Source organism: Giraffa tippelskirchi, chromosome 2 (genome assembly GCF_054371585.1).
Source record: "Giraffa tippelskirchi isolate mGirTip1 chromosome 2, T2T-mGirTip1v1.2.pri, whole genome shotgun sequence".
Classification (NCBI taxonomy): domain Eukaryota; kingdom Metazoa; phylum Chordata; class Mammalia; order Artiodactyla; family Giraffidae; genus Giraffa; species Giraffa tippelskirchi.
The window spans coordinates 83,857,352-83,929,440 of NC_137276.1; the positions used below are offsets into that span (position 1 = coordinate 83,857,352).

The following is a 72,089-nucleotide window of genomic DNA, read 5'->3' on the forward strand; positions in this document are numbered from 1 at the left end:
TACATCTTAAGGTCTTCCTTTAAAGCAATGTGGATTTTTCTTCTGACTATGGAAGAAATCCATGCTCATTATAGAAAAATTGAAAAATATAAGAGGATATTTTTATACAGCTTTTTGAATAGTATTTGGAAGGTAACAGGCACTCAGTAAAATTGTGTTGAAAGAAAGGAAGGAAAGGAGAAGTCTAGGACGCGTATAACTGTGACATCAATCTCCTCATTAAGATGTACATTATTTAGCAATGGCCACGAGTGGGCCATGAGTCAGGAAGTGCTACAGCCCAGAGCTGTTCAGGGTGGGGCTCAGGTTCACAGGCTGCCTGTGGCTTTGTTCTCTGGCTACCACCCTATGTTTGCTCTCAGAAGCTCTCAGGTGGTATAACGTGAATTTACCAGATTGTGAGGAACTGGATTACTTAGCCTGGAGAGAAGAAGCCTTCAGAACAACTTAAAATTAGTATGGCAATATTATTTCTATTATAAAAAGTAGTAAAATTTATTAGTGACAAATTGAAAAACATAAATAAACCCCCCAGAGTTCCAGGCCTGTTGATATTTTGGCACATTCCCTCCAGGCAAGTTCTCTAGACCTATGTTTTTGTCATTTGCTCTTTTTCCATCTTTGGTATCATGCTCAATTAGTGAAGGGTCATAATCCTGCACTGGTGATGAAACCCGTATGGTGGGTTGCATTGGAACTAGCATTGGAAAAGATCCAATGAAAGCACATATAAAATGCCAAAGTGCATTGCACCCAGAATTGGCAAGCATTGTTTTAGGCAAATGTTGTGTTAGCAATAAAAATATGTATAAGGTGTCCTGGGTCAAGATGCAAAATGAACCGTGTGGACAAAGAAGGTTGCCTGCCATTCCAGTGAACAAGTCTTGGCTACCATTAAGCTATCAGCCAAAACACCACACCACCACACACCACTCTCAACCACAGTGTGCCCTGAGGGTAACTCAGGACTTAGGATGGAGAAAAACAGAATAATGACCCTAGATAATGATTAATAAGAAGTATATCAAAGGAATAGTTTCAATGAGCCCGATTCTTTCATCTTCCCATAGGTAGAGAAACACAAAAATCATTAACTTGAGTGCCTGTGTTTTGTGATTAGCAGTAATCTTTTGATGTTCCACTATATGTTTTTGTCTTTCAGCAGAATTTCCTATATATCCTGGCTCCTCCCTTACCTCTTTGGCACAGTTCCTCAGAGCTATCTGAAAAGTTGCTTCCTGGGCTACAGTCTTCAGTAATGTCGCTGAACAAAACATAACTAGCAACTTTTAGATTGAGCATTTTTTTTTTTCAGTCAACAACTGATTACTCTGGGTCGTGGTCAAAATGTTTAAAAAATACAATATTTCTTTATGCTTGTTCTGTGGACCAATTTAATAGGAAAGTAATTATATGCCATTTCATGTTAGCGGAAACATCGTTGTAATTAGCAGTCTAATATGCCACCAGGTGGATGTACTATAATGTACCTAATCTCCTACTGCTTGGCATTTAGGTTGCTTCATTATTATAAATACTATAGAAATAAAAAATATATCTGCATAGTTTTTTCTACTTTGAAGATTAGATTTTCCCAAATAAAATGATTAAAGAATATGAATTAGGAAACGCTCAGAGAGCTCCATGCTTAATGACAGAGACACAGACACTATTTTGATGTTATTTGTCCCCACTCCCACCCCATCCCCAATCCACACTTTCAAAGATTTCCTGTGGGAGTTCAAGTGCAGCTGGCAATGTGCACTTTGGATTTTCTTACTGAGAAAAGTTATCAAGAGGTAGATATAAGCTGATTATAGCCTACTAGAGCTTTGTTTCTGTTACGCCATCACCTCTCCCAACCTAGGACAAATACTTCCCAAGTTAGGGTTGTGTGCCACTAAGATGACTTTATTTGATGGATATGCATGACATTAGATGACCTTGAATTAAAAACAGAAAACTGAACTCAGGATGTTCTCAGTGACTGAAATAGCCTAGAGGGCAGGAGAGAGAAAGGCATTCTGGCTGGTCTGCTCCTCCGGCTCTGGGGCCTCCAGTATGCTGGCCTTGCAGTTGGGCTAGCAGCATGCATCTCTTCCCATGGCTAAGACTGCTCCAGGCCTGGCATTTGTACTCAACAATGGCCCCAGTCAACATCCAGAGGAAGAGATGCATTCTATTTCAGGGCCTCTCAAAAGAGAGAAAATCTTTTTTTTCCCTCCCTCCCCCAAAGCCTCCAGGGAATTTTCTCCTCCTGTTTCATCAGCACAAATTGGTTCACGTGGCCTTTTCCGAACAATTGAAGATTAGCCCTAAGCTTCAGGCCTAGGTCTGTGGCAAGGGGTCAGTGTGCTAAGAGGGTAAAGCAAGACTCTCTTCATTCCCTTGTTAACAAAAAGACAGCAAACCTCGGGATGCCTTTAGGCAAACAAGTGTCTGGCTTGCTTTGAATACCATACGGGTGTTTGGTTTTGCTTTTCTTTTTTTGCCCCCATTGCTTTCTCTTGATGGCAAATAGTGCTGATTTTCTATTTACAGTTGTAATACGAAATTTCTTTTTAAAATTATCATTTGGTTTTAAAACAAAATTTAGGAGATGTAGACTCCTATCTGGAGGGAGGAGTCAAAGCATCATTCTGAGTTGGGGAAGGGGAATATCTGAAGAGCAGTCACTACTTGAGACTGGGCTACAGTCACTGGGGCCATGCTCAGATCTCGCGATGTTTGGCCCGTTCCACACGGGATCTAGGGGCAGTTTCTCGCGAAAGTCTGTGCTGAGGGCTCTGTGAGGCACTGTGTGCTCGTGAACATGAGCACTAGGAAGTGGATGAGGCTGTCACAGCGGTGGATCCTGAGGTACCAAAGCCCCATCCTGAACTCTGTTGTGGACTCTTCTAAGCCCATTGTTTCTTTTAGATTTGCTGGGGCCTAGGCGGTCTCACGGAGAAGGCGATGGCACCCCACTCCAGTGCTCTTGCCTGGAAAATCCCATGGATGGAGGAGCCTGGCAGGCTTCAGTCCATGGGGTCGCTAAGAGTCAGACACCACTGAGCGGCTTCACTTTCACTTTTCACTTTCGTGCATTGGAGAAGGGAATGGCAACCCACTCCAGTGTTCTTGCCTGGAGAATTCCAGGGACGGGGGAGCCTGGTGGGCTGCCGTCTATGGGGTCGCACAGAGTCGGACACGACTGAAGCGACTTAGCAGCAGCAGGCAGTCTCAGAGCCCAAAATTCGCCCTGGTTGGTACTACAGCCTGGGCCTGTTGGCTTAACAGTAGCAACAGGAGTGGCAGCAGCTGCAGTCTTCATTCAGAATACAAGCCTGGAGTGGGCACTTGTTTAACACTTGTAAATGAATTGTTTGAGGAGACACACGTGCTAACAAAGCAAAAGACTTTATTGGAAGGAGGTACTGGAGCAGAGAGCAGCTGGGTAAGGAAACCAGGAGAACTACTCAGCCAGGACTTGCAGTCTCAGATTTTATGGTAATGGGGCTAGTCTTCTGGGTTGTCTCTGGCCTATCACCTTGTTTGGGCCTGAATTCGGTCTGACTTGGGTCCTTGCTAGAGGTGCTTGCACCTCTCAGCCAGGATGGATTCCAGTGTGAGGGTTTCTGGGATGTTGGCGGGATGTGATATGGGCTGGCATCTCCTCCTTTGTTTTGGCTCCTCCCTAATTCTGCCAGTTAGTTTTCCATTGCAGCACCCTGTTCCTTATTAGAACCTTCTTTTGTGACATAACTTGTGCAAGCAGTTATTTGTGCTGGTCAAGGTGGGCTGTTTCAGTTAATGGTCCCCTAACACAACAAAAAAGTCACAGATGAGGTGGCTTACAAGCAACAGATATTTATTTCTCATAGTTCTGGGGTCTGGAAATGTAAGACGAAGGTGTTAGAAAGGTTGTGTGAGAAGTGTCTTCCAAGTTGCAGACTTCTCTTTGTATCTTTACTTAGTTGGAGGGGCAGGGTAGCTCTCTCGGGCCTTAGTCATAAGGGCATTAATTTCAACCATGAGAACTCAGCATTCATGACCTACTCACCCCCCAAAGGCCCCACCCGCTAATACTATCACATGGGGCACTAGGATTTGAATGTGTGTATTTTGGGGAGATATAAACATTTAGACCAGATTAGAACCACATAGGAGTTTTGATAAAGCAAGTTTCTGGGCTCCACCCTTCAAAGATTAGAAATGGTCTCCATTGGAGCCTGAATATCTGTATTCTTTTTAAGAATAGGTTTCCCAGGTGGCGCTATTGGTAAAGAATCTGCCTGCCAGTGCAGGAAACACAGAAAACAAGGATTTGATCCCTGGGTTGGGAAGATTCCTTGGAGAAGGAAATGGCAACCCACTCCAGTATTGTCTGGAAAATTCCCTGGACAGAGGTGCCTAGCAGGCCACAGTCCATAGGATTGCATGACTGAGCACACACACACAAAGACTATTTTAAAGTAAGCCAAAGTAAAAACAACTGCTGAGAACTTTGGAGAATCCTTTTGAAACTGAACATTTAGGGGCAAAATGGGTTTTGTTTGGTTTGATCTGCTGTCTCCATCACAGAAATGTCATGTTTATATTCACTATTAATCCAGTCAAAATGAACATAAAGATACGCAAGGTTGGCTAGAGAGCAAAAGGGACAGAAGCTTTATTATAGATGATAAAACACATTTTGAAAATACTGCTTCCCAATTAGTGTTCTCACAATAAATTTGCAAGGATAGTTGTAAATGCAAGAAGATATTAATGTTAACTTGTGATATCTTTAATGTGTGCTTTAAAAAAAAAGTGTACATTAAGGCTTGGAGTGTTTGAAAACCTTTTTTAAGTTTATGTTATGTTTTTAAGTTTCAGTGTCCCTTTTGTTATTATTTTCTTGGTGATATAAAATATTAACTTAATATTTTGAAACTGAACACCTAAGGGTGTTCAGCTTCAAACTTCAGGTGCTCATCTGCTCAAGATTTTAGGTGGGTATTTGAAGATGAGTATAGTCCCTGAGAGAGCAGAGTTATTACATTTTCAAAATGCAGTCTTTGTCAAATTCATTTGAAAAGTCATATATTTATACTTCGGTGCTTTTCTGCTGCTTTTGGCATTTACAAAATAAGGTACCTCACTCTTCACTAGTCAACAGTAAGATCAATGTAATTTAGGAGGGTGCTAATCTTCCATAATTCCTCCCCATGAAATTATACTTGTACCTTTGGTCTTCCTTCTGTATCATGAAAGTGTTGACATTTTTAATCTAAACTACTTGTAGCATAAATGAATGTTAATGAGGGGGCTTTGAGTTCCTATGTAAGAGCTGTTTAAAAATGATTAAAGAAGACAATTTAGGTGATAGAAACAAACAACTTAACACTTCATGAAGCAAGAGTCCTCTTCTGCAGACAAAACTGCAAAATAGAGTGGAAGATAGGAACCTTTTATAGGATAAAGACTAAAAAGCAAGAAAGAGAAAACTAGAAACTCTCTGATTGGCAGATACCACCTAGTCAGATGAAAAGGCCCAAAGTGGGCTTTGTGTTTGGGAATTGGCTGGCTGGATATATTGCATTTCTGGTCAACTGGAGCGTTTATAGAGACACAAAAGTTATCTGAGTTTCCATTTGCTGATGTGGCTCGCCATCCAGGAGTGTCTCCATAATGGACCTAGAAAGTCACTTCAACAGAACTAAAGGTGAAATGGCAACAAAAGAAGAAACCCAGGCAAAGGATTGAATGAACTTTCTGAAACTCTAAAAGGTGCCTTGTTTGTTAGGGGGATTCCCGTAAGGGCCCTGGTTCTAGACCAGGAACAAATGATTTATTAAAGAGGGACACCAGATGAAGAGAATGTGCCCACCACTGTTAGCTCCACTTCCCATCCTGGTCGTATTTCTTTATTTGAAATTCGTTTATTCAACAAATATTTAAGCACCTATATGTGGACATGAGTTTGAGCAAACTCTGGAAGATAGGGAAGGACAGAGAGGCCTGGTGTGCTGGAGTCCACGGGGTTGCAAAGAGTCGAAGATGACTTAGCAGTTGAACAGCAACAACACATGTGTGCCACATTTGGGCACTGAAGCAACAAACATGAATCTGGAGACCGCCCTTGGGGGCCTAAGTCAGGTTAGAAGGCAAGACCTTTGTCCCTAGCTAGAGAGTTCTTAGGACAATGAGGCTGACATTCAGTTCCAGAAGGACTAAAATTCTACTGGGAATAGTAACAAGCAGAGAGACTTTCAGCTGGGAAGATAGAAGTCCTTCAGTGGGTGTCAGAGAAATTCTTCTCCTGGCATGCTCTCCTGTGTCTGGACTGCCTCTGACCCAGCAGGCAAGACCCTGGCTCAGGTTTTGTTTCCTCTCCTTGCCCTCCTGATCACCACTGCTGCTCACACCATCCCCTGGCCCACTTTGGCCTAGCTTCACTAAACTACCATCTGCACCTGTGTGTGTGAACGTGTTAGTCACTCAGTCACGTCCAACTCTTTGCGACCCCATGGACTCTAGCCCACCAGTCTCCTCTGTCCGTGGAATTCTCCAGGCAAGAACACTGGAGCGGGTTGCCATTTCCTCCTCCAGGGGATCTTCCCGACCCAGGGATCGAATCCAGGTCTCCTGTATTGCAGGCAGATTCTTTACTCTCTGAGCCACCAGCGAAGCCTGAGTCTCTGTGCTATCTGGACCTCTATTCCAGGAGCCCATAACCTTGGTGTAGTCCTCAAAATTTATATCTGTATTAGAAGTCATTAGCATGGAAATGTTATTTTAATAATCCAGAATCATATCTGGAAGATCACTTTTTCACTCTTTTATTCCACATTGAAAAAAAAATTTCACCTAAAATTTTTTCTTTAAGAATTAAAAAATAAGATAATTTATAACCTAGATCAACTGTATTCTTGATGCAATCATGTCTTATACCCTGATACATTAAAAACACAGGGACATTGAAACTAGCAAATAATATGACTGTAAAGCATCAAGAATATTCCTACTACAGAGGTACCAGTAGAATATATTATATGTTACCATCTTTTCAAGTTGTGAAGAAAGTACTTGAACTCTGCATCATGTGAAGTGTGATGGCATATAAACAGGATACTTAATTCCAGAGAAGAATCAGGCATTGGCACCTGCTAACTAGCCAAGTCATGATGCTTGTGTTTGTGTATGTGTGTTTAATAGACTGTTATATTCCAGTTTTGCTTTTTGACAAATATGCATTTAAATGCATGTCTTAACTATATATTTTTTTAATAAAATGTTTATTTGCTACTCACCAAAGACAATATCCTTTGAAACCCAGCACAGAAGGTGACAGCTTAGAGAGGCTGAGTGAGGTCTGATACATTCTGCCTTTAACTTATCAAGTGTGTGTGTGTGTGTGTGTGTGTGTGTGTGTGTGTGTGTGTGTGTGTGTGTGTGTGTTCAGTCAGTATTGATGACTTTATGGCAAGGTTTGTGGACAGAGAAAAACAAGGAGAAGGTCAGGTAAACCAAACTATTATCTGTCAAATTATCTTTTTCTTTTCTAAAAAAAATTAACATTAGAGATTAGAGCCCCAACAAAACGACCCTTTCTACTTAAAAGCACTCTCGCCTAGTTGATGTTTAATGCTTAAAATGACCACAAGGGATGCCTTTGTTTGCATCCATGTAAGCTGCCTTCATTTAAGTTCAATGTTATAGCCCTGCAGGGCAATTCATTTACTTAGTTGCTTTTGGTCAAAATGGTTCCTGGGCACTTTAGAGGGATATTGATCATTCAACCACTAAACCATTTGCAGAAAGGCAGATGAAACCACTTCATGTGTTTCATAAAAATCCTTTCAATGATAGTTGAAAGAGTTTTATTTACACCTGTCAATGCTGCCTTTTATGTCTATGTTTTACTTTCTGCAGAGTTTATCTTCACTCCATCATATATTTAAATAAAGCATAGGTCACTGTTATTAGAGTAAAGCTCATGAGGAAATGTGGGACTCCCATGGGACAATTTTGGTTGCTTTTTTAGGGGGTCATTAGAGCCATTCCCAAATAGTCCAGCTCCCCATCCTTCCCAACTCACCATAGGATTGCACTTCCCTGTCACGGGAGTTGTGAGTGGTAAGGAGACTTGCTCTGATGCAGAGATGGGTGTGGAAGTTGTGTGTGTCACTTCTAGACAGAAGGTTTAAGAGCTAGCCTGTCCCTTTACACATCTCTCACCGCACTGGCATCATAACCAGCCTCGATCCACAACTGGCTTTCCTTTCAGCCTGAGTCCCAGAGGACATGAAGAGGTGGAACAAAGCTCCTGCTGACATTTGATCCGACAAGTGGCATCATTATAAACCTGAGCTGTTTTAAACTACCGAGATTTGGGGGCTGCTTGTTATGGGAGCATAACCTATGCTCTCCTATTTCATCTCTTTTTTTTAAGTCTCAAGGAGAAACTATCTTGTAAGTGCCAATTAAAAGGGAATTTTGTTTCAGAGTCACAGTAATTCAGGGTCACAATAACCAAATGAGAGCATTAGCTCTTATCTAAATGGAGCAAATTAATTAAAGTTCTGCATTTATATAATGAGCCAGTTGCTTCTCCCTCTTAGAAATATTTTCATTCTTAAATAGAACGAGAAATCATGGAAGCTTTTGGACCACAGACTGTCATTACCACTTTTAATTTGAAAATTTTTTCCTTGTCATTTTATTACTAAAGAGCACATGTCCCTGAGTAATTCATTTTTCTAAACCTCGGTTTTCCTGCTATTGGAGAAGACTCACTGGTTCTCCCTGCAGCATCTCACAGCAATAACATTATGTGCTTAATGTGCAGTTCATAGAACTCAATAGGAAAATTAAGTGGAAACTAGAACTCAAATCTTTTAGCTCTTCTTCTAGTTTCTGAAAAGTGTTACTGAAGCTTGAAGTAATTCTGTGAGACTATATCCTCCCTGAGAGAGAGGCCTAAAGTAAAAGAAAGAGGATTTTCAAAGAAATGAAAATGTTAGAAAACTTGGGGTTTTTTATAATGTTTTTATTTTGTCTGATTCTCAGTATATGTCTGATTGAAGTATAATCTATAATACATCTGGGAAAAAAATGTAGATGTTTAATCTACATCTTTGTAAGTGAAGAGCTCAGTGAATTTTCACAAAGTACACACACTTTTTAAGTTGAAGTATGGCTCAGTGGTAAAGAATCCGCTTGCCAATGCAGGAGACCCAGGAGACGTGGGTTTGAGCTCTGAGATGGGAAGATCCCCTGGAGGAGGGCATGGCAACCCACTCCAGTGTTCCATAGGATTCAACAGACTCTGACACGACTGAAGCAACTGAGCTCAAAGCTCAAAAAAAAAAAAAAAGTTAATTTGCAATGTTGTGTTAGTTTCAAGTATACGGCAAATTGATTCAGTTATACATATATATTTGTTGTTGTTGTTGTTTAGTCACTAAGTCATGTCAGATGCTTTTGTGACCCCATGAACTGTGGCCTGCCTGGCTCCACTGTCCATGGCATTTCCCAGGCAAGAATACTGGAGGGGGTTGCCATTTACTTCTTCAGGAGATCTTCCAAACCACTGAGGAATCGAACCTGTGTCTCCTGCATTGGCAGGAGGGATTCTTTTACCACTGAGCCACCAGGAAAGCGCATATATATATATACACACACACACGTATATTACTTATCATATATATAATCTTTAAGATTATAATCTTATATAATAATCGGCTTCTCTGGTAGCTCAGCTGATAAAGAATCTGTCTGTGATGCAGAAGACCCCGGTTAAATTCCTGGGTCAGGAAGATCCCCTGGAGAAGGGATAGGCTACCCACTCCAGTATTCATGGGCTTCCCTAGTGGCTCAGACCGTAAAGAATCTGCCTGCAATGGGGGAGACATAGATTTTCTCCCTGGGTTGGGAAGATCCCCTAGAGAAGGGCATGGCAACCCACTCCAGTATTCTTACCTGGAGAATCCTCATGAACAGAGGAGCTTGGCAGCCTATGTTGCAAGAGGTCACAAAGAGCCGGACATGATGGAGCGATTAAGCACAGCTCATACATATAATCTTTTTCAGATTTTTATCCATTATAGGTTATTACAAGATAGTGCGTATAGTTCCCTGTGTTATACAGTAGGTCCTTGTTGCTTATCTATTTTATTTATAGTAGTGTGTATATGTTAATCTTAAACTCCTAATTTATCCCTCTTCTCCATCTTTCCCCTTTTAACCATAAGTTTGTTTTTGAAACTGGGAATAGAACTGCCATATGACCCAGCAATCCCACTGCTGGGCATACACACCGAGGAAACCAGAATTGAAAGAGACACGTGTACCCCAATGTTCATCGCAGCACTGTTTACAATAGCCAGGACATGGAAGCAACCTAGATGTCCATCAGCAGACAAATGGATAAGGAAGCTGTGGTACATATACACAATGGAATATTACTCAGCCATTAAAAAAAAAATACATTTGAAACGGTTCTATTGAGATGGATGAAACTGGAGCCCATTATACAGAGTGAAGTAAGCCAGAAAGAAAAACATCAATAGAGTATAATAATGCGTATATATGGAATTTGAAAGATGGTAACGATAACCCTATATGCGAGACAGAATAAGAGACACAGATGCATAGAACAGTCTTACGGACTCTGAGGGAGAAGGTGAGGGTGGGATGTTCTGGGACAATAGCATTGAAACATGTATATTATCATGTGTGAAGCAGAACACCATTCTGGGTTCGATGCATGGGACAGATGCTCAGGGCTGGGGCGGTGGGATGGCCCAGGGGGATGGGATGGGGGGGTGGGAGGGGGGTTCGGGATGGGGAGCATGTGTGGACCCATGGCTGATTCATGTCAATGTGTGGCGAAAACCACTACAATATTGTAAAGTAATTGGCCCCCAACTAAAATAAATAAATTTATTAAAAAAAAAAAGGACCAGATAAAAAGACCAAAAAAAAAAAAAAGTTTGTTTTTGAAATCTGTTTCTACTTTCCTTTGCATCATTTTTTTAGATTGCATATATAAACGGTATCATGTGATACTTGTCTTTGTTTGTCTGATATACTTCATGGAGTATGATAATCTCTAGGTCCTTCTATGTTGCTGAACATGGCATTACTTCATTCTTTTTTATGGCTGGGTAATACTCCATTGTATATATGTATCACATCTTCTTTATCTAATCATCTATCTATGGACATTTAGGTTGCTTCCATGTCTTTGCGATTATAAATAGTGCTGCTATAAATATAGGGATGCATATATCTTTTCACATTAGAGTTTTCATCTTTTCCAGGTATATGCCAAAGAGTGGGATTGCTGGATTATATTATATTTTTAGTTTCTTAAAGAACCTCCATTGCTATTCTTCACAAAGTCAACACACTCTTATAATCAGCTCCCCAGAGATCCTCCCTGTCACTCCCCCCTGACACACAGTTCCAGCCTCCTGACTTTCACTAGGCTCACTTCTAACAGCAGAGATAAGTCTTGCTGCTTTTCAGTGTCACTGAAGAGCACCGCAGGTACTCTTTTGTGCTTCACCTCTTTATCTTAATGGAAGACTCATTCGTGCTTTTGCCTGTAGTTGCAGTCTGTTGGTTCTCATTGCTCTGTAATGTTCTATTATGTGCATTTACTACAGTCTATTAATTCCACTGTGATGGACACTTGGGATGTTTCCAGGTCTGGGCTAGTATTAATAGTGAATATTTTAATGGTTCAGGAGGTAGACATCCTTAGGCCTAAGTTAGAGGATCTAGCTCTGTTGCAGAAGACTGTATTTTGGAGCATCTCACTGTGGATGGAGGAGAGTAAGCCGTTCTGAAGTCCCAGGTGGGAGAAGGGAGAGAAGGAGGAAGGGAGAGGATGGAGGTTCTGTGGAGCTAGAGGACTGAGTGCTGCTGGGTTTTGCTGTTCCCAGCCAGAATGCCACATCCCTATCCCTTTAGCTTAATCCTTTGAACCCTCAGGCAGTAACATCGTGTGGAATTCCCTAAAAAGCATTTTCTGGAGCAGCATTGTTGTGTCAAAGCAGGAAGTCAGCAAAAAATGGTAGATGCTTAGAAGGAAAATGTTTTTTCTAGACTTGCTTTTCAAAACTGAAGGAATCCTATAAACACAGTATGTAAAATACCAAATAAAATGTATTAAAATTCATAAGGGAAAGGGAGAATGTGAGCAATTGCTAATCACCTGATTCCCTTTTTGGTGGATCTTGAAACTTACCGTTTCCCCCATCCCACCCTCAATCCGATTTGGGGTGTGTAATCATAGTAAAAATGGTAAGAGATCCTTAAGTATGACTTTTTCTTTATTTTCTCCATAAAACCATGAAATTATGAGAGAATAAATAAAAGGCAGCATGCCAATAAGCTTGTTAGTTCAAATGTCATACTTGTTTTCATTCCTGAAACCTGGGGCTTTTCTTGACCTCCTGGAATGCAAACGCCTTCTGCCATGAAATGCATCCATTTCACCCTGAATTGCCAGCTCCTCTCTTTGGTCACGTTTTAGTATGCATGTTTTGGCAAATTGACCCACTAGCTATTGGTCCAAAGAAAGCAATAGTTTAGTTAAATTAATGTAGCTTATTGAGTATTTTGTATACCTTCTTTCTAATCCTGTAATTTTGAGCATTATGATCTCTGTTTTGCAGAGGAGAAAACGGAGGCTCAGTGAGACTAAGACTTGTGGCTTAAAAGGTACAAGGTCAGTATTTGGACATGAATCTGTTCTTGACCTCCATCTTTCCACTGGAGGTATGTCTGTGCTGAGATTTATATTCTCGACCCAAAGTTGCAGAGATTTAACAAATTGCATGTGGTAATCTTAGAACACTCATTTTTATCTGAAGGCTATTTTGTCCCCCACAGGACATTTGGCAATGTCTGGAAACAAACAGAAGGAGGGGAATACTACTAGCATCTAGTGGGTGGAAGCCAAGAATACTGCTAAACATCTTTCAGTGTGTAGGACAGCTCGACGACAGAGAATTCAGTTCAGTTCAGTCATTCAGTTGTGTCCGACTCTTTGCGACCCCACGGACTGCAGCACACCAGGCCTCCCCATCCATCACCAACTCTTGGAGATTACTCAAACTCATGTCCATTGAGTCGGTGATGCAATCCAACCATCTCATCCTCTGGCATCCCCTTTACCTCCCGCCTTCAATCTTTCCCAGCATCAGGGTCTTTTCAAACGAGTCAGTTCTTTGCATCAGGTGGCCAGAATTTTGGAGTTTTAGCTTCAGCTTCAGTCCTTCCATTGAATATTCAGGACTGATTTCCTTAAGGATGGACTGGTTGGATCTCCTTCGAGTCCAAGGGACTCTCAAGATTCTTCTCCAACACCACAGTTCAAAAGCATCAATTCTTCGGCGCTCACCTTTCTTTATAGTCCAACTCGCACATCCATACATGACTACTGAAAAACCATAGCTTTGACTAGACAGACCTTTGCATTACCTTGGCAAAGTAACGTCTCTGCTTTTTAATATGCTGTCTAGGTTGGTCATAACTTTTCATTCAAGGAACAAGCATCTTTTAATTTCATGGCTGCACTCACCATCTGCAGTGATTTTGGAGCCCAAATTATCTGGCCCCAAATATACCTGCTGTCCAGGTTTTTGTGCATCATAATGTGTTTATTAAGCTTAAAAGGAAGAAGGAAATGGCAACCCACTTCAGTATTCTTGCCTGGGAAATTCCATGGACAGAGGAGCCTGGCAGGCTACAGTCAGTGAGGTTGCAAAAAGTCAGACACAACTAAGCAACTGAACACACAAGCTTAAAAGAGTGATAAATTGCATTTGAAGGGAGCAAAGAGGGATAGTTGAATATATCAATACATTAAGAGTCAGAATATCTGTGTTCTGGTCCCAGGTCCTCTGTTAAATAGCCTCATAACTTTGTGAAAATAGACTCTCTAAACCTCAGTTACCCTGTGAGTAAATGGTGATAATAGTATCTGTCTCATCAATTTATCTATTAATCCATCAGATTTTTATTTATTACCCACTATGTCTCAGACACTGTGTTAGACACTGAGTATGTAGCAGGGAAGGGCTACCCTGGTGGCTCAGCGGTAAAGAATCTGCCTGCAATGCAGGAGATGTGGGTTCAATCCCTGGGTTGGAAAGATCCCCTGAAGGAGGGCATGGCATGAATATTCCAGTATTCTTGCCTGGAGTAATATCATGGACAGAGGAGTCTGGCGGGCTATAGTCCATGGGGTTGCAAAGAGTTGCACAAAACTGAAGTGACTGAGCATGCAAGCATGCTGCAGGGAACAAAATGGGCACCATCCCTACCTTCACATAACTTAGTGGGAAACAGAGATAAGAACTATGAGATAATCTGGTAACCTAGAGATGGGATACATAATATAGTCCTAGGCAGTGAGAGCAGTGACACACACGTAAGCTGATAACTAGAGAACAAGAAGGTAGGCAGGCAAAAAATAAGGGAAGAAAGTAGAGAGTTCAGTGTTTGCAAAAGCCCAGAAGTGAGAAAATACATGGGATAATAAAAAACCTGAGAAATGTCCAGTATGACTGAGTATAGCATTCAAAGGGAAGAAAGAGGGCATGCCTGGGGAGGGAATTCCTTCTCAGTTCTTGGAAGATTTCATGGGCTGGGGTAAGGAATAGAAATTTCAGCCTGGGGCAGAGAGAGGGAAAAATGAAAAGTTTTAAAAGCAAGGGGGTGACATAGTTAGACTTGAGTTTTAGGAAGATCATTCAGATTGCAGGAGGAAAATGGATTCTACTTATGCTAGGGACTAGGAGACCGGTTGGAGTTTGCTGCTGCTGTCCTAGCACAGATCATGGTAGCCTCAACTGGGGTAGAGGCAACAGGATTGACAGATGCGAATGCATTAAGAAAAGATCAACCAATTCCTGCTACTGAGGGCTTGATGAGATATCCCTGTCCTAGAGCACCAAAGTTCCCAGAATGAGGCATGACTGTCACTGCTGTCTAGAATCCGGAAGTATTGATTGGATTCTATGAGGAACTGTATCTTGTCTCATTAATGTGGAGCCTTGGTGGTATGTGATTGGCAGGGCGTAGGTCATATGTCTGCACTCAAACTGCAAAGGATTTTGGGAAAGTATGTATCTGGCTTCTCCCTGGGGAGAATGCCCTAAACTTAGGAAGGATGTTTAAAAAAGACAAATACTCCCTACAGTACCAGTGGAATGTGATTTGTTAGAGCCTATTTAAAAGCAAATCTGAAAATATCTTTCAAATTAAAAACATTCTTCCTCTTACAAACCCCACTTCTCAGAATCTATTCCATAGAAGTAAAATTACCCATACATAGAGAATATATGCATAGAGATATTATAGGAGCAAAAATTCTGGCTATTCTTAGTGGCAAAAATTTTGTAACAAAGTGAGTTAGAGCTAAACCAGTTGGGACTGGGATTCTATGAAAGGCTGAGAGATGTGCTTGGACACCTCAAATAGTAACCTGTCATATTTCACAAAAAGCTGATTCATACTATCTTCCGGGGAATGAGAGGAGGAGGGTTTTGGTTTTTTTCCCTGACTGACTTGCTCCTCCTCCTTCTTCAACAGCCCCGTCCAGACCCAAATCACTGAATATTTTGCTCATATTTGCTCTGAGCTTCACTCAGGAAATGACCACTGATAACAGGGAAGGTACTGAGTTTTAGTTTATGCAGCTTCCCCCAGAGCTCTAACACCTGCTCTTGGATTCACCGTACATCACCCTTGGGCCAAGAAATTCTTTGTGACCTGTCCTGTAGGAAACAAGGTCTTCACAGGGAAGCCCCTGAAGTAATCTCTGGATCTGAGCTGAAACTCTTCTGCCTACAGTTCCTTGTCTCTCTGGGTAACAGCTTGGTTATAACAACTTTGTGGTCTTACTCTTCTTGGGCTGCTGTAACAAAATACCAAAGACTGGCTGGCTTAACAGAGATTTATTTTCTCAAAGCTCTGAAGCTTTTAGACCAAGGAGCCAGCAGATTCAGTTTCCTGTGAGGGCTCTCTGCCTGGCTTGCAGATGGCCACCCCTCACTGTGTCCTCACCTGGTAAAGAGAGGGAGCTCTAGTGTCTCTTTCTCTTCTGATGAGGGAAGTGTTTCCAGCTCACCCTCATGACCTCAGCTAAACCTCCTAAAGGTCCCATCTTCAAATACCATCACATGGGGAGTTGGGACTTCCGCACACAAATTTTGGAGGGACGCAAACATTCACTTCTTAGCATGGCTTCTGAATGTAGTCAGCAAGAACACAAACTTTGAGGTCAGACTGAATCCTGGTTCTGCCACTTACCTGCTGTACAAACTTAAGCAAGTTAGCCTTTCTGTGCTCCAGTCTCCTCATCTATAAAATGGATTAGGAACAGTATCTGTTTCATAAGGCTGTTACGAGGATCAATTGGTTAACATAATTATATGTATATGTATATGACATATAACACATGTAATGAGGCTTCCCTAGTGACTCAGATGGTAAAGAATCTGCCTGCAAAGCAGGAGATGCAGGTTCAATCCATGGGTTGAGAAGATCCCCTGGAGAAGGGAATGGCGACCTGCTCCAGTATTCTTACCTGGAAAATTCCATTGACAGAGGAGCTTGGCGGGCTACAGTCCATAGGGTCACAGAGTTGGACATGACTGAGCAACTAACACTTTCAGTATGGCTGTGCCTTAAATGTACAAAGATCAAAAATGTGTTTTTCATCATTCACTTCTCAATGTAGGTAGGTATTAAATTAGTATCTTCCCCCAAGTACTTAACCTGGTTGTAGTACTCTAGCAACTTTCTTTCTCTCCCAACCTCTGGTTGATCCTTTTGTTTAAAAAACAAAGCTGTATTTATTATTAATACACAAGCAATATTATAGTAATGGTGATTCATAAAAGACACATGGCTAAACTTCTTGAGAGTGGGAGAGGAAAGAAGGAATTTCAGGAGTTCTCTAGATCCATTCCTGAACTGGAGGATGTTCTACTACCCCAATACTTTCTGTACTTGCAATGTTGCTATTTTCCATTTTCTAAAGCCCTATTTAACCATTGTAATTTGCGGCTTTCTTCAAAGCTAAGTATAGAACAAAACATAATAATGCAAACTGGCTCCTGCTGAGCTGAAATGAGTAGTGTTCTCTCCCCAGATTCTCTTGCGAGCTTTAATAACTTCTTGAATCTCTCTGTTATTTTCCAATATTGTATACCTGTTCCAGAAGTACTCATTTTGTCTTTCCTAAATTGGCTTTCCTCTGCTGGAAAACTGATTCTGCTCCTGTCCTCTTGCCACACCTCTGTTTTTTGTTTTCAGCTCCCATTCTGGGTTTATAACCAATTTAGCAGTTGTTGATCATGGTAAGAAGCTATAATTGAGTCAGCACTGGAGATGGAATGATTTGTCAGAGCATTTCATTTGTGAGAAACCACTTCTAGGACCCAGAGAATGAGCAGGACCATCCATATGCATTATACTTGCTTGGGAAGTAATAGCGGGGATTTCAAGATGGAGTTAGCTTGGATTATATTCCTTGACTCTGTGGCATACTCTTCCTTTTTTTGTCTGTTTTAAAATTTAAGATTATCCTCTAACAGAGGCAGAAAAGTTCCCTGTCTGGGTTGAGGCACGAACACTATGTTTAGACTGTAAGCTCTCAGAGCAAAATATTAATGCTCAGCTTGTCATGGGAACTCAGAAAACATGAATTCAAATCTACAGGCAGAAAGAAAGTGCCATGCTTAAAGAAACACTGGGTTGGTCAGTGATGACCTTATGGCTGCTTTTATAGATAATGGGTAGTTATGTTTGTTTCTATATTCAGATTCCTACGAAAAGGAGAATGTTTGGACTTTTCAAAGTACCAGGGTGAAAACAGTAAGGAACTGGAGCTGAAGTTTAGAATGAAAGGGGCAAGAGAGAACTGCCTCCTTTCTGGAATGTGAGGGGCTCCAGAGTACTTTCCGGGAAAGCCTGAGATACTTTTCTACCCACATTCCCTCTGGACTCAATTGCCTACAATTCCATGAGAGGTCTGTCTTCTTCAGCAGCACCATGCCCTTGTTTGCTCTACCTGAAGCATCTCTTTCCACAGAGGCACTCACTACCCCCACCCAGACCCCATTCAAATGATGCCAAGTCTTCTCCCACCTAGGCTTAAATCCCCTCCTCCTCTGCATTCCCATCACTCTCTGTTCATCCCTCTAGTACTTAACACATTCCAGTGTCCATACTTCTTTTAAAATCAGACCTAGAGTAATGGATTTAGAGAGAATGATTTATTTGGGAAGAGATCTTAGAAAGCACTGTGAGGGAGTAGGAAGTGGGACCAAGAAAGGAGAAAAGCTAATAAAAGGTGTTTTAATGAGCAGGTTACTGCTGTGAGCATCTGGGCTCAGTTCCATTGGGGACCTTCTGAGAGACTGAGTGACATGGGCTCAAAAAGTTTCCTACTGAAGAGCAAGGAACTGCCACCCTCACTGGATGAAAACTGTCCTAGAGACGTTATTTCTCTGACAATTCCAGTCTGCCTCCAAGGTGCTGAGCTACTCCAAGGTTAAAGAATGCCTTTATGTGGAGAGATGCCGTAACTCCTGGTGGAACTATCCAGAGTGGAAGAAGGGGGAGTCTGAGGGGATATGGACTTGGCAAGGACAGCCTGCTGCAATGATTGACAGTTGTGTAAGCTTTTGGAAGGTAGGACATGAACTGCACTCATCTTTATACACCCAAAATACCCGACACGCAGCCTTGTACCTGGTAGGTGCTTACTTACTGTTAAATAAATTGAAATTAATTAACATAAAACATATCTAATGAACCAATGATGCATTCAACTAATATATAGTGAAATACTGACTGTGTGCCAGAGTAATCAGTCAGGCCTTGTCCCTCTTCTTGGGGGAGCTGACAGGCTCACAGACATGACAGGCAATAAACGAATAGTTACAATGAGGTTGATGAGTATATTGACTGACATCATCAGTGTACTTATCACTCATTGGTACCCCCTCTCACTGGTATCACGCATTGGTACAAAACCTATCATTTGAGTCTCAGCAGGTTAGATTTTTATCTTCTAAGTTTGCTTTTCAGATAGAGAGTATGAACAGAGATTAACTTTAATGAAGTTTTTTCTTTTTTTTAGGTAGATAGGAGATTCATATTTTATTTCTCCACTGACATATTTACAGCTGAATATAAATTAAAGGCCTGCTTGCACACCAAACCCAGGTCCTTTCGGTGGTTCAGTCAAAGAGGTAAGACCTCCAGCTGGCTCACAGGAGAAGCATCCACTCCTTGGCCCAGGTTTTGGGATTTTGCCAGCTTTGAGTTCATCAATAATTTCTTCAGTATCTTTAGGTGTCAGATCCTCATAGTAGTTGTCATTTATTTGAACCATTGGTGCATTTACACAGGCCCCTAAACATTTCACTTCTATAAGAGTGAAATTTTGTCAGGTGTAGTCTCTCCAACCTTTATTCCAAGTTTTTTCTGAATGGCTTCCAGTATGCTGTCGGAGTTTCGGAGCATGCAAGGCGTAGTAGTGCAGACTTGAATGTGATACTTTCCAACAGGCTTTCGATTATACATTGTATAAAAAGTTGCTACTTCATACACTCTCATTGGAGGTACTTGTAAAATTTCTGCAACCTTGTTCATAGCAGAAATGGGCAGCCATCCATTCTGTCTCCGGGCTAAATCCAGAACTAGAAGCATAGCTGCTGCCTTATGCCCTTCTGGGTAGTTTTTCACAATGGCCTCTATCCTCTTATAGTTTTCTGGTGTGAAATCAAATGGAGTTTCTGGGTTATTCTCAGGAGTATCTTTGTGCACAAATAAGGCTCCAGCTCCATTCTGAACAGCTGTCTTATGCAGATTTCTTATATGTTTTCCCCAGTGGGCGGCGAGGCCGGCCACGCGGGCCCATAGCGCCGCGGAGAGGAACATGGCTGGCCAAACTGCGGGCCTTCGGGCCTCGCCGGGCACGGCCCCGAGCGGTCGGCACGCACGGCTAATGAAGTTTTTTCAATGTGATTTCACATTCTGGGTTGATGGACTTGGACTTGGATTTGAAACAGACATAAAAGGACATGATAAATGGAAATGTAGAAATACAACTTCCTGATTCCTTTCCGGGTTTTACTTGAAAACTGATCTGTTAAAATAGCTAAGTAGATTCTTGATTCAAGAAACCAGAGGAAAAAGGATATTTTCTTGCCTTGCCTGATAAATAATACTCAGTGAATGAATGCTGAAAAGAAGCTCAGAAAAAGAAAGAAAAAAGTGTCCCCCAAAGGGGGCTTGTCTGTTTCGATTTTAGTTTGAGATGAGGAGGCTAAGCAATATAACCAACAGAACTTTTGACCATAGCACTTCAGTTTTGTAGAACTTTAAAAAATAATGCCTTTCAATTTCCAATCTGGTGTGTAAGGGACTTGGTGTTTACTCAAATGAATTAAAACTTATGTGCACTGATGTGTATGGCAGCTTTATTCATAACTGCCGAAACTTGGAAGCAGCCAAGATGTCTTTCAGTAGGTGAATGGATACAAAACTGTGGTACCTTCAGATTATGGAATATTATTCAATGCTAAATGAAATGAGCTATCACGTTATGAAACAAAACAAACAAATACTGCTCCATGAAAGAAGCTGATCTGAAAAGGCTTTATCCTGTATGATTTCAATGATATGATTTTCTGGGAAAGGTAAAACTATTGAGACAATATAAGAAAAAAGTCAGTGGTTTTCAGGGGTTGTGAGGAAGGGAGAGATGATAGGAAGAGCACAGAGGATTTTTAGGGGAGTAAAACTATTCCGTATGATATTGCAATGGTGGAGTTAGACACATGTCATTAAAAATGTGTCAAAACCCACAGAACGTACCATCACAAGTGAACCCTAATGCAAACTATGGATTTAAGGTGAAATGATGTTTTAGCACAAGTTCACTGATGGCAACAAATGTAACACTGTGGTTTGGGATGTGGTTGGTGGGGAGGTTGTGCGTGTGTGGGGCTAGGGAGTATATGGAAGCTCTGGACTGTCTGCTCAGTTTTGCTGTGAACCTACAACTGCTCTAAAAATAAATTTTATTAATTAAAAATCATTGAACTGTTAGAAACACAAGACTATATTTTACCAAATTAAAAGAATTCTTTTTTTTTTTTTTTTGAGTCATGGTGCAAATAATTAACTTTTGGGTGACATAATTTGACATGAGAATTCATGGTGCTTTTTTACATTTATATTTAAACTAAATATAATTCAATAAAATACTTATTATGGATTCTACTGCCACTCCAATTGACAAGAACTATTGAGAAATATTAATCTTAAAATACATAGTTCAGAGATGCTAGATCATCTTTATTCATGAAATTATGTTCCCAGAAACAGTCTAGATTTCATTTACACAATTTGTGCTTCCCTGCATCTCATTCCCACATTTGTATTCTCTGCCTCCCTTCATAAGCATAAGGGCTCCACAATAATGGGACATGATTTGCAATATACATTTAGAGACTGGTCCTAATTACTTTGGATTTTCAGCTCAGAGTATACATATTGGTGGGTAATTGTTAAACTATCATATATTATTCTAAATACCAATGATAACTATTTTAACAGTCTTATCTATCAAAAAAAGAAATTTTATCCACAGGGAGGTTAGGCAACTGAATGGTTATCTTGTATCAGGCTCTGTAAGAATAAAAGAATGCAATGAATATGGGGGCTAGCTCTTGCCTAACTTATTCTTAGATTAAGAGATCATTGCATTAGTTCTGATGTCTTCTGCTGTAACTTACCCCGAATAACACCCAGGTCTTTAAGTGGAATCACCAAGACTTTTCTTTTTGTTTATCTTTTCTCGAATTACTTTGTCTTTGATGAGCATGCGTTAAGGAGGTAATAAAAAACCTCTTTTAAAGGGGCAGAGTTTTTAATTTGTTGTTTGAAAAGCTTCCGAATGGGACATTTTACTCAGGAATTGTTAACAACTCCATGCTGCCCTTTGGTGGTGTGGGGAAGGCTATGGATACCTTCACAGAGTTAGAACTGGAAGAGGAAATGTTTATTGATTTTAATAGAATGTAAGCCTGGAAAAAAGTGAAAGTGAAGTGAAAGTCGCTCAGTCATGTCTGACTCTATACAACTCCATGGACTATACGGTCCGTGGAATTCTCCAGGTCAGACTGCTGGAGTGGATAGCCTTTCCCTTCTCCAGGGGATCTTCCCAACCCAGGGATCGAACCCAGGTCTCCCATATTGCAGGCAGATTCTTTACCAGTTGAGCCACAGGGAAGCCTGGGGTCACACCCTAACCTGAGTCAGGACAATGAATAAATGAATCACAAACAAGGGAAGGAAAACTGGCACAGGATTTTCCTGGAGCTCATGGAAAGCTTCTGATGGAATCCCTGCTGCTTGCTTACAGCAAGTGCTTTTTGAGGTAGCCAAGCTTATCTTTTTCATCATATGCACATTCCAATCAAGACCTTTTAAAATATGAAATGTCCCCATTTTCCATAAGGCTGGTTTAATTGCAGACATTCACAGAAGAGAGGTTAGACCCTGACAGATGACATTGCTCCAAGTGCATCATCCCTCACCCTTGGGGTTGGCACAGGACTCCAAGCTGAGCATCATCAAAGGCCCTGCCAGAGGCTCCGTCTTAAGTACATCAGAATGACCTGGCCCTGATATTCGGTGGTGCCCCAGGGTATCTGGGGGCAAGACAGGAATTCACAATGAGAAAGTTACATGTGGCCTGTGTGGAGATCCTTTCAATTAAAGCTTTTAACGTTTTTTCGCAAGCAACCCCTAGGGATTCAGTCATTCTTATCACTAGCTTTGATGGATGGCAGGCTAATGCAGTAAATGGCTCACCCAGCTCGCTTGCAGATACTAGCAAATTTAGATCCTCTACCTTCTCTGGAAAGCTCCTCACACTTCTGATAGGGACATAGGTCAAGAAGCTTTAAGAAATGTTGATTTTTACTTAAATAGATGCATAAATGCTGTTTTCAGCAGAAATTATTCCTGTGGCTTGTTTTTGTCAGAACAATGTTTGCTCATCTTGTGTTTTCTTGATAAACTGGGCAGCAGCCTGGTATCAGGAGCAGAACAGTCCAGCTATTTATTGTGTGACTCTAGACAAATCACTTAACTTCTCAAAACCCACTTCCTCTCATATCTGCAATAGGGTAAAATACTTGGCTCATAGTTCTCATTCTGATTCAAAGGAGGGTCCTAGTTGGTACCTAAATCATTATTTATGAATCTAACTCTAAGGAGCTGTTATGTATGAATAGAGTTGTCTGTGTCTGTATGTGCACACGTGTGTTAAATATTAATACATATCCATCCATCTATCTATACACACATACATATACATGAGCTAAAATACATGAACTGAACAATCGCATAGAAAAAATGAAATATTTCCTGTTTTTTTGAAAGTAAAATCATAACATTTGGCAACATTAGGGTAAGTGGCAACGGCTCCCTGAGCTATGGCAAATACTCACAGTCCTCACTTCCTGGACCACATCCTTCCTCTGTGGCCTGCTCTTTGGTCATTTGACTGTACCATATTCTATCTGTGCCCCCACTGCCACCCCACTCTCTACTGCAGGTCTGGTGGCAAGAACTCTTCAGAAAGGCAGAGGTAAACTCCAGTTTGAATAGACTGGGTATATGTATTTACTTTTGTTTGTTTCTTTTAATGTTTTTATTGAAAAGACAATAAAATAGAATAAAAAGAGCAGTGACCGTTTTAATCAAACTTTAACTTTACAATTATAAAAATGTAACCAAAACTTCAGTTTCTTTTATACATTTTTCTGTAAACTTAATGCCAGAGTAATTCTCAAAGCCAAACTAAAAATGATGCTTGTACACTATGATGTGAACACAGCAACCAAAGTTAAAGTTTTTAAAGTATTATCTTTCCCTTAACAGAACATGATGCGTTTTCCCAACTTAACTCTAGTCTCATGATACAATCCAACACTAAAATACAAATTACATCTTAACTGGCTTAATCTAGACTTACTTAGGTTTTAGTCAGTTTTCTTTTTCCCCAAAACAAGCTAGATAAATATAATACAAGCTAATATTAAAGTGTGTTCTATGGCTCAAGTCAAATTACAGTATTATGCTGCTCATTATGTATTTAACAAAAGCAAATTGCTTCAAGTGAGTCCAGTTTAACCCAAACAATGAGTGATGTAAAACATGTGGAATAATTATGGGAAGCCAAACCTTACAGTTGTAAAAGCTGATTTGTATCAATCAAAGCCCACTAATGACAGACCTCCTTGGTCTCTCATCTTGGTTAGTTAAACTTAGAAGAGAGGGATTACAGAGGAGATGAGTCAGTTCTTTAAATTAAAAACTATTTCCACCTAACCCTATTCAGGAAGGCCCTCTGCCTTTCTCCATAGCTGCCAAACTGGGCAGATGGTGTTGCTGGAGGTGGGGATAAAACAGTGGGTCCGAGGGCATATTTCAGCCATGACAGTGCTTCTCCATCCTTGGGGAGTGTGTTGGTAATTTGTGAGACTTTTTGTTTTGGTTGTCACATGATTGAAGGGTACCACTTGCCTTCAGTTGGTAGGGCTAGGATACAAGATGCCCAGGAAAATGACCCACAATAAAGGGTTTGCCATATCCCCCATAACTTTCATGTATTCTGCCAGATATTCATACAGGTGAAAAACGTAACTGTCTTAACTCGAACCCAACTCCACTGTACACACACAGTGTCCTCAAATGGTTTTAATAAGCACCTACTTTTCTAGGAGCTCAGGTACTGTGTAAATTGAGGGAAGAGGGTTCTTTCTTTGCTCAGAGGTTTACCAAGTACTGATCTCCATTTCGGAAACTACCTGAAAGCATCACTGTTCAAATATTTAGGGTGACAATTCAACCAACCGAGTCAGTCTGCTGGTATAGATACTTTATTCAGGGTGTTTTTACCTATAGTAGTGAATATCTGATTTCTTAATTAAGGATACTGTAGAGGAAAATTTGGGTTTCCCTAGGTGGTGCTAGTGGTAAAGAACCCACCTGCTAATGGGGGAGACATAAGAGACATGGGTTCAATTTCTGGGTTGGGAAGGTCTCCTGGAGGAAGGCATGGCAACTCACTCCAGGATTCTTGCCTGGAGAATCCGTGGACAGAGGAGCCTGGCGGGCTACAGTGCATAGGTTCGCAAACAAAGAGTCAGAAACAACTGAAGTAACTTAGCAGGCCAGCAGAGAAAAATTTGTGCTTCGGTGAAAAGCTGTGTACTGTGTATAGCACAGCCCTCTGCGTTATCTGATTCTGTGGGAATGATTCTACAATTCTGTAAATTGGAGATAAGTGATAACAGTGTGAGATAATATTTGTCTTTAGACATCTGAGTTCTGAGTTTTTGGTAGAGGTTCAATTATCCTCTCTTTTCCACTGCTGAAGAAACTAGCTTTGCCTTCATTTATATATCATTTCAATATTCCTAATTTATAAATGTATCCATTTTTTGGCTTCTCTCTTGAATGGGTTATAACATTTGCCTGGTTCCTCGTTATGAGGTAATTGCCATAAATACATTTTATATCTCAGTGAGGGTCATGATTTTACCTGTTTGTTTTTTAAATAATCTTTCATCAGTTGTTTTGTCTGAGTATTTGCAAATTGAGAGACATGTCTTATTGAAAATTACTTTCCCTTTGGTTCTCCTTTTATAATAAGGTGTTTTATTTGTTTAATGTGTAATACATAAATTTCATTTCAAGATAACAAAAAGGGCATTCAAATACTTGTTATAAAAGGGAGCATGAGGTCTGAAAGGGTTGCAGTCATAGATTCCATCAGTAATTCTCTGAACAAGCCCACATATGTTACTGATTAACTGAGTCATTATTTTTTGTCAGACAGAAAGTTCTAGAGCTCCAAGCTACTTAAAGCAGTCACTAAGCTATGAATTGTTTTGGGAACCAGTCTCCTTCCCCCCAGCTCCAGCTTGGTTAAATAGGACAGGTATAAAGTAGCCTTTTATGGGTACCACTGACCCAAGTTTCTTTTTTCAGTACTTTCCCCCAGATCATCAAAAGCCAGGAGTATTCCAGACAAACTGCATTGTCTGACCCTCTTGGGTAATATCAAGAAAACGTAAATTAAAAGAAGCACTTTCCCTTATTCCCCCTCCCTTGATTCATATTTTTTCATCCCAAGATAAACACCTCATGAGTATTCATTCCCCACATCACCTCTAGGGAATCCTGATTCTGACTTGCAGTCCTGCAGTAAGTCTTAGGTCCAACTCCTATAGTATATGCATCTATTGTCACATTTTAAAATCCAGAAAAGGTGGAATTTCAGGCTGCAATTTCTTCAAGCTCAGAAAGAAACAGTGAAGTGGCTCACCCATCTTGACACAATAAATTTCACCCCTAGCTGCTGACTGGTCAGTTTTCGTTCCAATCCCAAAGAAAGGCAATGCCAAAGAATGCTCAAACTACCGCACAATTGCACTCATCTCACATGCTAGTAAAGTAATGCTCAAAATTCTCCAAGCCAGCCTTCAGCAATACGTGAACCGTGAACTTCCAGATGTTCAAGCTGGTTTTCGAAAAGGCAGAGGAACCAGAGATCAAATTGCCAATATCCGCTGGATCATCGAAAAAGCAAGAGAGTTCCAGAAAAACATCTATTTCTGCTTTATTGACTACGCCAAAGCCTTTGACTGTGTGGATCACAATAAACTGTGGAAAATTCTGAAAGAGATGGGAATACCAGACCATCTGACCTGTCTCTTGAGAAACCTGTATGCAGGTCAGGAAGCAACAGTTAGAACTGGACATGGAACAACAGACTGGTTCCAAATAGGAAAAGGAGTATGTCAAGGCTGTATATTGTCACCCTGCTTATTTAACTTATATGCAGAGTACATCATGAGAAACGCTGGGCTGGAAGAAACACAAGCTGGAATCAAGATTGCTGGAAGAAATATCAATAACCTCAGATATGCGGATGACACCACCCTTATGGCAGAAAGTGAAGAAGAACTAAAGAGCCTCTTGATGAAGGTGAAAGAGGAGAGTGAAAAAGTTGGCTTAAAGCTCAACGTTCAGAAAACTAAGATCATGGTATCCGGTCCCATCACTTCATGGGAAATAGATGGGGAAACAGTGGAAACAGTGTCAGACTTTATTTTTTTGGTCTCCAGAATCACTGCTGATGGTGACTGCAGCCATGAAATTAAAAGACGCTTACTCCTTGGAAGGAAGGTTATGGCCAAACTAGATAGCATATTTAAAAGCAGACATTACTTTGCCAACAAAAGTCCGTCTAGTCAAGGCTATGGTTTTTCCAGTAGTCATGTATGGATGTGAGAGTTGGACGGTGAAGAAAGCTGAGCGCCGCAGAATTGATGCTTTTGAACTGTGGTGTTGGAGAAGACTCTTGAGAGTCCCTTGGACTGCAAGGAGATCCAACCAGTCCATCCTAAAGGAGATCAGTCCTGGGTGTTCATCGGAAGGTCTGATGTTGAAGCTGAAACTCCAATACTTTGGCCACCTCATGCGAAGAGTTGACTCATTGGAAAAGACCCTAATGCTGGGTAGGATTGGGGGCGGGAGGAGAAGGGGACGACAGAGGATGAGATGGTTGGATGGCATCACCGACTCGATGGACATGGGTTTGGGTAGACTCCGGGAGTTGGTGATGGACAGAGAGGCCTGGCGTGCTGCAATTCATGGGATCGCAAAGAGTTGGACACAACTGAGCGACTGAACTGAACTGAGCTGCTGACTGAGAATGTCTTCAGCTGACAATGATGAATGAAAAAAGAAAAAATCCACTCCTGGTTGTTTGCTACTAAGATATCCTTATTTCAAGATATCACTTTTCCTTTTATTAAATAAATATTTATCTCCAAAAAAGTACAGAAGAGCTAGGCAAATAAAAATAAACTTTAGAAAATTTATAAGCCTGGTTTATATATTGCTTTATTTAGAGGATAATTCACACATGTTGTTTTTCTTCCACCTAGTAAAAGGAACATGCATAATAAATGAAACTAAGCTTAGCAGGAAATCCATCAATAAGGTTAATTTAAAGTGTAGGCAGGATGCAAATCTCCATATGGATATCAAGGGGTTTGTTCTTGTTTCAAAACCAATTGAGTTCTAGACATCTGAATATGCCTCTCTGAAGAACCACCAAACAGAAGGGAATTCCAGCAACTTAAACATCTACAGCCTGATGATATGTTCTCTGAAAATTCATGTTTTGGATCGCCTAAAATTAAGAGCAAGGCTTAGGCTAGAAACGGGGCCATTTGCTGCAAGCAGGCACTCAGGACCTGGGTTGCAGGGTTCAAAATCTGGCACCATCACTCACAAGCTCTATGACTTTTGAGTGAGATACAAAAATATCCTGGGCCACAATTGCCTCATGTGATAGCATACAGTGCTGTATAACTTCATATATAGTATATGTGGTTGAAATGACTACTAGAATCCATAAAAGAAATTATTAGCATTGGCTGGGCATTTTATCATTTAAGACAATTTTTAAAAATAATCATAATTGGTGAGGGGAGATATGTACAGAAATATGAGGAAGTATACTTTTAAAGATTACTTATTTTAAAAGAATAACTCCTCCAAAGAGGAGGTAAGGACATAACACCTCAGAAAATGGTAGAAATAATTTGTTTTTCAGCATGAGTAAACTTGGTTCTCTGTAGAACTTTACTATCTTCTTGACCTAAGTCCTCCACCAAATAGGACTTAGGACCAGAGAGGACTCTGACCCTTACTAGGTAAAAGACAGCTTTCTTGCTCATCCCATTGGGATTAAGTGTGTGCATAAAACATGAAAAACAAGAATCTTGGGAAATGAAGATCTTAAATGTTTTCAGTAGTAAGACATTGCCTAACTCCTTAATTTTTTAGTCTCCAAAATGAGGGCTTCCCTAGTGACTCAGCTGGTAAGGAATCCGCCTGCAGTGTGGGAGACCTGGGTTCAATCCCTTGGTTGGGAATATCCCTGCAGAAGGGAACGGCTACCCACTCCAATATCCTGACCTGAAGAATTCCATGGACTGTATAGTCTATGGGGTCACAAAGAGTCGGACACGACTTAGAGACTTTCACTTTCACTTTCAAAACGAAGAGCATTAAAGTTAGAGCACTAAGGCAAGGCAAATAAATAAAAGGCATCTAAATTAAAAAGCAAGAAATAAAATAATCTCTTTACAGGTGACATGATCTAACATGTACAAAGCCCTAAACATTTTACACACACACACAAACTGTTAGAACTAATGAGCAAATTTGTCAAAGTTGAAGGATATGAAATCAAGACACAAAAATCAGTTGTGTGTCTGTACACTAACAATTATTAAAGAAACAATTCTGTTTATAATAGCATCAGAAAGAATAAAATACTTGGGAGTAAACCTAACCAAGGAGATGAAATACTTGTACATTGAAAATTAAAGAATATTTCTGAAAAAATTAAAGACACGAACAAATGGAAAGACATTCCATGTTCATTGATTGGAAACAATATTTTAAGATGGCCACATCGCCCAAAGCAATTTTTTTTTTAAGTGAACACAGTTTAAAGATTGTAGATACCTTGCTATTAAAGAGAATTGGTAAGACGTTACCACAGTTCAAAGGAAGAACACATTTATAGATCAGGAATAACAAAATGAATATGCAAATGAAGGCAAAACTGATGTTTTCCACAGTGGGTAACAGAATCCAGTTAAACCTCTATTGGATTTAATTTATGTGTCTATAAGCAAGAATTATTTTGCATTAGTACTTTTTTTCTTTTTTTAATTGTGGTATAGTTGACTTATAATGTGTTAGTTTCAGGTGTATAATACAGCAACTAGTTATATGTATATGAATATATATATATTTCTATTCTTTTTTGGATTCTTTCCCTTATAGGTTATTACAAAATATTGAGTATAGTTCCCTGTGCTATACAGTAGGTCCTTGTTGGTCCCTGTTGGTTACCTATTTTACATAGAGTAGCGTGTATACATTCACTGGAGAAGGGAATGGCTACCCACTCCAGTATTCTTGCCTGGAGAATTCCATGGACAGAGGAGTCTGGTGGACTACAGTCCATGGGGTCACAAAGAGTCAGACATGACTGAGACTGAGTGACTAACACACACACACACACACACACACACACACACACACACACACACACACACACACACACACACACACACACACACACACACACACACACACACACACACACACACACACACACACACAGTATGTTAATCCCAAACTCCTAATTCATCCTTCTCCACTGCTTTCCCCATTGGTATAAGTTTGTAGATAATTTTTTGAAAACTGGGAGCCTCAAGTCACTGAATAATCACTACTGACAAGTACTGAATGTGTGCCATGGATCAGGCCTGAGATAAATGCTTTACACGCAGTATTTCACTTCATTCTCATAACACCTGCAAATTGGTACTATCACTCCTTCATGTTACAGATGAGCAATCTAAAGTGGAGAAATTTACGTCATTTCTCCCAGGTTATATTGTGGATAAAGTGGCAAAGCTCAGACAGTGTTTATCTGACCAGACTTAAAGCCAAACAGGCATCTCCTTGGCTCTGGGCTTTGTGAGGGTGGAGGGAAGGGAGGTTTGCCATGAAAGTGACTCCTGTGTGACTCTCAATTTCCTACCAGGGCATTTAGAAATCACTTTGGAGGATGTCTGAAATGACCTAAAGATGAAAGACAGTAAACCACTGGGTCCTTACCTTAGAAAACTGAAGGGCAATGAAGGCTGGACACAGAGTCCTCAGGAATTCAGATTAGCTTCTAGAGCCAAATGCCAGCATCATCCTCAAAGCCTAACTGAGGAAATGCTTGGAGCATTTGGAGCAAAGCCCTCTAAGTATGCTGTAACATTCATATTACTGGGCACTTTCTGAAATTACTAGTTACACTCAATTGGATAAATGCTTCTAAAAGCAATTAAGAATGTATTCTGTGTTAACTTCCTGGATAAGCTAGGAAAAATACTCATTATCTTGTCTCTCTGGGAAATACTACACATTCTTAGAGGCTTGGTCTTCTTGCCACAGTTGTAGGGGATAAACAAAGGAGGGGAACCAGAGCTCCCCAGCCCAGCTGCAGGTGTCCCTTCAGTACCCACTCCACACCCACACCACACACAGACCTTGTCACCCAGCTCCTTTCCCCAGTTTGAGAAAGCCCAGTGTGATGAAGCTGGGAAACACAGCTTCCTGCCTAGTCCCAGTCACACTCCCCAAAGCAGATGGCCTTCAGGGACCTCCAGGTAATGGCTCAGTAGGGGCAGGTGGCCCCAGAAAAAGGAAGAGGCCTCAGAAAGGGCATGGTTGGGAACTCTGGCCTCACAGTAGAGCCCCTCAAATCAACCCTCATCCTTTTCCCACATGAATGGGATAAGCCCACCTGCTGATTTCACAATTACAAGGTGCTTCCAGAGGGTACTGCACATAATGGGTTTCAGCTCCCGTCTACAGAGAAGTTTCCTCTTTTATTTGACAACTAGTTGTGCCAGGTATGGGCTTTCCTGGTGGCTCAGATGGTAAAGAATCCATCTGCAATGCAAGAGACCTGGGTTCGATCCCTGGGTTGGGAAGATCTCCTGGAGAAGGAAATGGCAACCCACTCCAGTATCCTTGCCTGGGAAATTCCATGGACAGAGGAGGATTGTAGGCTATAGTCCATGGGATCACAAAGAGCCAGACATGACTTAGCAACTAAACAACAACAACAACCCAATCTTCATGCACCTGTATGGCCCCTCACACTTGAAAAGGGCTGACTGTATAACAATAAGACACTGCAGAAATGATACAAGTGCAACTTCCAACGATAGGTCATAAAAGACATTGCAGCCTTTGCTTTGCTTTCTGCTAGATCACTCATCCTGGGGGAAGCCAGCTGCCATGTCATGAGAACACTCAAGTAGCCCTAAGGAAGATCCATGTGCAAAGAACTAAGGCTCCTATCAACAGCCATGTGAGGGAGTCATCTCAGAAGTGAATTTCCAGCTCCAGTTAAGCTTCAAGAGACCACAGCCCCAGGCAGCATTTTAACTACGATCTCATGACAGATCCTGAGCCAGAACCATCCACCTAAGCCATGCTTGAACTCAACCTGCACAGAAACTATGTGAGATAATATTTATTGTTTTAAGTCACTGTGTTTGGAGTAATTTGTTATACAACAATAGATAACCAATATATCCACTGTAGTAGTCAAGTCTCTATATCTATCAATCATTATGTCTTTCTGTATGTATAATCTTTCCCAATACAATTCTCATACCCAAGATCAACAGAAAGGAATAAAAAGCAGGGAATAAAATTCTCTTTCACTCTCATTTGATAAGCAGATCCAAGATAAGAATGTTAGTTGGGGAGGATCACGTCCTCCCCACGCCCCCATAGGTTTCCATAGAAGGAAGAGATTAACCATTCCACTTTCCAGGAGGAGGGGAAGGAGAAAAGTTTGAGAATTTCCCTTCCAGGAGCTTCTTTTTGTCCCTCACTCTCTCCTCTCTGGGCTAACAGACTTTACCTGAACAGACTTCCCAAATTTTATCATTTTGGAGAAGGCACTCAGCCCTGTGCTCCAACTACAGAGGGAGGCTGACTCTGCAACTCAACAGGTGAGCTTAGAAAAGTAGTCCTGTGGGATGACCCAAGGTGGAACAGCCCTTCCAAGGAAGCTGTGGAGTCTTAAATTAGGTGGGGTATTAGGATCCATGTGTCACATGCTTAAACTCTGTTCTCCAAGCCAGCTTTATTTATGAATAGTGAAGTCTCACTTTGATCTCCCTCTGTGTAACTTTGTGTCTACCTCTTGGTTCCAAATTCTGAAGAGGAAGGAAGGGGTGTTATTAGCCCCTGAAACATCAGCAAGAAGCATACATTCAACATGGATGTGTTATTCTAAATTACTTTTTTATCTTCAATCTTCCTCAACATTTTCCCAAGTTATCACTTTCCCAAGCCACCACCTATATAAGAAACCTCTGTTACATCCTATTCTAGTCTCACTTTCTCAACATAATTGCTCATCTTCAAAATCTAAGTAGTACACAGCAGAGGGAGAATCTAGGTGACTGAGGAAGTCAGCCCATGTCATTGATCATAGTAACGATAAGGACACCTACCACGCACTACTATACTGCTTATGTTTTTAGTCTCTCTTTAATCCTAATGATAACTCTGATGTGACTAGAGCTTATTTCTATTTTATTGAGGAGAAACCCGAGCCTCAAAGGGAAGGTTCACAGGAAAGTGACAGAACATCCTAGGTTTGTATGCATGTCTGGCTGGCTCTGAAGTCTCTGTTGTTTCTAACACTCAATATTACATTTAAAGCCCTACTTTGGACCTTAGTCAGTTTAATAAGCATTATTGTATTTAGGAAAAAGTCAGTTTTCATTCCAATCCCAAAGAAAGGCAATGCCAAAGAATGTTCAAACTACTGCACAATTTCACTCATCTCACACACTAGTAAAGTAATGCTCAAAATTCTCCAAGGCAGGCTTCAGCAATACGTGAACTGTGAACTTCCAGATGTTCAAGCTGGTTTTAGAAAAGGCAGAGGAACCAGAGATCAAATTGCCAACATCTGCTGGATCATCAGAAAAGCAATAAAGTTCCAGAAAAACATCTATTTCTGCTTTATTGACTATGCCAAAGCCTTTGACTGTGTGGATCACAATAAACTGTGGAAAATTCTGAAAGAGATGGGAATACCAGACCATCTGACCCGTCTCTTGAGAAACCTGTATGCAGGTCAGGAAACAACAGTTAGAACTGGACATGGAACAACAGACTGGTTCCAAATAGGAAAAGGAGTACGTCAAGGCTGTATATTGTCACCCTGCTTATTTAACTTATGTGCAGAGTACATCATGAGAAACGCTGGGCTGGAAGAAACACAATCTGGAATCGAGATTGCCGGGAGAAATATCAATAACCTCAGATATGCAGATGACACCACCCTTATGGCAGAAAGTGAAGAACTAAAGAGCCTCTTGATGAAAGTGAAAGAGAAGAGTGAAAAAGTTGGCTTAAAGCTCATTGTTCAGAAAACTAAGATCATGGCATCTGGTCCCATCACTTCATGGCAAATAGATGGGGAAATAGTGGAAACAGTGTCAGACTTTATTTTTTTGGGCTCCAAAATCACTGCTGATGGTGATTGCAGCCATGAAATTAAAAGACACTTACTCCTTGGAAGGAAGGTTATGACCAACCTAGATAGCATATTTAAAAGCAGAGACATTACTTTGCCAACAAAGGTCTGTCTAGTCAAGGCTATGGTTTTTCCAGTGGTCAAGTATGGATGTGAGAGTTGGACAGTGAAGAAAGCTGAGCGCCGCAGAATTGATGCTTTTGAACTGTGGTGTTGGAGAAGACTCTTGAGAGTCCCTTGGACTTCAAGGAGATCCAACCAGTCCATCCTAAAGGAGATCAGTCCTGGATGTTCATTGGAAGGACTGATGTTGAAGCTGAAACTCCAATACTTTGGCCACCTCATGCAAAGAGTTGACTCATTGGAAAAGACCTTAATACTGGGAAGGATTGGGGACAGGAGGAGAAGGGGACGACAGAGGATGGGATGGTTGGATGGCATCACCAACTCGATGGACAGGGGTTTGGGTGGACTCAGGGAGTTGGTGATGGACAGGGAGGCCTGGCGTGCTGCGATTCATGGGGTCGCAAAGAGTTGGACACGACTGAGCAACTGAACTGAACTGAACTGATTGTATTTAGATGGCTTGAAAATTTTTCTTTAAGTTTTATACCTTGTTAATGATAATGCCAAGTACATTTTTAGGGTTATTATCAAATTTTGGAATTTTTCTCCCAAATTACTTTGATACATAAGCTATAAAATTTCAGAACATTTCAAGTTTTCTTGTTGTTTAGTTGGTAATTTTGTGTACAACTCTTTTGTAACCCCATGGACTGTAGCCCACCAGGCTCTTCTGTCCATGGGATTTCCAAGGCAAGAATACTGGAGTGGGTTGCCATTTTCTTCTCTGGAGGATCTTCCTGACCCAGGGATCTAACCTCCGTCTCCTGCGTTGGCAGGTGGGATTCTTTTACACTAAGCCGTTTGGGAAGCCCCAAGTTTTCTTGGGTCGTGACTAATATTAAATACTCTTTAAATTAATGACCCTTACTGACTAGTTTGTTGCTGGTGCCCAGGTTACAATGGTATATGTTTAGTTTTTTTTTTTATCTTAGTTGATGTCAGTGTTTTGTGTCAAATTGGCAAGGAGTTTAAATCTTTTTCAATGTGGTCAGATATTTTGCTTTTCATTAATTTCATGTTTAAGGTGTCCATGTTTAAGCTTACCAGACCACCTTTCCTGCCTCCTGAAAAATCTGTATGCAGGTCAAGAAGCAACAGTTAGAACTGGACATGGAACAACAGACTGGCTCCAAATTGGGAAAGGAGTACATCAAGGCTGTATATTGTCACTCTGCTTATTTGACTTATATGCAGAGCACATCATGAGAAATGCTGGACTGGATGAAGCACAAGCTGGAATCAAGATTGCTAGGAGAAATATCAGTAACCTCAGATAGGCAGATGACACCACCCTTATGGCAAAAACCAAAGAGGAACTTAAGGGCCTCTTGATGAAAGTGAAAAAGGAGAGTGAAAAAGTTGGCTTTAAGTCAACATTCAAAAAACTAAGATCATGGCATCCGGTGCCATCACTCCATGGCAAATAGATGGGGAAACAAAGGAAACAGCGACAGACTTTATTTTCTTGGGCTCTAAAATCACTGCAGATGGTGACTGCAGCCTTGAAATTAAGACACTCGCTCCTTGGACGAAAAACTGTGACCAACCTAGACAGCATATTAAAAAGCAGAAATATTATTTTACCAACCAGGGTCCATCTATTCAAAGCTATAGCTTTACCAGTAGTCTTGTATGGATGTGAGAGTTGGACCATAAAGAAAGCTGAGTGCCAAAGAACTGCTGCTTTTGAACTGTGTTGTTGGAGAAGACTCTTGAGAGTCGCTTGGACTGCAAGGAGATCCAACCAGTCCATCCTAAAGGAAATCAGTCCTGAATATTCATTGGAAGGACTGATGCTGAAGCTGAAGTTCTCATACTTTGTCCACCTGATGTGAAGAACTGACTCACTGGAAAAGACCCTGATGCTGGGAAAGATTGAAGGCAGGAGAAGGGGATGACAGAGGATGAGATGTTTGGGTGGCATCACCAACTCAATGGACATGAATTGAGCAAGCTCTGGGAGTTGGTGATGGACAGGGAGGCCTGGCATGCTGTAGTTCATGTGATCACAAAGAGTTGGACATGACTGAGTGTCTGAACTGAACTGAAGCTATCCAAGAATCCATTTCTTACTTTTATCTGAAATGTATGCCTTCCTCTTGATCATTTACTGCTCTTGGTATAATTAAAAAATGTTTGCTTCTATTCGTTTCTTTAAAAAAAATTTCTATCACCCATGGCAGTGTGTCTGTGTGTGTCAGTCAGTCATGTCCAACTCTCTGTGATCCCATGGGCTATAGCCCACCAGTCTTCTTCTGCCTGTGGGATTTCCCAGGCGAGGATATTGGGGTTAACCATTTCCATCTCCATCACCCTTGGTAGAGTGGAGGCTTAATTACCTTTATGTTCTCCATATAGAAAGTTACATTATAAAATCACTGTCATATTAAGAGTCAAAAAAATTGGAGGGAAATGGTTCTATTGAACTAGTCTTTTGATAAATAAAAATAACTTATTTCCTCAAAAAAAAACCATTATTTTGACAAGTTCCCCTTTAGGCTGAGACTGGGCTTGTGGGTTTCAGAGAAGCATGGAATTTTAAATTCTAACCTAAAGAGTCAATTCAATGAGTAGAGTTTCAGAGAAGTATGGAATTTCTGGCCTCGAAACTTCTCTCAATATCAAGTCCTACCTCATCCCCCTTCATTTACAGATGAGGAAACTCAAAGTTTAGATCACTTCCCAATAATTTAATGGTAACTTGTAAGAACTATGGGTTGTCCAAACTGCTAATATGATTATGAAGTTAGCTGTGCAGAGATTTTATTCTCTGAGGTCTCTTATTTGACCATCCGATATTTTATTCCCTGAGGTCTCTTATTTGATCATCCAATTGTTGGCTTGGGCCCAAGAGAACCAAACAAACTGAATTCATAACCAAAAAATGTGCTAATTCCCCTCCCTTGTCCCACCCAATTGCTTTGGAAGATGGTTTTACAGAGGTGAAATACAATTCTTTCGTAGAAGAACAGAAACATTTTGTTTGTCTCCATCCAAGCTCAGAGTTTCACATTTTATAGTCAGTTATGGGATGGTGGTATTCACAGTAAAAACTCAACATCTAGACCCAAAGAGAATTGAGCCCATGTCACAATTACAGAGGTACAAGAGGGCTAGTTTGTCTTGGATGCAAACTCTGACATTTTGTAACATTTTGTATTTGGTTCACTTAGGAAGCTGTCAATTACTGCCCCAAACCAATCATTCTTTGCTAAAAATACACTTAGAAACTCTATTTCTGACACTTTTAGGAATTTCCTTGGCATTTTACCAAGAAACATCACTTATTTGGAAAGGAAAACAACTCCCATATTTTCTGCTGTAAATGACCCTTTGCCGCGTGGGAGAGCACAGGCATATACCATCCTATATGTTGGGCTCTGACTGTACAACAGAGGCTGGTGAGCCCATCACAAGCCCAGCCTCAGCCCAAAGAGGGACTAGTCAGAAATAACATAGGGCATTCTGGACTTCACCTTTCTCTTCTGGTAATACTGCTATGACTTGTCCTAGTGACCGAACTTCAGTTGGTCCCTGGGTCCTTCCCTTGTCTCCTTCTTCTTGGCCCAATGCCCTCTTGTGATGCCCTTCTTACAGGATCCTTTCAGATGGAGTGCAAAGCAGTGAAATTCAGAGCACTAGCCTCAGAGTCAGATGGTTCCAGGTTAGGTTTCAATGCTGGGATCTGTCACACTAGCTATGACCACAGTGATTTTTGTTTAGCCTCTGATCCTTGATTTCCTCATCTGTGAAACAGGCATACAGTACCTAGTATGGAGAGTTGTTGTGAGAACTGAAGGAGGTGCTATTTGTCTAACATCTAACACACTTGGCATGTAATAGGTGTCCATAAGTCAGAGTTCTCCCTTGTGGTTACACCTTAGACTCACAGGAGGCAGTTTTTAAAAATACCCATACTCAAGACCCATGACCCAGGATTTGACTTAATTGTCAATTTTTAGAAGCTCCCCATGTGAATCTGGGCTTCCCAGGTGGCACTAGTGGTGAAGAACCCACCTGCCAATGCAAGAGATGTAAGAGATGTGGGTTTCGTCCCTGGATCTGGAAGATCCCCTGGAGAGGGAAATGACAACCCATTCCAGTATGCTTGCCTGGAGAATCCCATGGACAGAGGAGTCTGGTGGGCTACAGTCCATGGGGTCGCAGAGTCAGACATGACTGAAGCAGCTTAGCATGAGCACATGTGAATCTAATATACAGCCAGGATCATGCTCCCACTGTTTTAAATGTTTCTCTCTTTGCTTCTCCAGTTCCTTATAGAAATGAAAATTTAATCATGAATAATCTAGAATAGTTCTATTTCTGGAGACTGACTCAGGACATGCTATCCCAGGTTCGGAATCTTTGTAATGTGTTTAAATCATTCCTTGGTACGTGGTTACTATAACAGCGCATATTGAATTCCTTCCATTGCGCCAGACCTTTCAAAACATTTGTTCAAATATTTAAATCTCAACTAATCTGAATTTATCCCTATGAGATAAAGTATATTATTGACCCCATTATACTGAGCAAGAAACTAGTAGTCATAAAGGTACATTCAGTTTTTCAACAAATATTTATTGCATGCATGCCTCTAGGTGATACATCAAAGGGATACCTCTAGTTGAATGAGCTTGCCTCATGTAAGAAAGAAAGGGAGGCTGGACTCAATTCCAGACTGCCTGACTCAAAGTACACTTTCCATCATAGTTTTTTGCCACACAGTGGAATTGCTCAGCCCAGTAGCAGGCACCAGAAGAGCCTCTTGTTTATTCATTCATTCAACTCTCACCCTCCAGGGAGCACTACTCACATCATACTGTGCCTCAATGATGCTCCAGGGAATTGTGCAAGCCAGTGGCCCTGCCATTTCTTTCCTTTTTTAAAAAATTAATTTTTATTGCAGTATAGTTGCTTTATAATGTTGTGTTAGTTTCTGCTATACAGCAAAGTGAATTCAGTTATATGTATACATTTACCCGCACTTTTTAAGATTTCCTTCCCATTTAGGTCACCACAGACCATTGAGCAGAGGTCCCTATGCTATATAGTAGGTTCTTTATTTTATACATAAGAGTTATTTATTTTATACATGTTATTTATTTTATACATAGTAGTGTATATATGTCAATCCCAGTCTCCCAATTTGTCTTCTTCCTTCCCCTCTTGGTAACTGTAAGTTTGTTCTCTACATCTGTGACTCTATTTCTGCTTTACAATTAAGTTCATCTGTATCATTTTTCTAAATTCCACATATTAGCAGTATTATACAATATTTGTCTTTCTCTGCTGACATATTTCACATAGTATGATAATCTCTAGGTCTGTCATTTCATTCTTTTTTTATGGCTGAGTAATATCCCATTGTATATACATACCACATCTTTTTTATCCATGCCTCTGTTGATGAACATTAGGTTGCTTCCATGTCCTGGCTATAGTAAATAGTGCTGCAATGAACATTGGAATGCCTGCATCCTTTGCCTAGGAATGGGATTGCTGGCTCTATGGTAGCTCAATTTTTAGTTTTTTACGGAACCGCCATACTATTCTCCATAGTGGCTGCCATTTCTATCACTGCCATTCTATAGATGGGGAACCAAGGCACTTGAGGGTCTTGGATTCACAATGCTAAAAAGTGCCTCCCAAACCTCAGGCTGGTTTGCAAGCTTCCAAAGGACAAGGTGTCCATCTTCTGTGTGTACCATTCATTGCCTTATATGCTGTGTTTGAGCCACATTAACCAACAGCCGAGAAATGCTTGGCAAGACCTTCCTGAGGGAGTCAGTGCCCTGAGGGACTGGGATGAATAGTGAGTCTCATTGTTGTGGATTCCAAGCAAATGCCAACCCTAAGCATGTGATTGTGCCTCTCCATGATTATATTTAGCTTGTATTGCATCACATATTCAACCAAACATATTAAAACATAGCCTGCATCCAAAGAACTAAATATACAAAAAGAGAGAAAGGAGGCTGTGTCAGGAGGAAGAGAGTGAGTCTCTCCTTTCCATGCTGTTTTGGGGTCCTAGTTTGTACATAGAGTTGATATCAGATACTGACTCAACATTTAGTGCTTTCGTTTTTCTTACTCACAGATATAGTGGAAAGACATGGCCCTGAGAGCCTGATAATGTGGTTCTCTGTCCATCAATTACTCAGGTACATTGACCTGGGAGCAGCCAGAAGCCTTGATCAGGTGAGGCTAGACTCATTCAGAAAGTCTAGAACTCTGGTTCTTGAACTATAATGTGCATCAAAATGTGCCACAGGGCTTGTTAAGACGTATTGCTGAGTCTCATTCCCAGAGTTTCTGACTTATTTGCATTTCTAACAAGTTCCCAAGTGATGCTGTTGCTGCCTGTCTGGGGGCCACACTTTTAAGGCTTCTGGTCTCCAAGAACAAGGCAGTCCCATGGATGCTAGAACAGTCTCAATCTAAGACTGAGAAACAAGGGGAAGCAAGGAAAGGGTTCACTACTATTTATGTATAAAATGAGTTGGCATATATTACATTTGCAGCTTGAATATACATAGACTATTTCTAGATGGTTATAAAAAACCATGAATAATAGTTATTGGGGAGAGGTGGTGCTTGGGGGTCTAGGGTGGTGCTATGTTGATTGTTTTCTGGGTCTGACTCCAGCCCAGAGAAACTTGAACTCATTTTCCTTTCTCAACTGTGTTCCTTTCAGAGTCTGTCCTCCATCATCTAGCTCCCCTTGATGGTTGACTTCCTCTTGGATTTGGCCATGGGAGGCACCAGCAGGGATCTGAGGGTGGTAAGAGAGAAAGATGGAGAGATTTCTTCTCTGAGGTCTCCCCACTTTGGTGCAGTGTCTAGAACACACTTAGCCCCAGCTCTCACTGGGCTCCAGTAAGATCCTTTCCTTCTTTAGCTGTTGCTAGTCTCTGGGGCTTCCACAGCCCCCTTTTTTAATCCCTTAACCCTACCCACCCATCTGTGAGTGGTCCCTTTATTAACACCTCTGAATTTGAACCTTCTGGAGGTGTATTTTGTTTTCTAACTGAAAATGATGGGGAACTTACTAGTTACTGTATATCTTTTTCGATTGTTTAAATATTTTGCAATGCATCTATCATGGATGTTCAAAGAATGCAAATATTAAAGGGTAAATCATCAAAATGAATCTTAAATAACCTAGATCAGTAAATTCCGAAGAGGATTGCTGGAGAATTGGTCTACTTCAGCACCTAATGTACTCTCATTTTGTTTGGCTTTAATCAGATGCTAGCAAGGAATCATGATTTATACTCTTGTACATTCCAGCCTTGTCAGTACAGCTATGGTGAATGTTCCTGAACAAGAGTTATCACTGGTATCTCTCTGCAGACTGCACATGGCATCCAGGTATCAGGGTATAATATGGTGGAAGGAAACTTAACTTGGGAATCACACGGGCTAAATTCAGATCACATCTCTGCCACTTCCGTTCAGTTCAGTCATGTGCACCTCTTTGCGACCCCATGGACTTGCAGCATGCCAGGCCTCCCTGTCCATTGCCAACTCCTGGAACTTCCTCAATTCATGTCCATCGAGTCAGTGATGTCATGGAAACATCTCATCCTCTGTCGTCCCCTTCACCTCCCACCTTCAATCTTTCCCAACATCAAGGTCTTTTCCAGTGAGTCAGTTCTTCGCATCAGGTGGAGAAAGTTTGGAGCTTCAGCTTCAACATCAGTCCTTCCAATGAATATTCAGGACTGATTTCCTTTAGGATGGACTGGTTGGATCTCCTTGCAGTCCAAGGGACTCTCAAGAGTCTTTTCCAACACCAGAGTTCAAAAGCATTAATTCTTCAGTGCTCGGCTTTCTTTATAGTCCAGCTCTCACATCCATACAAGACTATTGGAAAAACTATAGCTTTGACTAGATGGACCTTGGTCGGTAAAGTAATGTCTCTGCTTTTTAATATGCTATCTATGTTGATCATAGCTTTTCATCCAAGGAGCAAGTGTCTTTTAATGTCAAGGCTGCAGTCACCATCTGCAGTGATTTTAGAGCCCAAGAAAATAAAGTCTGTCACTGTTTCCTTTGTTTCCCCATCTATTTGCCAGGAAGTAATGGGACCAGATGCCATGATCTTAGTTTTTTGAATGTTAACTTTAAGCCAACTTTTTCACTCTCCTCTTTCACTTTCATCAAGAGGCCCTTTAGTTCCTCTTTGCTTTTTGCCATAAGGGCAGTGTCATCTGCATATCTGAGGTGACTGATATTTCTCCTGGCAATCTTGATTCCAGCTTGTGCTTCATCCAGTCCAGCATTTCTCATGATGTGCTCTGCATATAAGTCAAATAAGCAAAGCGACAATATACAGCCTTGACATACTCCTTTCCCAATTTGAACTAATCCATTGTTCCATGTCTGGTTCTAGCTGTTGCTTCATGACCTGCATACAGTTTTCTCAGGAGGCAGATAATGTGGTCTGGTATTCCCATCTCTTTAAGAATTTTCCAGTTTGTTGTGATCCACATGGTCAGAGGCTTTGGCGTAGTCAATAAAGCAGAAGTAGATGTTTTTCTGGAACTCTCTTGCTTTCTCTATGATCCAGTGGATGTTGGCAATTTGATCTCTGGTTCCTCTGCCTTTTCTAAATCCAGCTTGAACATCTGGAATTTCATGGGTCACATACTGTTGAAGCCAGGCTTGGAGAATTTTGAGCATTACTTTGCTAGCGTGTGAGATGAGTGCAACTGTGTGGTAGTTTGAACATTCTTTGGCATTGCCTTTCTTTGGGATTGGAATGAAAACTGACCTTTTCTAGTCCTGTGGCCACTGCTGAGTTTTCCAAATTTTCTGGCATAATGAGTGCAGTACTTTAACAGCATCATCTTTTAGAATTTAGAAATAGCTCAGCTGGAATTCCTTAACCTCCACCAGTTTTGTTCATAGTAATGCTTCCTAAGGCCTACTTGAGTTCAAACTCCAGGGTGTCTGGCTCTAGGTGAGTGATCACAGCATCGTGGTTATCTGGATCATGAAGATCTTTTTTGTATAGTTCTTCTGTGTATTGTTGCCACCTCTTCTTAATATCTTCTGCTTTTGTTAGGTTCATATGGTTTCTGTCTTTATTGTGCCCATCTTTGCATGAAATCTTCCCTTGGTGTCTCTAACTTTCTTGAAGAGATCTCTAGTCTTTCCCATTCTGTGTTTTCCTCTATTTCTTTCCATTGATCCCTGAGGGAGGCTTTCTTATCTCTCCATGCTATTCTTTGGAATGCTGCATTCAGATGGGTGTATCTTTCCTTTTCTCCTTTGCCTTCAGCTTGCTTTGATTCCATGAGTCTCCTGTCCCTGCAGGGTCCCCAAAGGGGACTCATCCCATCACATGAAGGATCTGTGCTGTTTGGACATTGCCTCTTGGATGCCATAGCATTACTACTTTTACATTCTTCCATGAACCTAAGAAACAAACCATTAAACCCTTAGCTGTTTTCATCCAATATATGGACACAACATACCTACATCCCATGTCCAAGCCACACCCTTACTAGCTGGAGGAGGGGTGGTCCAGGGGTCAGGCATGACAGAAGGCTTGAACCTAAGGCACTGAGATTTAGAGGACACAAAAATTGTAAATAATGATTTTGAAAGCTTAACATCTATTTAGCAAGAGTAATGGTTTAAAGTGGGAAGTCGCCAGATGGTGTGCACTGTTAATAATGCCCATCTGTGAGCCATGTCATGAATTATAAAATTGATTTGGAGGAGAACATCTCCTGCTGTTTGTCACAGGTGCCAGAATGTCTCCTCATGCTCTGGGGGTCAGGTATAGAATGAGGCAGGCTGAGGTGCATGTTACTTAAAAATAACACTATATAGTGTTTTGTATAACAATATTAAAATACTTGAATGCTAGTTAATTTGTTACAAATATTTGTGGCATCCAGAACTTCCTGCTTCACACACACCTGCCTCCAGGAGCATGGAGGTACCTGGCTGTAGGTAGGGCTGCCTATCTCCAATGCTGCGTTGGGCCACTCTTGACCTTCTGCCCTGATTCTGGTGAGCTTGGCCCATGAGCCTCTTCACTTCAATGTAGATTTCTATCAAGGGCCTCAGGTGCTCTTGCATTCAAGGCCAGTTTGCTCCTGTGTCTCCACCTTGACCCTGCAAACTCTCCCTGTCTGGTGTCACAGCTGCAGGTAACAGAGGTTCCCTCCTTCCTCCTCAGTTCCTCAGGACCAGGTCACTTGGTTGCCTTGCCTGAATGCTCTGCTAGGAGAGGGGATGAGCAGCTTCCTAAAATCTCTAAGGCACAGTTCTTCACCCGTAATGATACTTCACTAAGGAGTTTCAGTAAGGACTGATGTAAAGCATCAGTGGGAACTGATGATGGGGGAAGAGCAGGGCCATCCTCAACCGCAGCCCCAGGACAGCCTGCACACTATTTTTATAACCCACGCACACTCCTTCCCTTGCTCTCTGTCTCACCTGCAGGGAACACCCTCCTCTTGCTCCCCACAAAGCCCCCAACTCAATGCTTCCCCTGTGAAGCCTGTTTACCCTTCGCACCATGGGGATCTTCCTTCCCAGAATCCCTGTAGACATGGCGTCCACCTACCTGTACTTTGCTTTATGCTGCATTCAGTTATCTTCACTTGTGCTTGTCTCTCAGGTAAGATGGAAAACTACGCAGGGAGAGCCGTGCCTTCTATGTCTTTGCATCTTCTCCTGTTGTGTGTCTGACCCAGAATTGGAAAGACATGTGTGCTAAGTCACTTTAGTCATGTCAGACTCGTTGCGACCCCAGGGACTGTAGCCTTCCAAGCTCCTCTGTCCATGGAATTCTCCAGGCAAGAATACTGGGATGGGTTGCCATGCCCTCCTCCAGGGGATCTTCTTAGACCCTGGGATCAAACCCTCATCTCTTATGTCTCCTGCATTGGCAAGTGGGTTCTTTACCACTAGCACCACTTGGGAAGCCCTGGGAAGACACAGGGAGCTTCATTATTCTTATCCATTGTGTAATTCATCTTGTCCTGTTATTTCAGTAGTCCCCAATCCCACACTGCACTAGAATTACCTGGGAAACTTTCAAATATGCAGGTTCTCGGGCCCATTTCACTAGATCTAGAATGGAGCCAGGTTTTGGATATTTATTTAAAAGCTCCCCCACGTAAGTCTAAGGTACAGCTCAGAGCATGGTGTGAACCAGGATAACTTTGTCCTCAGCTGTACTTAATCCCCCTGCCACTTCAATTTGTCTGCTGGCTGCATTTTCTCCATTTTAATATTTCAAATGATATCTTACATGTTAAATTGCAACCCTCAGCTCCTTTTTGATATAATATACAAGAACTCATCTTTAAGGCAAGTGAAAACTTTTGCCATTACCTCATTGGGCAGAGAGTCAAGCTGTAAAAAACCAGACGAGTGATTCCTTCAAATTGATGCTCTCATTAATCAGTGAGCCATCTTCCAGGCACCTGTGTAAAGCCAGGTAGTTACCATTTGTGACATTCTGTTTCCTTCACCCATATAAATCAGGCAGAACTAGCAAACAACAAAGGTACTGTTACCTATCAGGGTCACCAACAGGTAATGATAAAAGAATAGGTAAAGAGGGAAAAAACAGGAATGATGAATCAATGAGGTTATTATGACAAAATGATTTAATATGTGAAAGTGAATTAAGGAGGTTTTGATGACATTTACAAGTTTCATTTCACTTGAGGATCACAGTGAATTCAGTATCTCCTGAAAAACTTTTAAGAATATTTTATTTTGAAGACGTTCTGCTAACAAGACAGGAAAAACAGTCTTGAGGAATACTTTCCCCATTTGCTTCTTTTTGGTTTACTGCAGTGTTATTACTGAGGAAAGGAAACCATGAGGTGAAAAGAAAAAAAAAACCAATAACCCACAGAATTCTTAAAGAGTCAATGTGATTTAAAGTGAATATTTTTGTAAGATGGTTGAAACAAGGAAACTGAGGAAGTGTACACTGTTTTACACTTCCCTAAATTATGTTTTTCAAAAATGTCCATTGGGCATCAGTACACTTATAGATATGCTGTCAGATTAATTTTCTTAACAGTTACTTTAAAAACAATTTTGTTTATCTGTTCAGAATTAAAAGAGTTATTATACTTTGTTATAAACTGTGGAGCTGCTTTACTGAAGATTTATTATTTCAACTTTGTCTCTTCAATGTACAGTTAAACTAGGCTCTAGAATTAAATAAGTTCCTTCTGCATCTACACAGTTATTTTTTTCATGTGCAAAATTTCCATTGTTCATGAATCTTTAGTTTAGAATGGATTACTTTTCCCTTGGATATCTTTTCAGGGTATTGTTTTTATTAAAATTTGCCATTTTCCTTTTATGGAGAAGCTCATTAGATAATACACACTGCTCATACATCCAGAGCTTTCACATACCTTAATTCCTCCCTCTGAAATATAAACAGAGACTAAGGATCACTAATACTGTAAAATCCTCCAATATGAAGGAAAGTGACCCCAAAACAAATATACAGGCTGAAGGAATGCAGATTGATGAGAGGAGATGAAGAGAGCAGAAGAAAATGCTGAAACAATTAGAATTCACATCCTCCAGGAGACTAAAGGAATTACTGTACCCATTTTTAAAAAATGAATCAAACTTGAGGAAAAAGAAGGAAGACCAGGGGAAAGCAACATGGGTTAGAATGGTTGGTGTCAAGGAAGAAATGACTCTCAAGTTCCATCACCCTTTGGGGGTGAGCATTCCGTAATGCAGGAACTGTATAATCGAAGGTGTGGAATCAGGAATAAAGCAGTGTGTGTCTCAAAGACAGAGCAGTTGCTCAGATTGAGATTACACTGAGAGTAAGGATACATGCTGAGCAGTTGTGGGAAATACAAATGGGTAAGTAAGATGAAGCTATGTTGATGAGGGCTTTGACTTTAGGATTTTGGATTTAGTTCCATAAGCAGTAGGTACACATTAGCTGGGGGTGCATGTGAGATTGGGAACTGGGCCACTGAATTGCAGTTTCCGTAAGCTTCTTCAGGTTAGTGGTGGGGTTGAGACACATGAGTCAGAAAGACAGATTAAAGCTTATAGGAAACACCCAAAAGTTAAGTGATGTTATTGTAAAATAAAAATTGTGTCTATTACAATTTTTAAAAGAAACGGAAAGCGTTATTTGCCTTCAAATTTTCTTGATTGATTATAACTAAAACCCTGAGTTATTTTGTTAAACAGCATTTCCAAAAAAAGTATCATGGCAATCATTATTGCAAGATCACTGATGAGTATTATCTCTCGAAAAAGCTCTCTATACACCACAGAGATGGTTATGATTCTGCCACTGCTTGGGGAAAAAAATCAAACAGCGCTTTTATGCTTTACTTACATAGAGAAGCATTAGAACTTAGTGGTTTAGGTTCAAATTCAAGATAAGCCATGTTAGAGAATTTAACCTGCATAACCTCAGTTTCCTTATCTGTAAAATGGGGATAGTGATAATTAGGAAAATACTTGTCACATAATAAATGTTAACTGTTACTATGCTGTGAGGTCAATGTTATGTTTATAGATTCATTGATTAGAATATTGGCTGCTTGGAGCTAATTTATATCAGAAAGAATACCTCCATTTATTGTAGTGGTAAGGGAAGAGTTAAAAGATGCTGTAAGTAATAATTAAGTAATGAACAATGGGAAATTTAATCAAAGTCCCCATTTAAGGACAAAGCACCATTCCTTGGTTTTGAATCTATTATAACTGTAGTATTATTAATAGTAATAAAGTGCTTGGTTACTATAGAACCAGGACTTGGAAACAAAGCCAAGTGACATATGTATATATTTATTTAATGGTGGGAGACCCAGCACATTTGGCGACGGGCACAGTGTTCCACTCAGTGAGATGAAATGCGTGCCTCAAGCCAGCTTCTTTAGAGGGACTGTTATTCATCACAGCTGTAATGTTCTCTTCAGAGAGCTCCCACCAGAATGGAAAAGGCGCACTGGCAATTTATGTACAAAAGCCAACCCACGTTTGGCTTTGAAAATTCACTGGAAAAACTGTATGCAGTCTGTTAGTTATTCATGGACATGCTCTGGTTTCTGATGGAAGTGCTGTGGTTTCGTTTGTTACCATCACAGTAAAATTAGAAAGCAGCAAAGAAAAATTAAAGGACTGACATGTAGACATATTCTAGCTGACAAATCATTATGTGTAAGTTTCATAGTTCAGCTGCCATGTAAAAATAGTCATAATTCACACAGCCCTATGTTTGAAGTATGCAAACTGGACTTTGCCCTGATTGTCGGCCCTGCCCCCACCTTCCTTTGGTAAAATTATAGAGACGTCCTCTGCCCTGGGACACTCAGCGTGCCCTGAAGAGCTAAGGGTTTGGGACGCACGAACACCCTGCCTTCCTCAGCAGTGCGATTTCTGTAAACTCTACTGAAACATCTTTTAACATCTAATGAAACAATGTAACTGAAAATATAAATTTGCAAAATGCTGCAGAGTTGAATCTTGATTGAAACGGAATATTATCTCCAGTTAACCTTTCAACTGAAATAGTTTCCCTGTCCCTTAATTAGATAAGTGTATAAGTCTAGACACCAACATTTCTCCTCAAATAACATTCTCTCACATCCACAGAGGAATGCTATGCTGTTCTAAAAGCACATTCGCATCTACCATCACAACTGATCTTCACAAGAAAAGTGAGAGACAAGCATCACAATGCCCATTTTACAGCTGCAAACATCAAAATCTAAGAAAGTAAACTGCTTTGCCCCAGATTTCACAACTAGGAGAGGCAGAAGTGGGGTTTGAATCCAGGGCCTGGTAAAGGGTCCAACATTTATGCCACTTTCCTGAAATGTGTTTTGGAAGGGAGGTAGGACTTTGTTTCCTATTTAATGATGAATTATTCCTATTAATAATTTAATGATGAATTAAATCTTTATTTAAATGATAAAGAATACAAATACAGTTTCTTTTAGTCCCAGCCAGAAAAGCAGGCATCCCTGGTGGCTCAGACAGTAAAGACTGCCTGCCATCTAAGAGACTTGGGTTTGATCCCTGAATCGGGAAGATCACCTGGAAAAGGAAAAAGCTAGCCCCTCCAGTATTCTTCCCTGGAGAATTCCAGGGACAGAGGAGCCTGGTGGGCTACAATCCATGGAATCACAAAGAGTCAAAGACGACTGAGCAATAACACTTTCACTTTCAGAAAAGCGAACATGATACTGTGATGCTTGAGTATGGGACATGTAAGAAATGTGATGCTGTCATTTTGTTGGTTGATTTTCTGCCCATGGGATCAGTTCTGTACTCATTTTACTTCAACCAACCCAGAACTGGGCAACCACTACGTAGCAAGCAATCTGCTAGACACTGAAGACAAAAAGGGTCAAGTTTCAGCCTTTGTCTCAGAAGTCCTTTTTGGAGACAGACGGTTCAGTTCAGTTCAGTCGCTCAGTCATGTCCGACTCTTTGCGACCCCATGAATTGCAGCACGCCAGGCCTCTCTGTCCATCACCAACTCCCGGAGTCTACCCAAACCCATGTCCATCGAGTCGGTGATGCCATGCAACCATCTCATCCTCTGTCGTCCCCTTCTCCTCCCACCCCCAATCCTACCCAGCATTAGGGTCTTTTCCAATGAGTCAACTCTTTGCATGAGGTGGCCAAAGTATTGGAGTTTCAGCTTCAACATCAGACCTTCCAATGAACACCCAGGATTGATCTCTTTTAGGATGGATTGATTGGATCTCCTTGCAGTCCAAGGGACTCTCAAGAGTCTTCTCCAACACCACAGTTCAAAAGCATCAATTCTTCGGTGCTCAGCTTTCTTCACCGTCCAACTCTCACATCCATACATGACCACTGGAAAAACCATAGCCTTGACTAGACGGACTTTTGTTGGCAAAGTAATGTCTCTGCTTTTAAATATGCTGTCTAGGATGGCCATAACCTTCCTTCCAAGGAGTAAGCGTCTTTTAATTTCATGGCTGCAATCACCATCAGCAGTGATTCTGGAGACCAAAAAAATAAAGTCTGACACTGTTTCCACTGTTTCCCCATCTATTTCCCATGAAGTGATGGGACCAGATGCCATGATCTTAGTTTTCTGAACGTTGAGCTTTAAGCCAACTTTTTCACTCTCCTCATTCACTTTCATCAAGAGGCTCTTTAGTTCTTCTTCACTTTCTGCCATAAGGGTGGTGTCATCCGCATATCTGAGGTTATTGATATTTCTCCCGGCAATCTTGATTCCAGCTTGTGTTTCTTCCAGCCCAGCGTTTCTCATGATGTACTCTGCATTGAAGTTAAATAAGCAGGGTGACAATATACAGCCTTGATGGACTCCTTTTCCTATTTGAAACCAGTCTGTTGTTCCATGTCCAGTGCTAACTGTTGCTTCCTGACCTGCATACAGGTTGCTCAAGAGACAGGTCAGATGGTCTGGTATTCCCATCTCTTTCAGAATTTTCCACAGTTTATTGTGATCCACACAGTCAAAGGCTTTGGCATAGTCAATAAAGCAGAAATAGATGTTTTTCTGGAACTCTCTTGCTTTTTCGATGATCCAGCGGATATTGGCAATTTGATCTCTGGTTCCTCTGCCTTTTCTAAAACCAGCTTGAACATCTGGAAGTTCACAGTTCACGTATTGCTGAAGCCTGGCTTGGAGAATTTTGAGCATTACTTTACTAGCATGTGAGATGAGTGCAATTGTGCGGTAGTTTGAGCATTCTTTGGCATTGCCTTTCTTTGGGATTGGAACGAAGACTGACCTTTTCCAGTCCTGTGGCCACTGCTGAGTTTTCCAAATTTGCTGGCATATCGAGTGCAGCACTTTCACAGCATCACCTTTGAGGATTTGAAATAGCTCAACTGGAATTCCATCACCTCCACTAGCTTTGTTCATAGTGATGCTTTCTAAGGCCCACTTGACTTCACATTCCAGGATGTCTGGCTGTAGGTGAGTGATCACACCATCGTGATTATCTGGGTCGTGAAGATCTTTTCTGTACAGTTCTTCTGTGTATTCTTGCCACCTCTTCTTAACATCTTCTACTTCTGTTAGGTCCATACCATTTCTGTCCTTTATCGAGCCCATCTTTGCTTGAAATGTTCCTTTGGTATCTCTAATTTTCTTGAAGAGATCTCTAGTCTTTGCCAATCTGTTGTTTTCCTCTATTTCTTTGCACTGATCGCTGAGGAAGGCTTTCTTATCTCTCCTTGCTATTCTCTGGAACTCTGCATTCAGATGGGAATATCTTTCCTTTTCTCCTTTGCTTTTCGCTTCTCTTCTCTTCCCAGCTATCTGTAAGGCCTCCTCAGACAGCCATTTTGCTTTTTTGCATTTCTTTTCCATGGGGATTTTCTTGATCCCTGTCTCCTGTACAATGTCACGAACCTCTGTCCATAGTTCATCAGGCACTCTGTCTATCAGGTCTAGACCCTTAAATCTATTTGTCACTTCCACTGTATACTCATAAGGGATTTGATCTAGGTCATACCTGAATGGTCTGGTGGTTTTCCCTACTTTCTTCAATTTAAGTCTGAATTTGGCAATACGCAGTTCATGATCCGAGCCACAGTCTGCTCCCGGTCTTGTTTTTGCTGACTGTATAGAGCTTCTCCATCTTTGGCTGCAAAGAATATAATCAATCTGATTTTGGTGTTGACCATCTGGTGATGTCCACGTGTAGAGTCTTCTCTTATGTTGTTGGAATAGGGTGTTTGCTATTACCAGTGTGTTCTCGTGGCAAAACTCTATTAGCCTTTGCCCTGCTTCATTCTGTACTCCAAGGCCAAACTTGCCTGTTATGCCAGGTGTTTCTTAACTTCCTACTTTTGCATTCCGGTCCCCTATAATGAAAAGGACATCTTTTTTGGGTGTTAGTTCTAAAAGATCTTGTAGGTCTTCATAGAATCATTCAACTTCAGCTTCTTCGGCATTACTGGTTGAGACATAGACTTGGATTACCGTGATATTGAATGGTTTGCCTTGGAAATGAACAGAGATCATTCTATCGTTTTTGAGATTGCATCCAAGTACCACATTTTGGACTCTTTTGTTGACCATGATGGCTACTCCATTTCTTCTAAGGGATTCTTGCCCACAGTAGTAGATATAATGGTCATCTGAGTTAAATTCACCCATTCCAGTCCATCTTAGTTCGCTGATTCCTAGAATGTCGACGTTCACTCTTGCCATCTCCTGTTTGACCACTTCCAATTTGCCTTGATTCATGGACCTAACATTCCAGGTTCCTATGCAATATTGCTCTTTACAGCATCGGACTTTGCGTCTGTCACCAGTCACATCCACAGTTGGGTATTGTTTTTGCTTTGGCTCCATCCCATCATTTTTTCTGGAGTTATTTCTCCACTGATCTCCATTAGTATATTGGGCACCTACTGACCTGGGGAGTTCATCTTTCAGTGTCCTATATTTTTGCCAGACAAGCAAACAGATAATACCTCACAGTATTCTAAATGCTGTGACAGAGAGGTGCACACAGGCTGCTAGGGGAGCCCAGGGGAAGGGTTGGGTGTGTCAATTAAGGAAGATTTTCTGCAGAAGGAAATATCTCAAATTAGTTTTGAAGGATGAATAGGAGTTTTCCAAGCAAAGAGGAGGGGAAAGAAATACCTGGAATGTTCAGAGACATGGAGACAGAAGACAATAGGAATAAATACAGTTCCTGCTGAGGGACACAGGAAAGGAGGGGCACTTTAAAGGGGAATAGCATATAATCATAAAGATAGTTAAGTTCACATAGTGCTTGCCTTGTGCCAGGCTCTGTTCTAAGCACTTTACATGTACAAACACATTTATCATCCACAATTTTGCAAGCAGGCAACTGAGACACACAAATATTAAGCAGTCTGGCCAATAGTCCATGGCCCATGCTTTCAACATTATGCTATATTGCTTTCCAGAAATGCGTGTGTAGCAGAGAGAGGGAGAGGGAGAACAGAGGACGCTTCCAGAGAAACAGAAATGAGCGGAATTTTGGAAAATCTCTGCACTTTAGAAAAAAATTAAACCAATGGAGGGACTTTATTCTGGAAAAGTGGGGTAAGAAGGCAGAGGAAGAAAATGAACCTCAGTATTATTAAGGAGCCTATACATTAAACTCAAACTCAAATAAGAATTTTCTCCTGGGTAGGAGTAAGCTGTGTCAGACCTGTGTCCCCTAGTGGGCTTGTCAAGGAACCTTCCAGCAGACTCTGCTCCCCATAAATGTTTCGAGTAGTCAAAATCCTGCCATGTTATTAGGGCAGCACAGGAGGAAAGCATGAATTTGTTGGAATGCATGAGCCCTTTGGGTACAGATGTTTAATAAATATTGATTGATAACAAATCATAGTTAGTGCTATAACTAAGGTTAGTAAAATTAATTGGAAACACATTGAATGTTAGCTTAGTTGTTATGACTCATGGCTAACAGGTGAAAATTCAATAAGGAAAGTTTTACCCTTTTCCTCATTTTTAAGGACGTTAATGTAGATAAGCTGTCACTAGCTAATAAGAAGTTCAAAGTCAAATTTGCAGTCCTCTTCTGTCAAGGAAGAAAGAACTCTGTGATAGGTATTCTAATTACTAATCTTGCCATCATTTTATCTTATTTTTTCAGTGCTTATTTCCTCTCCATATTTACTATTTCCTTTAAAGCAATTTTTACTGCACTCTATGTATCTTTGAAAATGCCCACAAATTCTTTTGCAATGAGGTAAAGGTGTAATTAAATACATACACAAACCAGATGTTACTTGAAGACCCCTTGGAGGGTTAGTTAAAATTAGTTTACCCCTGATCAGAGAAACTCAAAGAATTCCTGTGATTCCACACTCCTGTGGGCCATGTCGATTCAAACCCACTTACTCATTTTTCTTCTCATTCTTTCAACAAGCATTTACTGACCACCTCTACATCCCAGGCACCATTACATCAATGGCAAGTCCCTGTCCTGGAGGATCTTCCATCCTAGTAGATGAGAGGCAGGCAGAGAAGCAGACAAGAGCAAAAGAATTATGTACGTGAAAAGATAGTTCCAGGGAGTGAAAAGTTTGATGAAGAAAAGGAGACAAAGAGATGTGGGGTGGGGGGTGAATTTCCCATGGGGGCTCAGGGAAGTTCTCCCTGAAAAGTGACCTCTGATTGGGACCTGAATGGCCAGGTTGATGGCCTGCAGGTCTGGGGGAGGAACTGCAGGCAAAGACAACCATTAGGATCAAGGCTTTGAGGTCGGGCTGGACGGGGAGAATGAGTGGCAGGGGTTAGCTGCACGTAGGAGAGGGGGCTGGAAAAGAAGATGAGTGGCTAAGGGGGGTCAGGTCACAAAAGGCTTTTGTGAGAGGCCAGGGGAGATGGGAGTTCATTCTTAGTTGGGGTCTGAAGGCCTCTGCCTTATGGTTTTTAAAGACCGTAATTTCTATTTTGTGGAAGGAAGATTGCAAAAAAGTAGGAAACCCATTGCGGGGGGCTCTTGCAATTGTCTGGGGGAAGATAGTGGCCCTGGAACTACGAGGTATTGAGCATCCAGGGAGAAATACAGTGGATCCTTGAACAGCGTGGGTTTGAACTATGTGAGTCCACTTATACATGGATTATTTTCAATAGGAAATACTATTCTACTACACGATCTGCAGTTAAATACGTGGATGCAGAATCATGGATGTGGAAGAACCTCATCCTGTATTTCTCCCTGGATGCCCAATACCTCATAGTTCCAGGGCCACTATCTGTCCCCTGGACAAATGCAAGAGCCGCTCCCCCGCAAGGGCTGACTTTAAATTATATGTGAATTTTCTACCACATAAAGGGTGGATGTCCCAAACCTGGCTGCTGTCAACTGCAGACAGCGGCAGGTTCACTTTTAGAGATGATGAGACAGAGGCAAAACTCCTGCCTCAGTCCCCCACCCACACCCTTTGCTGACTTTTGCAAGAAATTTAATTGCATCAAAACTGTAATTTTTGGAATTTTACTTAAGTTTGAGGAGTGAGAAGGAAGGGCTTACTTTGGGGAACCTGTGAGCATCTTTGACAGGGCCCCCTTTGTCTCACTCTGCCCTCTTTTACGGGTCTGTTGTGCCCACCCATGAACCCTCCTCTCTATGCAAATCCTCCAGCACTTATAATCCTGTCCTCACTGCCCCCTGCCTCAGAGGGAGCAAGCCCTTTACCTCAGTGCCAGTTGAAGATCATTGCAAATATGTTAAATCAGATGGAAATCCACCCACCATCCGCATTAAATGTTAGTTACATATGAACTGACTTGTGGCTGACTAGGTGATACAATGTTATGGTTTGTAAGGATTTCATTAGACTTTTATTTTATGGTTTATTTTTCTGTTACAATAATCAATTTTTATTTTTTAGGCCTCAAACATTTTGTGGGACATTACAAAACTCACGTCCTCTGTGCCTGTGGAACTTTGTGATTCAAACAACCGTGACTGAGGGGCCAGGCTCGCTGGCACTGTGGTGAGTGACATCACCTCCATGTGACTACACATGTACACCAAAGGACGAATTGCAGTGTCAGCAGGCTTCCAGGACACTGCTTGCGACGGAAACGCGCGTCTCCCCACCCTCCGCTGTTACAATGGGCTTCCTGGGCCATCCGCCTTCCTCTTACTCACAGGTTCCTCTCTACTCCGCACTGCTCTGCTCCCAGGACCTTGGGCCCAGAAAGGTCCACCCAGAGCCTGAGGTAGTAGAAATTCTGGATCCTGGGTTCTCCATGGCTGATCTAGGGTGAGAGCATAGCTTCCACTCAGGAGCCCCTGAGGGTGCGGCACAGACTGGGCAGAGAGAGGAACAGTCGGAAGAAGGGACTCAGGACCCTCACATGCAGGAATCTTGAGGCAAAGAGATGAAGACGAAGCCTGGAGGAAAGGGAGAAAGCGTGTGTGGTGAGGGGCAGTGGTAGGGGGTGCAGAAGCATAGGACAGGCCCAGGTCTGGCAGCTCCTGGGAGGACAGGCCTGCTCCTGGTGGATTCCTCTAAGGCAGCTTCATCTTGGCTCCAGCAGGCACTACAGTTTGTGTTTCAACAACCACACAGCTTACCTGGGCGCACCCTTCCTGGCATAGTTCTCATGCCTCTCCTCCCCACCTTCTTTTTCCAGCACTTCTTAGAGGTATAAGGGATCCTCCCTGTGTGTGGAGACTCAGACGTCAAAGTCACAGCAGATTTAGGGGTTGAACACATGACCCCTAGCGCCAGGTTGCCCCGGCTTACATCCGAGCTCTGTGCTCAGTCACCTGGGCGTGTGTCTAAAACTCAGCCTCTGTTCACCGGTGCTGAATGGAAACATGGAGACGGCGTTTTGGGTGAAGTAGAAAAGAGCAGCTTTTATGGGTTTGTCAGGCAAAGGGGGCCACAGCAGGCTAATGCCCTCCATGTGTCCCAACCATGAGGGTGTAGTGAGGAGAGCTGTCGTGTTCAGAGAGCAGGTGTGATCAGCTCATGGACATTCTTCTGATTGGTTGGTGGTGGGGTAATTGGGAGTCAACATCTTCAACCTTCTGGTTCCATCCAGTCCAGGGTCTACGTGCTTGTGGGCAGCATACAGTTGACTTCTCCCACCTGGTGGGGGTTTCAGTATCTGCAAAACAGCTCAAAGGATGTGACAATATTATCTGTAGACCTTAATATAGAATCTATAGACCTGACTTTGTTTAATGGCTAAAGTATTATTATTTCGTCTCACTTGACTGTTTTCCTTTCTTTCTATATTCTCTCACTTCTCTGATTAAACTTATTCTTTGACTAAAGTTTTTCTATAGACAAAAGGCAAGCAGAGGCATGGGTGGGGGCCTATTCTGGGAAGGATTTGTAAGGTTTTGCTCGGTTACCTGGGCCCTGGGCCTACTTCTTATCATGTCTGTGCCTCAGTTTCCTCAGTTGTAAATGGGCTGGAAGTAGTTCCCCTTTCACCAGCTTGTGATGTCAGCTGCGAAGTTCCTAGCATATACTGAAAGTGAAAGTCTCTCAGTTGTGTCTGACTCTTTGTGTGCCCATGGATTGTAGCCTGCCAGGCTCCTCTGTCCATAGGGATTCCCCAGACAAGAATACTGGAGTGGGTAGCCATTTCCTCCTCCAGAGGATCCTCCCAACCCAGGGTCTCATGCATTGCAGGTATTATTTACCAGCTGAGCTACCAGCGAAGCCCTCCTAGCATATGCTGCTGCTACTGCTGCTAAGTCGCTTCAGTCGTGTCCGACTCTGTGCGACCCCATAGACGGCAGCCCACCAGGCTCCTCCGTCCCTGGGATTCTCCAGGCAAGAATACTGGAGTGGGTTGCCATTTCCTTCTCCAATGCACGAAAGTGAAAAGTGAAAGTGAAGTCGCTCAGTCGAGTCCGACTCTTCGCGACCCCATGGACTACAGCCTACCAGGCTCCTCTGTCCATGGGATTTTCTAGGCAAGAGTACTGGAGTGCGGTGCCATTGCCTTCTCCTAGCATATAAGGATTTGCAAATGCTTCACTATTATTGTTTTAAAGATTTGTCAAAACAAGATCACAAAACTGTGGCATATTTTAAAGTTTACCTTAGCAAGTTATAATTTTAACTCAGAAAACACAACGGTATATAACTGTGCTATGACATGCCATGCTAAGTTGCTTCAGTCATGTCCAACTCTTTGCAATCCTATAGACTGTAGCTCACCAGACCCCTCTGTCCATGGAATTCTCCAGGCAAGATACTGGAGTGGGTTACCAGTGCCCCTCCTCCAGGGGATCATCCTGACCCAGGGATCGAACCCACGTCTCCTGCAGCTCCCCCACTGTAGGCAGATGCTTTACTGATGAGCCACCAGGGAAGCTCATATAAGTGTGCTATTCTCGAGTAATTACATGTTTTTTTTTCTTCAATTAATTTGCAGCACCTGAGATGAGGTATGGGTCAATCACAGGACACAGTTTAGAGATGAACAAGAAGCATCTATATATAATGCCTTTTTAGGAAATAATGTCCAAAATTTAAGTTTGAGATCCTTTGTGAATGTTTGTCTCCAGGCCAAGTGCTTTTCCTGGTCCCTCTCTGAACCCCCACTCCCACTCTCATTCATATCTTAAAATAATGACAGCACATAAGTGTGGGGGCTGGATTAGACTCCATTTCCTAGCTCTCTGATTTTAAAATGGGATTAACAGGGTATGAGATAGGGAGGAATAATGCAGGGCTAAAACTCCTATGTCCTGTAAACAACTGAAGTCAGGCAGTCTTTGAGGAGATGAAGGCCCACAGGTCCTGGTCACAGGAGAGCTGTGGAAGGAAAGACAAACTCTCTCTGTTCAGTCACCAAGTCATGTCCCGACTATTTGTGACCCCATGGGGACTGCAGCATGCCAGGCTTCCCTTTCCTTCACTATCTCCCCAAGTTTGCTCAAACCCAAGCTCTCTCTACCACCCAATTGTTTTAACTCATCATGTCTGTGGGTGATTTTCAACCAAATAGCATTTTAGAGCCACAAATATGACCCTAAATTACAGCAGTCCATAAATTAGGAGGAAGTGGAGGGCATGGCAGCCCACTTCAGTATTCCTACCTGGAGAATCCCATGGACAGAGGAGCCTGGTGGGCTACAGTCCATGGGATTGCAACTGAAGTGACTTAGCGCCTGTGCATAGGAGACAGAGAGGGAAGGGCAAGATAACCCCACTCCCTGGTTTCCTCTGGAAACATCAGTACATGAAGGGCTTTGCGGTTGCTACTGCAGGAATGTTACTTGCAAATCTTTAAAAACAGGAGCCTTGGCTGCTCTCTGGGAAGCTGAGATGAAAGCCTACCTAGACTGGAGCAGACTGGCTGACCTTTCAAAGGCCTTTTTATCCTTGAGCGCCTGGTTTTGATGTAGTGTTGAGTATTTTTCAACTTCCTATCAAGAGTCAGGGAGATATGAAAAATAAGGTCGGGTTCTGCACTCATTGCTTCATGCATTTTTAAAAGGTTTTAAAAATGGATAAACATTGTAGTCACTCGATAAATAATATTCCAACAAAATGAGAAATTTAAATTTGTCTATTTTGCAAATCTAAGAGTTCAAAATTCCTATGCAAGAATCCTTGTGGGGGGAAACACCATTTTTTTAAAAAAATGGGAGACAAGTCCTTATTGATCAGCCCATAGTAGAAACACACCACATTTTTGTTGAATGAAGGAGATATTGAGGAACACAGTTTTTTATGTCTTAATGTTTATTATTTTGGAGGAAATAAAGTCAATGGATAAAGATGACAACTTAAAAAAATAGCTGACATTTATCGGAAGGACTTTTTAATCTCAGTTACCTGCTGCTGTGTAACAAACCACTAAACGTGTAGTAGCTTAAAATAATATTTTATTATTTCTTAGTATTCCAGGTGGCACTAGTGGTAAAGAACCTGCCTGCCAATGCAGGAAATGTAAGAGACACGGATTCACTTCCTGGGTCTGGAAGATCCCCTGGAGGAAGAAATGGCAACTCACTCCAGTATTCTTACCTGGAGAATCCCATAAACAGCAGAGCCTGTAGGGCTACAGTCCATAGGGTTGCGAAGAGTCAGACATGACTGAAGTGACTGAGCAGGCAGGAGTCTGCCTGGGCTCAACTGGGTGGTACTTCTGCTCCACATGGTGTCTTCTAGGGCTGGAATGTCCAAGATAGATATCTTGCTGGGATTCCTGGAACGGAACAGCTAGGCTTTGAGTTGGTATTTCTCTTTCTCTCCAGGGAGTTTCTCCAACAGGATCACCTAACTTCTTTATATGGTGGCTCAGGGCTTCGAGAGCAAATGTCCCAAGAAGACAAACTCCTATATGCAAGCATTTATTAAGACTGCTTCCATACCACTTGCTAGTATCCCATTGGCCAAAGCAAGTTATCCAGCCAAGTCCAGAGTCAGCGTGGGAGGACATTACACAAGGGCTTAGTATTGGAAGGCATGGTTCATTTGAGACCCCCAGTGTAAGTCAACCACACAACCCACTTGCCACACCTGTGTTGGACATTTTCTATCAATGTATCCTTTTAAAATTTAGAGTACTGTAAAGCGTATACTACTTAGAGTCTTCATTCTAAGAAGAAAAAACCAAGACACAGAGAGGTTACTGACCTAATTACCCAAAGCCAAAACTGGTAAGAACTAACAGAATTGGAGTTGAATATAAGCCATCTAACCCTAGAACCTGACCTCACAAATCTGAAGGCACAAGCACAAGAATTGAAAATTACTAACTTCAAAAGTAAATAATATCTCAGAAACATTTAGGTAATATTTGGTTTAGAAGGTCAGGGCTTCCCTGGTGGCTCATTGGTAAGGAATCCACCTGCCAATTCAGGAGATGTGGATTCAATCCCAGGTCTGAGAAGATCTCACATGCCATGGAGCAACTAAGCCCATGCACCATAACTACGGAGCCTCTGTTCTAGAACCAGGGAACCCAACTACTGAGCCCTTGCATGACAACTACTGAAGCCTGTGCACACTAGAGCCCGTGCTCAGCAACAAGAGAAGCCACTGCAGTGAGAAACAGAGCGCTGCAGCTCATGAGTAGCCCCCACTCTCCTCAACTAGAGAAAGCCCACACGGCAATGAAGAAGCAGCATAGACAAAAATAAAGAAAAATTTTTTTAAAAAAGAAGTTTATACATTCAGTAACATTTATGAAAATTCTGTCCTCCTTTTTCTAACAGAGGTCATATACATCTTACCTCCTAAAAGAATGGTGAACCAGGAGAGGCAGGAGCACTGAGTTGTTGAGTTCCATTGACCTGGATTAGAATTTTTCTTCTCCTTACTCACCGAGTCCCTTGATAACTTCATTTCCTCAGCTGTAAGTTGGGAATGATAATCTATAACTTGCAGAGTTGTGGTGAGGATTAAATGAGATACACAGTGAGCACAAAGTATAGAGAATGTTCTTGATGCATAGCAGGTGTTCATACCTATGTGTAAGTATGCATCCTGGACAGAGCTGAGTGTGACAGGACATACAAGGAGCAGATTTTAGGGATTCATGATCTCCTACATGAGCTCACTGGAGAATAATTAGGGCAGTGAGTTTTAACCATAGCATAGGCCATTATATTCACCCACAGCTGGGAAGCATGGACCAGAATAGAGTGAGAGAAATTACAGGTCTGGAACGCCCCATCCCAGAAACAAAGGAAAAACAGGCATCATGGTCCCCGGAAGACTCATGGCTGGTATCCTACAGAACTAGTCTAACTGATCCAACTCCTCTTGACCAGGCTCTATTATCTGCAAATTTAATACAGTTCTAAGAGTCTTTTAGGGCATCCCCCAAATTTAGAGAGTCATATACTAGCTGAATACAGGTCAATCATCTGGTCCTGGTCACCTTCTAATACAGAAAATTATTTTTGATTCTAGTGAAGATGTGGAAAAATGGAGAAAAGAAAAAACAATTCATCATGGGTAACTTTCCAAACCTTAGTTTCCATTGTCTGGTTATGCCCTTAGCTGTCTGTTGGTTTTGAGGCAATTTACAGCTGGAAGAAACAGGACTCCACATTTCTTCCTTTGGGGTTTGAATGATGGCTTTTTCCATGGTATTATGGTCACAGTTCTACACATGAGTTATGGCAGCTTTAAATTACAGCCACAATATTATGGGAAAAAGGATAAATCCCTCACTGCCTTCTTTCATCTCCAAAGCAGTTGGGAAGTGGGGAGGAGGCCACTTACCCGAAAGGAATAAAATGATGTTGGGGGAGGTGTCTGGGTCAGAAGAAGCAGCTGGCAGCAGGCTTTGCTGAAAGTGCTCTCAAACGCTAACTCGTTATTACACGAATCTCTCTTCCCCAAATGCAAGAGGAAGGACAGAGCGAAAGAGGGTAAGTGAGGAAGATGAGAACAGGGCAAACCCTCTTAAACTCTGCTCATTCCACTTAGCTCACTGATGGTAACTGCACAAATACTACTCTACAAGGACTCAAGGATACTCTCTTCCCAAAGCAAGTTTTTGGTTTTTTAAAAGTAATTTCCAATACTCCCTTAAGTGTGTTTCTTGCTATCTCATACACCTGAGTGATCCCAGAGGGTGGTGCCTCAGTTCTGTGGTATGATTTCCATCTTATTAGCTAGTAAACTCATATACATTAATGTAACCTCCTTAAGCTCAGTTTTGTCATCTACATCGCAGTGTTATTTGGGGTAACTAAAAGCTGTTGTTTGCACCTTCCTTTCTCTCACCTTCTTTCAGACTCTGCTAATTCTGCATCCCGCGTGTCTCTGAGATGGTTTCCTTCTTCTCCATCATCTTGCTAATGCATCATCTCTCTCCTGAATCACAGCAGGGCCCCCCAACAGGTTTTCCTACCCTGGACAGTGGAGGGATCTCCAGAATGCACACTGACCCGCCGCTACCTAAAGCCCTTAGCTCCTTCCCATTGCCTATAGCGTAAGTTCCAAACTCCAGCGCAGAGCACCCAAGTCTCTGAGACCTGGCTCTGTGGACCCACCCTACTCCACCTCCTCCCCCACGTCATTCCCTGCACACAGGTTCCCACTTAGTGAGCTGGTCGGCAAGTAGCATGGCCTTTGAGAGAGGAACAAAAGCCATTTGTCAGGTGGCAGGATTGAGAATCCAAAAGCTACTTGCCACTGTACAGTCAGATGAGCCGTGGCCAAAGCTGAAGGTTTTGGTTGCAGTTAGTTGTACAGATTTGTGTTTGGGTCACACAGCTTTGTCCTTTGAAGACCTTTCGTGGCCAGGGTTTCTTTTCTATCACGTACATTCCCTTTTATTCTTTCCCCAGCTGAAGAATTGGTCTGCTAATTATAATTTGAAAGAAATAGCAAGCAATATTCCCTTGCTTTGATTTAAAAATTTCAAGGAATTCTAGTCCTGGGGCAAGTCGGAGGTGCTTTGGAGGTGAGGGGAGCCTGGTGAGTGACAGCTCTGTTGTACCAGTGCAGCATGCCAATGACACTGCTGGGGTCAAACAGCCTCACTCCACGTGCACTCCTTCACTGGCGTTACTACAGTTTCCATCTCAGTATTTTCAGGCAGAAAGAAAATTATTTGAATGGAGGCTTCATATTCTACGTAGAAAAGAATCAGAACCTGAAGGACAACTTTGAAAACCACACAAGAACAATAGACTTCTACTCAGCAATAAAAAGGAACAAATTACTGATAATATGCAAAACCATGGCTGATTCTCAAAAGCATTAGGCTGGAATGGGAGAAGCCAGACACAAAAGGTTACATACTACTTGACTCCATTTATATGATGTTCTGGAAGAACCAAAAATTCAGGGACAGAAATCAGATCAGTGGTTGTGGGGAATGGAGATGGGGGCAAGGGGCAGGAGGGAATTTGGGGAATGATAGAGCCGTTCTGTGTCTGAATTATGGTATTATTATAAGACCAAGTCAAAGCTCATCTAACTGTATGCCTAAAAAGGGTGAATTTTACTGTATGCAAATCATACCTCAATGAACCTCACACATACACACACTCAGGAGGATGCCGCTAAGCTGGCTGGAATCAGGGCTATGGGAAAGTCTAGGAAATGGCCACTGGGATGTCACCTGTGTTATACATAAAGATTCTGTGGCAAATTTGTTTGTAAAAAGATTCATGCTGCTAAAAACATTTGGAAAGACTGGATAATGTCAGTTGGGGGCAGCTGAGGCTTCTTAAGAGAGCAATGCTCTGTTGGTTTTTTCTCCTGTATCTTACTACAAGGCAGAAACTAGAAGGGGGAAAAGAAGGCTATATATATTTACCTTCTCCAAGAAAACCCCCGAAGTGTTTTCTCTCCCTGGATCTGAGTCTAAGAGCTCTGTTCTCCTCCACACTTAGGAGCAGAGGGCTGGAAGCCATCTATTTTTGCCAGCCTGTACCGGCCAGTTGACAAGGGCCCCTTGGTGTGAGCAGGTGCAAGGCAGCAAGGCCTTTGTTCAGCTCAAACCCACACCTGATGGGCTTTCCTGGCCCACACAGCAATGGGAGCTTAGCAATAAAAGGACTTTGAAAAGTTTGGCATCCCTGTGAAGCTGGCTGAATAAACCATCCTTGAAGCTGTGGTTTGCTCCAAGTACCAGATGGCTCTCCTGCATTCACCTATGTCACAGCTCAGTGGGCAGGCCCTTCCGTGGGCTGGCAGCCCCCTTTACTGCAGTCCCCACATCTTCTTCTTGCCTTCCCTCGAACCTCCCAGTTTTGGGCCCCAGTCCTGAAGGTGTTTATGTTTATGAAAACCATTAGGATTTGCTAAGTCACAATGGGACTAAATGAAATCAACCCTGAATATCCATTCAAAGGGCTGATGCTGAAGCTGAAGTCCTAATACTTTGACCCCTGATATGAACAACCATTGAAAAGACCCTGATTCTGGGAAAGATTGAGGGCAGGAGGAGAAGGGGATGACAGAGAATGAGATGATTGGATGGCATCACTGACTCATGGACGTGAGTTTGAGCAAGCTCCAGGAGATAGTGAAGGACAGGGAAGCCTGGCATGCTGCAGTCCATGGGGTCAAAAAGAATCAGACATGATCGAGTGACCGAACAACAAATTGGGACTAAGGGTAACCATCGGATGATGAAATTCCTTCCTCCCTGCCTCTCTACCTCACATCACATGTGCAGGTGTTTGGGTGTCCAGTCATCCTCCTGTGTCATCCGCCCTGCCTGGGACTCATCCCCCATGGCTCAGGATGTGCCCTAATCTGCCTCCATCTCCACCCTCCAGACCTTCCTAACACCATGGGGAAGTCACCAGTTGACACAGCTCCCATCAGTGGCCCCTCTTTCCCAACTCCTCCTCCCAGCGGCCAGGGCCGACTCCCTCCTCGTCCCCTCCAAATGTGGGGCTGCTAACAACTTCCCTCTGTCGCTGGTTCCCACACACTTCACCCCTTTATTATTTCCTAGCCCTGCCTACACCTATGTGAATAATCCTTTCATCACATTCTCTTCGGCTAAACAATTTCATGGTCTAATTTGATTTCTCTTAGGACCATGGCCATTCCAGCTCCCTTGCCCCAAATTCTGTGATGACTTCTCAGTGCCTTTAGGATAAAATCCAAGCTCCTTTGTGCCCTCCTTCCCTGACCCCATCTCCTATCACTCTCTTCTAGTCTGCTAGGACTGTGCTGTGCAAACTCTTTGTCATTTGGGGCCCTATGCATCTGCTGTTCTGGAATGTTCTTTCTCCCTATGTTGGTGCAGTTGCCTCATTCTCATTCTCATCATTATGGTGTTTGTCATACATCCGCTCTTCAGAAAGCCCTTTCCAGGCCACTCTAGGACATAGCCCTTCTCCCTAGATGTCAGTCAAATGGTCCTCCTTTTTTTCCTGAAGAAAATAATTTATTCAGTTTAAACCAGGGAATTGACATGCAAGTAGCAATATGACTACATGATTAAAAAAAAAAAGGCAAAAGGAAGGAGGTGCCCTGCTGAATTAGGCTATTAAGTGGCAGTGAGCAGAATCAGCTGGTGACTCCATCCTATTACCCTGTTTTACTTTTTTCAGCTTTTTCACTATCTAAAATTATATAAATTATACCTGCAAATATGTTTGGTTTTGGTCTTTTCTCCGTGTTACTGTCAGCTCTGTCTTGTTGTTGCTGTTCAGTCACTAAGTCATGTCTGACTCTTTTTACCAATATCCCTGTCAGAATTCCAGCGAGAAATCAATGATGGCACACTCGAACCGAGTCACATGAAAACAGTTTCTTAAAGGAACCATTTAGAAAGATGAGGGCGATGAGGGAGAGTGAGATCCCCTAGGGCTCATGACGGCAGGACAGAGTGCTCGCCAGAGCTCTGAGAAGGTAATAGAATGGAGAGGGCTGAGCCCCATGGCAACCTGGGAGGGTCGGGTCCACTGGCACTCCCCTGCTTCCAGTCTCCTGCCAGTGGGAAGTTGGAGGGCAAGGGTGTTGATGCCACGCACAAGGTCTGTTTCAGGGTCACAGAGCAGGGTGGGGAAGATCAGAGAGGGCCTCTGAAGAAGCAAAGAGGTGTAATACAGTAACTGTAACACAGTCAGGGGCCTTGCTGTGTTCAAGACAGTGCTTGGCACCAGGGCCCACCACATTTCACATTCACCAGGGCCCAGCGAGCACCATTTACCTAGAGTTGAGCAACATGGCAGCTCTGCCTGGCAGCAGGATCTCCAAGAAGGAGACATGGAATGAGTCTATGATTCCCCCATGGGTTTGGCTCCAGGTTCTGGGGACTGCTTAGGGAACATTTACTCCCTCCATCACAGGGAAAGAGTCACTGCATCATGGGCTTCCTGAACACTATGATCAACATCTTGGCCATGGCTCTGTAAGATGGAGAGAGAGAATTCCTGTGACTGGTAGTCTCCTACGTTCTGTGCCAAGGACATTTCTGAAGTTGAAGAACAATCTCTATTTATGTGCAGCATGGAGAAACAGGAGCTTGTTTTGCATTGTGTTGGGAGGCAGAGAGGAGTCAGGTAGCAAGCTGGCAACATTCTTGATTTTTCATGGAGTGTAGAGCTCTCTGGGCATGGTAGGGGGAGGAACAGAATCATCCATCTACCAGATTGGCGGCTGAATGGGGACGAAGCCGAGTCATTACACACTGCTGCCATCAACCTTTAGCAAGGTGGAGAGCTGCTATTGTGACACGTAGGGAGCAGGTATCTCTAAGTGGGTTTTTAATCAGAAATCCCCCTCGAGTGCCTACTAGTTGGAATGTGGCAAGAATTCACAACAAAGTGAAGACAGAGTTTACCTTTAACATAACATGCAGCCAAAGGAGCTGTAGGTACACGATGGAGAACCAATTACAAGAGACACGTTCCATCATTAAGGGTGGAGTGGGAGATACTTGTCAAAAGGGTTTGAACATTAAGCTAATGATGGGATGAAAATTGCTGCCAAAATAGATTTCCCCATATCCGCAGTGTAGGACAGATTGAAAGAGGAGGCGACCTGGGATGGCTGTGAAAATAGAGAAGCAGGGGCAGACAGGACAGACTGCCAGGGTCTGCAACTCCCTCATCCTGCTTATGCCTGCATATGTGTCCTTCCATAAACACAACGAAGTTGCAAACAGCTGTGAGTTCTGTGCTTCTGCCTTTACCTGGTACATTCAGTTTCCCAACACATCTTTCTGTTTGATCCATCCTGTGTTATTTGCATGAAATAATGTTGCCATTGCTTTCAGTTGCTTTGCCTTAACTTTGTTCAGTTCAGTTCAGTTCAGTCGCTTAGTCGTGAGCCGACTCTTTGCGACCCCATGAACCGCAGCATGCCAGGCCTCTCTGTCCATCACCAATGCCCGGAGTCCACCCAAACCCATGTCCATCGAGTCGATGATGCCATCCAACCATCTCATCCTCTGTCGTCCCCTTCTCCTCATGCCCTCAATCTTTCCCAGCATCAGGGTCTTTTCAAATGAGTCAGCTCTTCACATCAGGTGGCCAAAGTATTGGAGTTTCAGCTTCAACGTCAGTTCTTCAATGAACACCCAGGACTGAGCTCCTTTAGGATGGACTGATTGGATCTCCTTGCAGTCCAAGAGACTCTCAAGAGTCTTCTCCAACACCACAGTTCAAAAGTATCAATTATTCGGCGCTCAGCTTTCTTTATAGTCCAACTCTCACATCCATACGTGACCACTGGAAAAACCATAGCCTTGACTAAAACAAACAAACAAAAAAAAGAATCACAGATGCATATTAATTTCGGGTAGGAATTCTGCCTTCCCCATGGGGGAAGCTGCTGCAGTCTTGTTGACTGATGACACGCTGACCCACCAAAAAAAAAAAAAAGAATAAAGCAAGGAAGTACATGTCCTCTGGGGATAGTAACTTCAAACTTACAATGCTGGAACTTGTTCTTTCTTGCCCTAAGTCATACTAAGGCATCAGCTGATAATAGATTAAGAAATTTACTTGCTACATGAAATTAGCATTTGATCAGGTGGATCCTTATTTTTTCAATATTTATGGAGCCCTTACCATGTGCTAGACTCTGTGCTAGGCATGGGCAGTATACCAAGATAGTTAAGACATAGCAGATACCCCTGCCGAGGAGCTCACAGTCTAGTGAGGGGGTGGGGCAGGGGGGTGTGAGATGTAGGCGCCTGAGCACTGCTGTGGTGGTGAGGACACAGGGTGTTGTTGATCTAATGGGAGAGGCTGCTGACCAAGACTGGGGCTGAGGGTCGTCAGGGTGTCTTCCAGGTCTACTCTCTACCCTGCTCTGTGCCCTGCTGCTGGCTGGTAGGGACTGCATCAAGAGGCCCCCCAAGCCTGCTATGTTCAGTTAGATTTGGTCAATGAGGACCCAAAGCAAAAGATGAGCAGAAAGGGGGAGAGTGCGTTTGGGGTGCTGGTTCTCTCTAGGATTCCTCCTATCAGGATCATTGCAGGCTGAATCTGTATCTACTCCTGACAGGTAGCCCTTGCCACACAACTCTTTCCTTGGGGCTCTAGAAACCTTCCCTTCTCTGGCCCTTTCTAGCTTCTGGGATGGTGACAGTACTACTAGTCGTGGGGTACTGTTCCATCAATTTTTGGTTTCCTTATACCCTGATCACACCTTTATAACTAGTCCCTTTACTAATTCTCCCTAATTGCTCAGTGATAACATGCTGTTTCCTTCCTGCTGGATCCTGACAGTTATGGAAGGTTTGGAGGGAGAGGTGATGCGTGAATTGGGTGGCAATGGGAAGTAGAATAATTAGGATGAAGAGGGGAGAAAGGTCTAGTCAGAAGCAACAAGCAGCCGGTGCAAAGACATGGAGGAAAGTGACATCAAAGTGTTCTAGAAGCCAAGGAATGAACACTGCATTCTCTTTTTCCTTCATCCCAGCATCTACTTGGACACCACATCCGAGTTCCTCGTCATCTCTCCAACCTGCCTACTTGTCTCCATCTCCTCTACTTTCCTGATTTTTGCCTCCATTACTATATCAGCTTTGCAATCATTTTCATATCCCTGCCAACAACCCTACCCATAGCCTTTAGGTTAAATGCAAATTCCTGGGCAGGGACCCCAGCCCTCCTGCAAGGATCTGGGCCCTACCTATTCATCACTTGCAATTGCAAAATATGGTTTTAAATCTTGTTTTTTTTTTAGGTGGAGGGAAGAAGGTCCCAGGAAGGCAAAAATGCCTAATGGCCAGGAAAATCATCTGTCCCTATTTCTCTCATCATCCTACTCTTATTATTCTGGGTGGAAAATGTGCTTCAAAACTTGTTTAAGCAGCTATTATAAGACGGATACAGTGCTATGCAGGTTGAAATCTAAAGAAGAGGGAGAGAGGCTCTTTGAACTCAGGGGGGAAATGGAGAAGCATGGAAGAAAAAGAGTAAAGAGATGGAATAATCAGAGAGAAGTACTGTTTCCTCAAAACACTGATGATGTGGGTGAATGGGAAGTTCCTAACACATGATCCCAGCATGCTGAACTCTACGTGTCTGCAGGAAAGTGACACAGCATTGTAGCACCAGATCCAGTTTCCAAGGCAGGAGCCTGAAACTAAAAAAAAAAAAAAAATTAAATATTCAGTTGATAAGACATAAAGCAGTAAAGGTATGACTTTCCCTCTTGATACATTTGTATCATGTCAGAGTTAATCTTGATTTTGCTGAGACTCCTAATATATAAGCTCAAAAGAGAAACAGTAACAACATGTAAAATGTAAAGTAATCAGTGAGTATCCAGATAAAATATCAACCACTTGGGCAAACAGGAAAATAGAAATGATCAGAACATTTCTATAAGCGTTCTGTCAACTCTAGAATGGAGTGCTAGCTATAGCTTATCTCTAGGGGATGGAATTATCATTTATTTTATCTTTGTTTTGCTTGCCTTTCTATTTTCTTCTGTTCTCACAATGAACACCTGCAAATTTTGTCTCTAAAAATCAATACAATTTTTCAAACCCAACTATACAAATTATAACGTCACACATTGAGGAATTCTTTTAAGAGAATAGAAATACATGATGAGGTTGTTTATGAAACTGAAAAATTGAAATAAGCTAACTATTCATCAGTACAGGATTGATTAAATATTATATTTTAGTCTACCCTCAAATGATCACTAAAAATTATTACTGAGATCTATATTTATTGATGTGGCAGATATTCACAATACATTGTTAAAAATAATGTATAAAAATGTATGAAAGGAGTAAGTATGACATCATTTCCTTTTTCAAAAAAATTTAAAATGCCCTTTTAAAGACAAGTAGGAATATGCATTAAAATATCAGCAGTAGTTGTAGTATTAGAAATACAAATAATTATTTCTTCTCTATATCTTTTTTATTAGTGTATAATTGCTTTACAATGTTGTGTTAGTTTCTGCTGTACAACAACATGAATCAGCCATATGTATACATATACCTCTACCCTCTTGACCCTCTGTCCCCTCCACCATCCACTGCTCTAGGTCATCACAGAGCACTGAGCTGATGCTCTGTTACATAGCAGCTTCCCACTAGCTATCCTATGGTAGTATATATATGTCAATGTTACTCTCTCACTTTGTCCTACCCTCTCCTTCCCCACCACACCATGTCCACAAGTCCATTCTCTTCATCTATGTCTCTATTCCTGCCCTGCAAATAGGTTCATCAGTACCATTTTTCTAGATTCCACATATATGTGTTAATATATATTTATTTTTCTCTTTCTGACTTATTTCACCCTGGATGACAGACTCTGGGCTTTTAAACTTAACTATTTTATTCTTTACTCTTTTCTGACTAGAAAAAAAATCTACTATTTCTACTTTTAAAATTAGAGTACAAGAAGATAGTCAGATGTGCATCAGACAAAAAGTTTTAAGAAACATTTTCCCGAAACAACACTTCTCTCATTGAAATCCAGCATGATTTTTGAAAGGAGACCTCACTTGCAAAAAAAAAAAAAGCTACTGCCACAGATTTGACATCTCCAAGGTTTAGCAAACCATTTCCCCATTAAACCTGCTTCCCCTCCCTGCTTCATTGATTGTAACCATTCTTTTTTTTTTTTTTAACTTAGTTTATTTATTTATTTACTTGGGTGCACCAGGTCTTAGTTGTGGCATGTGGGATCTAGTTCCCTGACCAAGGATCAAACCTGGGCCCCCTGTACTAGGACCGCAGAGTCTTAGCCACTGAATCACTAGGGAAGTATTGTAACTATTCTTGAGCTCAGAAATTTAGTTGCTTGCTTCCCAAACCAATGGGATGCAATGGCTGCAACAAATTCATGGCAAAAATAAGGGTATGTTTGCTAATCCATCAGTCATGTTTGACTCTTTGTGACCACCATGGACTGTAGTCTATGGATTCTTTACCATCTGAGCCACCAGAGAAGCCACCAGGGAAGAAGGGCATGTTTAGGATGGGCTAAAGGGAAAGGTTGGGCTTCCCAGGTGGCTCAGTGGTAAAGAATCTACTTGCCATTACAGGAATCCCAGGAGACACGGGTTTGATCCCTGAGTCAGGAAGATCCCCTGGAGAAGGAAGTGGCAACACACTCCAGTATTGTTGTCTGGAAAATCTCATGGACAGAGAAGCCTGGCAGGCTAGAGTCAACGGGGTGGCAAAAGAGTCAGACATAATTCAGCGACTAAACAACAAAAACAGAGGGAAAGGCATGTTGGGCAGGAGGAAGGGCATGGACCAAGGCTGAGTTGAAATATGCACATGATCTTTGGAAAATAGTGTTGAGAAGTTAGTGAATGAGTGGAGAGTTGGTGAGGGGAATCGTGGGAA

The 72,089-nt window shown here is 41.9% G+C and overlaps 2 long non-coding RNA genes and 1 pseudogene across 2 annotated transcripts in view; 1 reads left to right on the plus strand and 2 right to left on the minus strand.

Annotated features, from left to right (window-relative positions):
* Positions 1-2,738: 2,738 nt before the first annotated feature.
* On the plus strand, positions 2,739-57,036 carry LOC145538069 (uncharacterized). Its single transcript, XR_014076621.1, has 4 exons — positions 2,739-2,859; positions 12,651-12,753; positions 31,943-32,197; positions 55,739-57,036. It is a non-coding gene; the product is annotated as an uncharacterized LOC145538069 (long non-coding RNA).
* LOC145538068 (NADH dehydrogenase [ubiquinone] flavoprotein 2, mitochondrial pseudogene) lies at positions 19,149-19,975 on the minus strand (annotated as a pseudogene).
* A 9,972-nt stretch (positions 57,037-67,008) lies between the features above and the next one.
* The window catches only part of LOC145538070 (uncharacterized), a 17,336-nt gene continuing 12,255 nt past the window's right edge, over positions 67,009-72,089 (minus strand). The window contains exon 3 of the long non-coding RNA XR_014076622.1: positions 67,009-69,856. This is a non-coding gene — a long non-coding RNA (uncharacterized LOC145538070). The remainder of the gene's footprint in view (positions 69,857-72,089) is intronic.